Here is a 72,089-nt window from a genome sequence, read left to right as displayed (position 1 = left end):
GTTTTTCCCCATGGTCATTTAGACAGACAAGTCAGCATGGGCTATCTTGCAAGTGAGGGAAAATCCAAGATAACATGTCACTATTGTCAAAAGGTTGTTAGTTGTATAGCCATTTGTAGATGCTCGATCTATTATATGTTGCCACTTGACCCTACAATGACACAATTGGTGATCCATGTTGGGGAGCATGCTCACGGTGTTCAGTAGGGCACAAAGAGGCCAACCATTGAAAAGGTGTAGAGCCTTGTCAGCACAGCCTTAAAAATCGAAAAGGGGGGCCCACGAAAAATATAAACGCTAGTTGCTCCGCGGATGTTGTTTGAATCTTTGACAAAAGAAGATGAATTAAAGGCGACTAAGGTGGATCTTAATCATTTTTTTAAAGAAATGATGTCACTAGTCTAGAATAAAGGGTAAGCTTGTGTATCATTACTTTCTACTAATGTTGTATGCCTTGCATTTGAAATAACCATCTAACAAACATACATGTTCAAAGGTATTGTTTCACAAGGGAGAGCTAATCAAGGTTAGGTCATTGGTGTCGGATATGTCAATATACTTCTTTTGCAAAAACATAGTGTCTTTCCATTTTTCCATGGAAGTAGATTTCCTAGGCAAGGTGATGCCAAGGAGAAGTGCGTCTTGTTTAAAATGTCCACCAAGGGACCAGCATCAGGGGTGGACTTAGTGAATCGTATGAGGCAAACAGAAATTGGAGATCTACGAAGTGTATGGGTGCACTTTTATCACACCCACAGGGTTGATGGGTGGGCAACAATGTACTCTTTTTGGGTGATGCAGAAGTTTTGAATATTTTATTATGTAGTGAGATAAATTTGTACCACATCTTCCTTTGTTCTGGATAGTATACATCTTGTTGCGAGCTTGAAAAAGCTTGAAAAATCAGTTTCAATTATAAAAGCACGAAATCAAAAGCTCGCAAAAATAACACACTCCCTCATGGATCTATGCTACTATTCTTCAATTGGATTGCAAAAGAAGCATATGAGGCCATAAAAGCATTTTTTTCATTCTTCAACGAGATGGTTCTCATGGTAGCAAAAAATCTTACGATCTCTAAGAATGGTTCCAACTTGCTACCTAATAAAAAAGGGAAGGTCATTATTGGTTTATTCTTATGCTAGATTTGATAATCTTCGCCAGATTTACCTTGCTACATGTGGCTTGTTCTATGCAGTTTTATCCTATATAGGTTGGATTTAATATATACATGTGTATCTATTTGTGTAGTCTCGTAAATGTGTGTCTTTTCTCTCACTCTCATCAATTTTATTTTCTCTTTTCTTTTTCTTCCTCTTATCTCCCAAATTTCTTTATCTCATATGTGTGCATATTGTGTATGCATTGCATATATATGTATATGTCTACATATGTGGGTGTGTGGATGTTTGTAAGTGTGTATTTTATAAGTGTGTATACATTCTCTCTCCTTTCCTCTTTCTGTCTCCCCATTTTTTCTCTCACTCATATAAATATTTAGAAGTGTGTGGGTGTGTATGTACTTTATACATATGTATTTGTTTGTGTGGTCTCATAAGTATGCATACTCTCCTCTCATTTACTTTTCTTTGCTCTCATTTTTTCCTTCCTCTTATCTCTTCTGTCTTTTCCTCTCTCATGTCTCTCTTCTTCTTCTTCTTCTTCTTCTTCTTCTCTCTCTCTCTCTCTCTCTCTCTCTCTCTCTCTCTCTCTCTCTCTCTCTCTCTCTCTCTCTCTCTCTCTCTCTCTCTCTCTCTCTCTCTCTCTCTCTCTCTCTCTCTCTCTCTCTCTCTCATATTATATACATGCACACACATACACGAATTTTCCTTTTTGCCTCTTCTTGTTTTTCATATGCTCTATATATGTGTGCGCATATATATGCATATATGTATATGTATTTGTGTACGTATATATATGTGTATTTAATACGTGCATGTCTATTTATGTGGTCTTGTAAATGTGTGTCCTCTCTCTCCCTCTCATCATTTTTAATTTCTATCCTTTCTTTTTCCTCTTGTCTCTCATCTTTCTTCACCTCAATGTGTGCATATATATGCGTGTGTATATATATGTGTGTGTGTGTGTGTGTGTGTGTGTGTGTGTGTGTGTGTGTGTGTGTGTGTGTGTGTGTGTGTGTGTGTGTGTGTGTGTGTGTGTGTGTGTGTGTGTGTGTGTGTGTGTGTGTGTGTGTGTGTGTGTGTGTGTGTGTGTGTGTGTGTGTGTGTGTGTGTGTGTGTGTGTGTGTGTGTGTGTGTGTGTGTGCATTGCATGTATATGTACATATATATATTTGTGGATGGATGTGCATGTTTATATATGTGCAGATGTGCATATTTGTAAGTGTGTGTTTTACAAGTGTATATCTATTCTCTCTCATCATTTTTAATTTCTATGTGTGTGTTTGCAAATGCATGTGCGTGTATGTTTGTAAGTACATGTTTTATAAATGTGTATTCATTTTCTCTCCTCTCCTCTCTCTCTTTCTCTCCATTTCTCTCTCACTTATATGTGATTATATGTGTATGAGCATGTATACATATATGCATACATGTGCATATGTATTTACATATATGTGTGCCCGTGTACATGTGTGTGCATGTATTATTCATGTATTTTTATAGTATATGTGTATTTGTGCGTGGTGTTAGACTCTGTATACATTGCATGAATATATTCAATTGTTAATATTACTAGCGTTGTCGGCCATGCCCGCTAATTGCTCTTTGCACGGTTGGCATCAATGTGAAGCTTGCGAGGCTATACCTCACTCACTTTGCATGGTTTTGAGCAAAGAGGAGTGACCCTAATATCGCACTATTACTTCCCTTTTCATTGAGAAAGAAAGAACCCTATAATGTGCTACAAATATCACAATATTTTAATGTGTTCTAAGTGTTTTTACCAATTGCAAATGATGACAACACAAAATATTCACAACGATAAACCATAATCAAGCCAAGGAGCATCAAGTAAGTCAAAGCACATGCTCACAAAGACCACACACACACACCTCCACGTGCATTGCCATGTTGTGCTAGCATAGTCGATTGATCCCCACCTTCGTAGCCACGTCCCCACATTTGCAGCTTCTCTACTATGCGTTGACTTGTTGCTTGCTTGCCATGCTCTTGGCTAATGTGCTATTGGTTCCTCCACTATTCTCTTGCGTGCACGTACACACACACATATAGAAAAGTTAAAGAGCATGATTATAAAATATCAAATATTGGATTTGGCATTACGAAACCATGAAATACATGGTAGATAGTGCATTGCACCAAGTACAACTAAAGCTAGGAAAATTTTAGCTCCATTTTGGAGGCCATACTATCAAATACTTGAAGGTCTACTGGAAACATAACCCAAAACTAAGCTCCTTACAATCTACAACCAAAACTGAGCTAAAAACATAGATCTAATTACAAGGTAGCCTAGCAAGCCCTAACTATTACTAAAACAACCAATGTGGAGCAACAACCATTCTATTGGTGTGAAGCACCAAAAGAATGTAGGCATGGAGCATGTAGCGATATCTAAGTTAGGTGTTCATGTGGACCTTTAAGGCATCCCCATAATTTCCATCACGAGAGCAAGATTTATAGACTAAATAGTTGCATTAAAATTGAGTCCATTCTCAATAGAGCTATTATGAGCTATTGAGCCAAGATTATCAATAATATCATCATACTCATTTGCTTTGACATAATCACTCTCATCCCATTATTACTCATTATGAGATTGAATACCTTTCTAGAGTCAATTAAGGTGGATAAAAGAGTTTGAATTATATACACATCTGTCTTGTAGTGAGCAAAATATATAGGCACCCAGATCATACATGAAGATCTTGAGTAGGGGTGGGGAGGAGTTACCCAATGAGGAAAGGGGGCTAGGAGAAAAGAAATCGAAGGCTTCTCCTTGAGCTCATCAATGGAGGATAAGGCATGCCTTTGTGGGAAGCTACATCAACACCTTTCTCCTCCCTGTCCTCCAGCTATGTTGGATGCTACCCTAAGTATTGACTGCAAGGAAAAATATTCGAGCATTGCATATAGCAGAGATGAACTGTTGTCCCCTGTCCAAGTTTTCCTTATTTGAGAGGCCTCCATCTTCATTCCCAAACCATGTTAGTTGTACACATCTACCTTTAGTATCATCGTCAGGAGCTCGAGATAGAAGGGTTGAGAGAGAGTGACATGGGAATGGGAAGAAAGAGAGAGTATTAAGTTTCTAGATAAAGTGAAAGGGCACAATTTGATGATTATATTCCATATATGGTCTAGTAGTATATCTCAATACAACCATATAAGATGCCCAAATCCTAGGCATGCAAACACACTTGGGACAATTGTCCAACACATAATTTGAGACTATAGCTCAAAAATCCTTTGACGTGCATCAAGATCTCGACTGTACATAGAGAAAAATCAAAGAATGTGCCTCATAAATCAAAATTGGTAGCTTGGTGCACAGAGAGAGAGAGAGAGAGAGAGAGAGAGAGAGAGAGAGAGAGAGAGAGAGAGAGAGAGAGAGAGAGAGAGAGAGAGAGAGAGAGAGAGAGAGAGAGAGAGAGAGAGAGAGAGAGATTGTAGCACATATGAATGAATCGGCCAAATTAGCAAGTGGACCTCTATTTGTAGTGCAAGAGTAATAAGATGCACACAAATTTTACTATTTAATTAAATTTAAAAAGGTAAGGTTTGAGAGCATGCTATGCATGCCACATGGACTTAGTTTTTAGGCTTATAAAATCTATCAGTTATAAGTTTTATATATTATCTCATCCCATATATTCAATATTTAAAAAATTAACTTTTTTAATGGTGTATGTGCATTTTTGGATATTTGTAGAGTATATATGCATTGCACATGCTTAACCATTAAAATATCATATCATTTCATATGTCTAATAAAAAAGAAATTCATGAGAGAAAGGGAGAGAGAGAATTTCAAAGACTCACATTTTCCCTTTCCATGATTGTATCTTATATTCAATTAAAAAAGAGAAAGAGAAAGAATGTATGTGTGCATTCAATTAAAAGACAATGTGTGTAAGTATGTTCAATTTAGAGAGAGAGAGAGAGAGAGAGAGAGAGAGAGAGAGAGAGAGAGAGAGAGAGAGAGAGAGAGAGAGAGAGAGAGAGAGAGAGAGAGAGAGAGAGAGAGAGAGAGAGAGAGAGAGAGAATATAACCTCTACTCACCCTAAAAGAAAATGTTCTCTTTATTTTTCAAATACCAAACTTCTACTCCTTGTATATTCTATATATTATTTTAAGGTATGTGTTAGTGATCTTGAACCAACTAGAAGGCTCATTTGCCACATAGACTTAGGAGCCTTCTGGTTGATTTGAGATCACCAAAGCAAAGCTCTAAATAATATATCAGATAGAATAATAGATTTAAGTGTAGATCCACATAGGCTTGGGAGCCTTTTGGTTGGTTCAAGATCACCAAGGCAAAGCTCTAAATAATTTATAGAATAGAAGAATAGATTTAACTGCATCACTAAGGCAAATCTCTAAGTAATATATAGAATAGAAGAATAGATTTGTGTTCCCAAATCGATGAGAAGGCTCCCAAGCCTATGTCCTCCTTGTGCCATATAGGCTTGGAAGTCTTTTGGTTAGTTTGGGATCACCAAGGTAAAGCTCTAAGAGCCCCGCCATGCGTAGGTCCATTAACATGCGCGTTAGCAGGCAACATATGTAGGTCGCATGTACAAGCACAAGTCCATAGTTTGTAGTGGCTCCCATTGCTGGAAAGTAGAACGCCATGTGGAAGGGGAACAAGATGCAGTGGGAGGAGAGAGAAAATGCATTCAAGGTGCGAGTAATAATGATGGTCAATGTGTGCTTTGCACACCAGCATGGGTACCTCCAAGTTAATAGAGCAAACCTTAGGGTGGTTACACACCAAGAGGCGGCCACCCAAGCTATCAAGATCCGGCCAATAAGAAGGCCGGATCTTCGAAAATGGGCACCCCCTTCTTACACACTGGGGGCACCCGGCATCTCCCCTAAAAGGGGGTCTTCAATGCTCCCCCCGCCCCCTTTCAGCGTTCCGCAGGGCGGGGAAGCTCCCCCGTCTGGTTTCGTCCATAGGGGTGACAGGCTCTGTGATTGGTAGGCGACGGGCTTTCTCTGTTTCTCCTCTAGGTGAGTGGGCTCCATGCAAGATGCTTCCCTCTATACATGCCCGTTGCTACAGAGGGAGCCGTTGCTACATGCAGGATGCTTCTGCCTCTTCTATTGCCCGTTTCTCCACCTCCTATGAAGCATCTTGGGCTGCCAGGCTCTCTCTCTACTTTCTGCCCACATGAGTGGGCTCCAGGTAGGATGCTTCCCTCTGTGGCCGTTGCTACACAGGGAGCCGTTGCTACACAGGATGCTTCCCTACGTTGCCCGTTTCTCCACATGTATAAATGTCATGCCAGGGGTTGCCATGCATTCGTGTTCATCTCTCTGTGTTCTTCTAGATTCATCATCCCTCTCTTCGCATGAAAATATACACATCCTGAAGGTGGGAAGGCATCTTTGATGATCATGCATCTAGCCAAGTCTCTTTCCAGAAACCGGTTTAGGGTTTAATCATGGCCAATTGGTTGCATGTAATTTGCAGGCTTCACACTTCACAGGTATGCTCTCTCTCTCTCTCTCATGTAGGAAATAGAATATACACAACATAAATTTGGATCTTGTAGTTGTCTAAAAATTACCCCATGTTGCCACACGGTAGGTAGTCTTGGTAACAGATCAGCAGCGACTATGGCCTATTGTTCAATAATGGTGCTTGAATACATTTTTGAATATCATTAAGAAACTTTCTGAAGTAGAACACTTGCTGACTGCCTATTTTATTATTAGTTGAAATTTTGAATACCTTGCTAACTGCGCAGTATCAGCTTTCTCAGCAGCTCCCTATGCAGTGCTGTTTTATTAGTAGAACACTTGCTGACTGCGCATTATCAGCTTTCTCAGTAGCTCCCTATGCAATACTAGTTGGTAGGGGTTGCTAGGTAGATATTGCATAGAGGCCCTGGAGAAGATCAAGTACCATCATAGAATATTTTGTTGGCTCACTTTGCTTTCCAAGTTTAAAATCTCAAGGGCTGACCTGCATTTGGCAATTGCAGAGGTGAATCTTCCATCCTCTGCTCTGTCAAAGGCCTGTTGTGATTCTTAACTGCAGCATCAATGTTGATTAAATTGAAAGGCCTATTGTGATTCTCTTGCAAAAAACTTTTACATGTAGAGTTTGACCAATCTTTCAGCACCAATGTCTTTGGAACACCACAAAATCTTGAAACTTTTTGAGTGGACCCTCATTACAACTGTTGTTCTACCAATTAATTTATTTAAATGTATTTGTAGGAATGTATTATTGTAAATTTTGAGTATGCTAAACTATTGCTAGGTGGTCTAGTTTCAATTTGACTTAGGTTTTATTGGAGGGTTTTTGTTTGCTTAACAGTGTTTCATTGTTGCAGTGAATCCTTTCTTAGTTCCGCTATATATGTTTGGCATCTATTACAGGTTGACAATGGCTAAAACTTCTTGTCTATACATACATCCCATCATTTTGTTTGAATCAATGTATCTGTATAACATTTCCTTATCTTTATTGTTCTTTAACCATATTGTTTTCTAATTGTAAGATAAATTGCAATGTAATTGGAGTTATCCTATAGTTGTCACCTTGCTATCAATTATTGTTATGTAAATAATAATAATGGATCAATTATGTAAAGAACAATAAACCTGTTTGTCCATTCACATATTGTAAATGATGGATCAATTTTCATGCGTAAGGTGGAGCTCGATGGATTCTCAAGAGAGCACTCCCATGGAGGAGTTTCATCAGTTCGTGTCTCAAATGAGCCAAGATGCAATATGCAATAATGACTTCATGTACTTTTCGAGCCAAAGTGTGGGTGTTCCAAACCACATGCCAAGCCACACTGTCGTTGGCAATATCCCTGTAAATGTGTTTCCAAACCGCCCTCCTTTGATCAATCCCCATCCTCCTCAATTCGTACCATTCCAACGACCAAGACAATTAGGTATAGAGAGACCCACAACAGCACACAATAATGTAATTCTTCATCCAGTTGCACATAGTCCTCAACATGGTCCCTCGGCACCACGACAACAAGAACCACAAGCAATAAGTTCTTGTGATGCCAACTAGGACACGTGCGAAGAGGTTGACTTGGTTCAGGCTCAAGAACCAATTGTGCCATCTTCCGAGAATGCCAACAATCAACGTCCACGACGAACATCATCGGAGTTTGATGCTCCTAAACCTCCTAAACCAAAGAGAGCGCGAAAAGGAAAGAATCAGAATGACGGTCCTAAGACACAAGATCATTCAATAGCCACAAAAAAACCATTTGCGCAATGGAAGGATGCATGGACAGTACAACTCATTCACATCCGAGGATCCATGAGTGTGGAGTTCTCAAAGCCACCGAAGCAAGGAGTGGATATATGGTCCAAGGTTGCCACCCAGCTAGCATTGCTATTTCCAGAGTTCGACAAAGTTGGTGAGACATGCAGAAAATGTTGGGGACGCATTTATGAGTCATATAGAAAGGATAAGGTCCACAATACCATATCAGGCAATGATCGCAGGATCATTTGTCAATGGTATGATATTGTGGATGAATATATGTGGAATCGTGCCAATGTTGTTAGCGATGCACATGCCTCGTCTGTTGGTGGGTTGTCTTTATCAGAAGACAACAATACATTAGTCTCCAATGATCAGGGTGACCACACCCAAGAAGACATTGGCTCCAATGAGCCTTCAAAGATCGTGCATGATCAAACAACCAACCAAGGAGCACGCAATAAGAAGGGTAGAAAGATAGAGGAGTCTCTCAGTGACATAGCTAGCACCGCCCGATCAATGTTAGCCAACCAAAAATCAAACCTAGAGGAAAAAAAAACATTTGAAGAGCGCAAGCTCGTTATCATGGATACACTTGCCTCCTCGGTATCTGGTCTATTAGATGTAATCAAAGTCTTAAAAGGGAATGATGAATTCAACTGTAGATGAATTTGGAACTTTAAAAAAAACAAGTTTTTTATTCTACCTTTACATCTCTCTTCAATTGTCTCATAAAGTTTGGTCAAATCTTTTGACAGGTGAATGGACGACGAAAGTCTTTTGATAATGTGTGTCATCGGTGTTGTAGTCGTTGTCATAGCAATGTTTCAACTATTGTTGAGTGATTTGGATGACGGGGACGATGATAGCATGCTATTGCATACTTTGATGGAGTGCACGTTGAGCCAGGATAGGTCAGAGAAGGCATGATCGACCGTCATGTTGGGCCTATCCAAGACCACAAACTTTTATGGAGTAGGGGCTTCTGGGGAGTTATACAAACCGAATGTTTAAAAGCAGGTTACGAGTTAGCAGGAGTACATTTGAATATCTCGTCGTGAAATTAGCACCACAAATGCGAAGCAAGAATACGAACTATAGAAGGGCAGTACCTGTGGAGAAGCAGGTCTGTGTGGCTTTGCATCGCTTGGCGAGCGGCTCAAGTTTGGGACTAATAGCTAATTTGTATGGAGTCTCAACTTTGTTTACACAGTTGGCTATTTTGGACTTTTGCGATGCACTGGGTGCTTTTGGATTGCATGGTATGTATGTAAAGTGGCTAATGCCACAACAAATGCAAAAATATACTGGTGCATTTCAAGCCCTTCGAGGCATATTGTATGTTATTGGTGCAGTAGATGGTAGTCATATACCCATCATTGCCCCAAGGGAGAACCACGAAGATTATTTTAATAGGAAGGGCTTCCACTCTATTATTCTAATGATAAGCGTGGCAGCCAATTGTGTTGTTTGGGACTATGACGTTGGCTGGGTAGGTTCTATGCACAATTGGAATGTTTTTCAATGTTCAGACCTAGGAAAACGATGCACAAACAAAGCTCTGGGACAATACTGTCTACTAGGCGATTGTGCTTATCCTGCACGCTTTTGGATGCTTCCTCCTTTCAAGGGTAGTAAGGATGGGCTATCTCCGGAACGTTATTATTGGAATTACATACAATCAAGTACTCGTATGCCAGTTGAAAGGGCATTTGGCATCCTTAAAGCGCGATTTCGTATATTGTTAAAGAGATGTGACATGCTTTTACAAAATGTCCCAAAGATGGTGGCAGCATGCATTGTTCTACATAATATATGCAGCGATAGCAGAACTTGATAGAGAAAGTAATGCGGCTCATCAAGACATGGATCAGCAAAATAGTTTGAGGAATGGATTAGCAGAGGTTGCTATGCTAACTAACACAGGTACCACACAAGCAATGCAAAGAGCTCAAGCAGCGGAGCCAACACAAGAGGCAATCCATCTTGGGGGGGCATCTCGAAGAGACAACATTGCTCAAGCCATGTATCGAGAGAGGGAGAGCGCAAATTTGAGAACAATCTTTGGTGATTCTAACTCTGCGGAGGAGATGGACGACGAAGACAACGATGAGTAAACTTCTATAGCATCCGCAGTGTAGGTAGAAAGGCCTAGTTTGCTATTATCAGGCCTTTCAGTGCAATAACCTCCACGAGTGCAAAGACAGCCTATAAATGCATGCCTTGCTCAACCTCAAGCATGGTAGCCTATTGTTCAGCCCATACTGTTAAGCACAGTCACATCCAAGTAAGTAATTTTCAGTCATCCTTGCATCTGCAGCGCAGGTGGAAAGGTGGAAAAAGGGGTGGTGTGCTAAATTTTTTTCCCTCTTTCCACCTTTCCGCAGAGAGCTCGGTAGAGCCATGCCTCAACAACATGGTGAAGGGGTTCAACTCCCCTGCTCTCTTGGAAGTGAATGAGCTTCCAAAAAGCAAAAATTGGTCAACAGCAATTAGAGGAGGCGGAGCTAGGTGTTTCCCCTTCTTTGTAATTTGAATCCATTGCATTGGATGTTATCCGAAGGAGCACAAAGCTTTCATTATAATTTGAGAAGCAAAAGTAAAGTTCTCACCTCACTCTGATTCAAGATGTTATCCGAAGGAGCACAAAGCTACAATATGTTAGGGCACACAATTTTCTGGTTCATGGTTTGTAATTTGTGATATATCTGCTATAAGGACAGTCGATGCACATCTATTGTTGATAATCGCCAGGTAATGTAAATTTAGTGTTGTGTTGTCCCCAACTAGTACGCTTGATCTCATTTTTCTGGTACTCAAAGATAAATGATTTATTGTGTTTTGGTATCTGTCAACTATTGTGGCCTCACATCTACTGTGTGCCTGGAAATCACAGAAATTGCAGTAGCAGCAACTCTCTTTGCAACAACAGCAACTTTGTTTGCAACAAAATACTCCATCACTGCTTCAACAAAATACTCCATCACTACTTCAACATTAAGCGCAATCACATCCAAGTAAGTAGTTTTTAGTCATCCTTGCATGATTTTTCTAAGTTTTCAGTCATCCTTGCATCTGCAGCGCAGGTGGAAAGGTGGAAAGAGGGGTGGTGTGCTAAAATTTTTTCCCTCTTTCCACCTTTCCGCAGAGAGCTCGGTAGAGCCATGCCTCAATAACATGGTGAAGGAGTTCAACTCCCCTGCTCTCTTGGAAGTGAATGAGCTTCCAAAAACATGCATAGTAGTCACCATAGAAACAAATATATTGGCGCAGAAAGCAATGAGGCAATAAGGTCATATTCTTGAAGTTCTTTGGTAGGAAAAACTTCAGATTCATGCTTTTAGTTTTATTGGTGACTTTTTTTAAAGGTTTATTAGTCGGTTTAAAGTGTTTAATCAAGTATTCTAAAAATAATTATTATGAGAATGATGATCAGCATCCGTAGCGTCCCTTTATTCACATGCGATTCAGGAAGTGTCCGGTGCGTAGGTGGTTGCCGGTGTGTAAATGATTGTGGACGGAAGATGGACGGACACTTATTGATAACGAAAAGTGTCCACTGCCCAATGTGTAAGCAGGTGGCGAACAAGTGACCGCCCAAGTCAACTTTTGCTGTGCCCACAAACGGGGCACAGATTGGGCGGGCAATGGCGGTGTGTAACCACCCTAAGTCCCTTCAATTTTAGTGAGTACTCAGTTGACTAGCGAGAGTTCCCATTTTTTAGAAAATCAGGTCAATAATCTCAGTCACATGCCCATAAACTAGACTCTATGGACTCGCACAAGTCAATTTGACATGTATCTGGCCTCTGAATAACATATAGAATAGATTTTTATGTGCGGATATTTACTTTTGTGGATGGCTATATAGATAATGAGGAGAATTCCTCCTTGTCGCCACATAACATTCGTTTCTTCGTTTCGTTACGTGGCGTGGTGACTTGCCATCCATGCAAACAAGAAGTGTGTCCCTGCAATGGCAGCTTCGTTCCAAGCCAACGCAGGGCGTGCGCGGGCGATCCTGCCACTCGTGGAGAGCTCGAGAGCCTTGTCGATCCTCCCCATAAGTCGAGCACGCGCCAGTAGGGTGATGGTGGCGCCTCCTGCAAGCGGACGCAGGTTTCTGTCGCAGCCATGGACAGGCCATTCCGCAGGTAGTTTTTTTGTCAAGGAAGGTCACATCTACTGCACACGAACCGATTAGTGCACAGTAACTGGAATGGCTCTGAATTTATGGCTTCCTCATATTTCAGTGCGGTCAACAAACCCAGCCTTTGTTTCAGAAATCGGAAAAAGAAACCTTCACTCTGATAAGCTAAGGCCATTCTAGGTACATTTTTGGGAACCATCATTCAGAGCCTTGGAAAAACCAGGAAGTTTTCTGTTGAGGATTTCTCCCAAATGGAAAGAAAACCTTTGAATTGATAAGCTAAGGCCATTTTTTGGTTGAAAATTTCTCAACAATGTTTGTAGGAAACATTTTCCTAATTGTAAAGGAAGGCCTCTTAGTATTTGCTCATTATCTCAAAGTCTTGTTGAAGGTTCACCTACTTTTGCCCCTCAAATGCTGTTGAATCATATGTCTGAATTGCGATAAGTTCTTCAACTACTTGTAATAAGTAAGTTGTCATCTTCACACATGTCACATCACATCTATATTTATTACCATACTATTGATGCCCACATGAGGTATAGGTGAGTCATTGTCATGGGTTCTACACAGAAAGTTCTCCTTATGACAAATCATAGACCATAGCATGAAGTACAGATCTACCCTTCAAAGTACCCCGGATGTTCCACATTTGGATGCATACTTTGGTTCTGTTGAATTGACAATTTCGAAATTGCCATTCATTTGTTGTTGATGTACCAGTGGAAGCATTTGCATTTGCTCATTTGTAGCATTAGGTGCACTTTGAGCCTGTGTTGCTTCTATCTTTGGTAGCTTATGTTGCCAAGAAGCCTTACGGACAATTCCCTCTTTTTCCCCTTGATGTCCTTCTTAGAAGACTTTTCAATTGTGCATTAGAGTTAGCTGAGATACCAAATTCATGTAGCTCATTGTATTACATTAACCTATTTTGGTTTTCATTTAGAGCCCCAAAAAGGCTTTATTTGTATCATTTATTAGTGTTTGGGTGCCACTCAAGAGATTTGGGGCGCCACCCTAGACAATTCAGTGACTCTTGTGCCTATAAATAGGGTATGGGCATTTACCATCCCCTCACTCTCTCATTCTTTAGTTAGTCTCCCTTTCCATAGGAGTAGCTCGTGTGTTGCCCTCTGCAGCAGATTTGTTGCTGCCCTATGAGAGGAGCTGCCCAACTTGTGTGTTCAGCTTGGAGTGACCTGATCTCAGCCTTCTCCCTATGTTTTGGATAGCCGCAGTTGTCACTGTACTGCCCATCATCATCACCCCCCATCTTCTTCATCAGACGACTTTGTTCCGGTCTCATCTTTCACCCTCCACAACTGTCACCTACTATTCAGCATTTTGGGTTTGCTGATTGGAGGTTCCGACTAGTTGCTATTCTTGCATTTTCTCCTCCAATTTGCTGTTCACTAGTAGTTGCCTTGGCAATTGCCATCATCTCGGAGAGATTTCATTATCGTATTCTTCTCCAACAGCTCTTGAGGACTATATTTCACTCCCTCTATTGCTATTCTTCATCTTCTAGTGCATATTTTAACATCCCATTGGCCAAAGGATTACGTTTTGCTCCCACCAGAGAGCATCTTCTGTGAAAGTGCATAACAAAAGAATGAAAACAACATAGGGGGAGAAGGAAAGAGAGAGACTGCAATGAAAGAAGAGAGTTGAAGTGATAAATCTGTAGTGAACTCCAAGAGAATGTTCAATACAATGTGGACTAATCAGTCCTTGCATGTAACCCAAAGGGTCAGTGAGGGCACTAGATCAGCTTGATGACAAGTGGCAGGCTGCAGCACTGAAAGACGGAGGAGAGTTTTGAAAGTCGGATTGTGTTGAACTTGCAAAGATGAATGATGACCAGCCACTATTTGATGGCTATAAATATCCAAAACATGCCAAGACTAGCCAATTTCTGCGTAGGCATGTAGTAAATCTGGCTGACTGCATAAAATAACGGAAAAAATGCAATTGCCATCTAAATGAGTTGATCACCTCATAAATCTGGTGTGCATACACCCTCTAGCCACTATAAAGGAAATGCAAAGATTGGAAACAAACCTTAGCTAGTGTGAAGGAAACTACTAGGGTTTGCATTGAGAACACATAGAGTGTATGACCACGACAGAAACACAAAGAGATAGACACAGACACAGAGGGCAAAACTCAAACCCTAAATGCAAAACTCAAAACTCAAACACAAAAACTCAAACATAAACAGAAGAAGGAAGAGAGAGAACACAACTCTGAAGTGAACGAATGCTGTAAGTGAATGTAAGAGTGTACAGTGTGCTCAAGGGCAGAGCAATGTCGGAGTGTGACGTCCACCGAAGACAGATCCCAAGTCTTTGACCACCAGTTGGAGTGTAGGAGTGTTGAATAGTGAATGGCAGCAGGCTGGTTACCAAAACGTAGTAGTCTAGAGGCTGGAAACTGGTAAACGCAGTAGTGTACCACCGATCAGAGGTTGGAAACTGTGCACAGTCTGCTGTAAACAGTAGGCTGCAGGCTGAAACAATGTCTGAGAGTGTCAGGGCTTGCAATGCTGAAAACGCAGGTTGGCTGACCCTGGAGATGATGGATAGCAGGCTGAACAATAGTCTGGGATAGTCTGCAGTAGTCGCTAGCAGCTGAGAGCTGTCGCCTACAGCAATGAACAGGCTGAAGATAATGTGGCTGCAATTGATGATGGCTGGACAGTAGATGGAGGCGGGCTGCAAGCTGGAAACTGGCACCAACAGCAGCAGAGGGTGTGTGGGTTGGCGTAACCTACACACAAGGATGATGGCTGAATGGGGGGGGGGGCAGCCTGTCTATTTATAGATGTGGAAGGGTGCCCCAAAAATTAGGGTTTTTGCTCCCTGTCTTAGGATTTCCACTAAACTCTCTCGAACCGCTCCCCGTTTTAGGGTTTTAGTCTAAAAGAGCATTTTTAGTGTGTTTTGGGGTTGTTTAAGAGGCAAATCAGCAAGTAATGCATATTTTAGCTCAACACCCCCTCTCAAGCCCAAAACTGAGCCTAAAGGTTAGGCCAGCCATGGTGATGTTTATGTATCCCAAGGCGTCCCATCCCAAAGCAGCCAAGGCATCGGACAAAGGGTGCACGTCGGCTGCTGACTGGCCTACCAAGACTATAGAGGTGATGGTTATCTTACCAAGGCATCGGACAAAGGGTGCACGTCGGCTGCTGAGTGGCCTACCAAGACTATAGAGGTAATGGTTATCTTACCAAGGGAATCCAAGTAGTCACCCCAGAGAGGACAGGGTATCGGACAAAGGGTGCACGTCGGCTGCCGAGTGGCCTACCAAGCCCTATAAAGGCGGATGGAACTACATGGTTTTTTTTTTTGTTGAATAAGTGAAGTAAATTTGATGGGATGTGGTTGATTGAGTAAAAGTGACCCAGAAGATGGGAGTAGGGAGGGTACACCCAACACATCACAAAACAGTACAAACTAACCCATCCACTCAGGGTGTTGATGACAAAGAAAAATAGGTGATGAGGTATCCATGTGATGAAGAAGGATGGTGGTGTGGTAACAACAGCCGCCCGTGGAAACAGCTTAGGATCCGTGCAAGTGGTGCTCTACACAATGAGATGCAAAGTATGCTACATGCTGAAGAATGCTCATGCAACAAGTGCCACTTGGACAGTGTCCCTTGTGGGGAAATTGTTCACTTGCCCAAGCGCCCTAGTACAAGGATGATGTAATTATGCAATGCAAAGGGTAAGGTACAACAGGGAAAAGAAGCCGATATTGAAGACAAATTGCTGAAGCTTGTAGGATACCAAGAAGGGTAAGAACCCCCTCTCAACCTAGATGTAGATGTCGAAGAAGGAAGAGGAGCCTGATGTCGGTCTTCATATGTTGCCGAGAACCATAAGGAATGAAAGAAGATGAAGTGGATGAAGCACCCCGCTAGAAGAGCAAGGTAGAAGTCACCGCCATGATAGCATCGAGAGAGATGCTGCATGATCCGTCTCGGGAGGGGAAACCGCCATGCTGGAAGAAGAGCAAGCACTCCTAGGATGATGAAACCATGAAAGGAACGGTGTGCATCCCCACGTTGCTAGCCCAAGGAGGACCAAAGCAATCTGCAAGTTAGCCCTACAGTGAAAGACAAAACCCCGCAAAAGAGACGAGAATTTGCAAACACAGAGATTAATGGTGAGATGCTTCAAAGCAAAACAGAACAGAAAGAAAATCTAACTCAAAAGAAATGCAATGAATAGGAATGTGTGTGAGTAAATGCAGCGGAACACAAAAGAATGGATAAGCTAAGGACAATGAATCCTATGGGTCAGACTCTAAGAGTGTGAAAATAAATGCTAGATTGACCTAGGGTATCAGAAAGGGCCTAGAGGCATGTGAGTCGAAGAAGGTGGCCACTATCGCGTACGTCTAATAGCAGGGCTCTGCCAAGGGAACGCTTGATGAGGTGGAGAGGAAGGTGAGATGGATGCATGAAGTGCAACGGGATTGCAACCTGTAGACCAATCAGCCAATCCCTTAGGGGTAGTAAAAGAGATGGGCCGCTGAGGCTGTACTTGAGCCACATGTCCAACAGCAGCAAGAACGGGTGCTGAAGGAGCAGATGAAGCAGGAGCGGAGGGCGTAGCCCCACTGGACTGTGCAGTCGTAGCAGTCTGTTGAGGCTTTTTAGATGGAAGACCTTGGGTCTTGGAGTGACACTCCTCGTCCACATGGCCTACTCTTTGGCAATGTGTGCAAAATCGGTTTTCTTAAGGAGTTGCTGCCAGATAAGTCTAGATTCTTTGGTTCCATTTGAGGAAGAGGAGTCACCCTTTGATTGGCTTGCCTTTGCATCTAGCGAGTTCTTGCCACTAGTGGTTGTTCCTCCCAAAGAAGAGGCAACCAACCCTCTCTGCTCTGAATAAGGCTGTGATGAGGATTTTTTGTGGACTTGATCATACAGCCTCCCGTGACGCAAGAAGTGGCACTCAAAACTCGTAGAAGGTTGGCAATCTAGGTTGGGAGATGATGTGCTGAATGAAATTGAAGTACTTATCGGGCAACTCATTCAAGAAGAATGTAGCCTGATTGTCATCTGACTTTGGAGAGCCAGTAGTGGCGAACTGGGTAGGTAACCGCCTATATTCAGCCAGTTGGACTTTTAGATCATCCCCTTCCTTAATAGAGAACTCTTGAAGCTCAAAGTCGAGATTGATGCGCTGAGTACGATCACGAGCCGCATAGTGGTCAAGAAGGTGACTTCAACGCTCTGACGTGAGCGGGGAGTGCTGCAACTGAGAGTGAAACTTAGGAAGCAATCCCTGCATGAGCTCAACATTGGCTGTGGCATTGCAGACTCTCCATTGACGGATGTAATCAGGGTGAGCAAGTTGAGGGTCTGGCATAGACTCTAGACCAATTACGAGGTCCCAAAGACCCTGAGACTCAAGCACTTGTTGCATGAAATTAGACCAAGTGGTGAAATTTGATCCGTTAAAACGTGTCTTATCTGTGGAGGCATTCTTGGCATTTGCAACAGGTTTGGTAGTGCTGGGAGATGGATTGTGTGAAAAAGTGTAGTGTGGGTAGGATGGGAGAGTGGAGTACACTTGGGAATGGGCCCTAGCGCGCCCACCAGGCATGCATGTAGTGTGCAAGGTGGATCCATAGGGACGGATGGGTTGACTAGGCATGGGCATGGTAGCCACATGAGGAACCCAAGGAGGTGGGACGGGAACACGGTGAGCAGAAGATGGGATACCCTGCGTAGGTGTAACCAAAGGAGAGTGTGAAGACGCACCATAAACTGAGGATGGAAACCCCTGCGTATGAGTGGTCATGGGAGATGTGAAGTTGGGGATAGTGAGGGGGATGCCCATCATAGTCGTCCCAGGAGTTATGGGTGTGCTTATGTGCTGAAAGGTGAGAGGCATTGTGTTAAAGGGTGGCATTCCCCCTAACGAAGTACCATGGTGCAAAGAGGTAGAGAATGGGGTGGAGAAGGAAAAGGTGCTAGGAGCGGAGATGGAAGATCCAACCCCTAGGGTGTGTGATGCAGATGTGAAGTGTAATCCAAGGTTTTGAAAAGATGATGAGAGGTGTGATATAGAAGAGGGTGGGATGGGAGGGAAGTGAGAAGTGTGTGTGATATGCTCAAATGAAACAAAAGCTGTGGATGTATCTAAATATCGTTTGCTTCGTGAGCCCCCTCTATTGAAGTTCACATACGCAAAGCCATCCGGATCCTATACCTCAAAAGAAGAAATAGGCGAGGGTTTTGATTCATGCAAAACAAAAGAATTGTACAAACCTGACATTGGACCTGGGTTGAGATGATGAAGATGGATCGCCAGACGTTCCAAATGCCGTATGTCCTCCATGATCGGAGAGGTGACCAGCCTCAACCGGTCCGGATGTGGTAGCAAAATTGGTAGGAGGGGTGTAAACATCACCATACTTGTTGCGATAGTACTTCTCAAAGTCCTCCTCTGTCATGTTAGTGAAATCTGGTGAAGGTGGAGTGTCATCCTCCTCACCGAGTCCATAATGACTTCTCAGGGCCTCCAATGATGGAGAAGCCTGATAAGACATCATAGGAACTGGAGAATAAGGTGTCTGGGACATTGTGATTCGGTTACGAGTCGTATTGTGTGCCTCGTATAAAGAGTAGCTCTCCACAATATTTGCAGGATACTCTTTACAAGAGCACCGGCTTTGATACCATGTGAAGGAAATTGCTAGGGTTTGCACTGAGGACACACAGAGTGTACAACCATGATAGAAACACAAAGAGACAGACACATGCACAGAGGTCAAAACTCAAACCCTAAACGCAAAACTCAAATTTCAAACACAAAAACTCAAACACAAACAAAGAAGGGAGAGAGAGAACACAACTCTGAAGTGAATGAATGCTGTAAATGAATGTAAGAGTGTACAGTGTGCTGAAGGGCAGAGCAATGTCGGGGTGTGACGTCCACCGAAGACGGATCCCAAGTCTGTGACCACCAGTCGGAGTGTAGGAGTGCTGAATAGTGAATGGCAGCAGGCTGGTCACCAAAATGCAGCAGTCTAGAGGCTGGAAACTGGTAAACGCAGCAGTGTACCATCGATTGGTGTTAGCAGATTAGTCAGCTCATGATTGAGTCTGGACTTGTGGTTCAGGAGGCTGGGCACATAGATTATTTAGGCATTTTATTTTTCATTATTTATTGAGGTTTGGGCATTATTTGTAGCCAGTCGGCCAGCATTTAATGCTGGCCGACTAGTCATATTTTGGGCATTTATTTGTCCTATATATTATCTGGCTCCCTCCACTTATTCATATATCACTGGACAGTCCTTGGAGAGAGGGAGCAGGTGCTAGTGCCTCGGCCCTCCACAGCCGGTGACTCACATTGTATCTGTACTATCTCATGTCTTGGTATATGGATTCCATTTCTGGAGTATACATCTGAGTTCTCATCTGTATTGTGTTATCTCTTTCTTTTCTTTTGTCTTGTGTTTAGCAGTTTATTTCAGCACATGTTTATGCTTCCATTGCTGCACCAGTTCTGACATGGTATCAGTTTTCAGGATTTGTGTTTGTGCTGTGTTTTATTGCTGACTTCAGGACTGTTTTCCCCTTTGCTGATCAGGCGACTGCTGCTCTAATCAAGCAACCTGTTTTGCCTGCGTTTTTTGCTGACATCAGCATCCATACAGCTTGCGCATCTGTTTCAGCTTGTGTTTTCAGTATCAAGCTGCTGGTGACAGTTTCCTACACCTGTTTATGCATTTGTGTTTCTGCTGTGTTTTATTGTTGAGTTCAGGACTGTTTTCCCCTTTGCTGATCAGGTTGTTGCTACTCTAATCAGGCAACCTGTTTTGCTTGCGTTTTTGGTTGACATCAGCATCCGTACAGCTTGCGCATTTGTTTTTTCAGTGTTTTCATCATGAGGCTGCTGGCGACAGTTTCCTACACCTGTTTATGCAGTGTGCAGCCTGCGTTTTGCTGTTTTCAGCACTCTTTTGGGCTGGGCGACTGGCAGAACAAGCCGTTTTTGCTGTTTCTAGCAGTTTTGAACTGATTTTTTGCCTTTGTGCAGCAGATTTTGGCTTCTTTTGATCAGATTTTGGGTTATACTATATGTGAACTCTTTTTTTTTGCAGTCTGTGCTCGTGGTTTGGCTGTGTTCCCTCTCCCAATCCCTTCTTTTCTCTACTTTTCTCAATCCACTGATAATACGCTATATGGAGGTTCAGGTGAGGCTCTTGCAGCTTCAGAAAGGGGTTTGAAGACAAAGAAGTCAAAGGACTGGTGTTACCACTGTTGCAAGAAAGGTCATTTAAGGAAGGACTGCAACGAGTTAGCGGCTTCCAGGAAGAAATAGGAGCAGAAGACGAAGCGGGATGTGGACTTCTCCGACGAGTCATCATCTGCCTCAGATTTCGATTCGGATCCTCTAGCCAAGGCGTGGATGGGATCCTCTTTTTCGGATCGTGGGAAGGGCTTAGTGGCCCCTTCCTTAGCTGCTTTCTAGTGGTGGTGATGAGGTCATCCCTCACGACTCTCCAGTGCCAAAGAGGGAGTGTGAGAGGGTGGTGAGATGGGGCAGCTACGCCTCATCTATATTTCTATACAGATGCACAGGATCCAGAGAGGGACATCCCTGACGCATCAACTGAAGTCTGACAGGTACAAATCTTGGAGCTGGGATTGACGTCCAGGTTCATGATGGGTTGGTTACTTGATAGAGAGTGGGTGGCTTTCGTCTGGAGCTCACATGAGGGGACACTTTGGCGGTCTGGCCAATAACGGGGAATCCATGGTCATTTATGCACTGCGGCATTGGTGACAGGATGGTCACGTACGCTACATCAGGGGCATTGTTGACAGACATTGAGAACTGCTATGATCTTCTCTATCTTCAGGAGCTGGTACGATCGACATCGACATCAGGTTCTCTCCGAGGCACCTTGGTGGTGGCTTGCGCACCCACTACTTGGGTATCCATGGTTCTACTCTGGTGGCCATTGTTGTGTGTACTATGATGCGACATTATTATTGTATATTGTATTGTATCAGATCACCCATGATCTGAGAGAGGGTGTTAGCAGATTAGTCAGCTCATGGTTGAGTCTGGACTTGTGGTTCAGCAGGCTGGGCACACAGATTATTTAGGCATTTTATTTGTCATTATTTATTGAGGTTTGGGCATTATTTGCAGCCAGTCAGCCAATATTTAATGCTGGCCGACCAGTCATATTTTGGGCATTTACTTGTCCTATATATTGTCTGGCTACTCCTTCACTTATTCATTCATCACTGGACAGTCCTTGGAGAGAGGGAGTAGGTGCCAGTGTCTCCACAGCCGGTGACTCACATTGTATGTGTACTGTCTCATGTCTTGGTATATGGATTCCATTTCTGGAGTATACATCTGAGTTCTCATCTGTATTGTGTTATCTCTTTCTTTTCTTTTGTCTTGTGTTTCGCAATTTATTTCAGCACATGTTTATGCTTCCATTGCTGCACCACTTCTAACAATTGGAGGCTGGAAACTGTGCACAGTCTGTTGTAAACAGCAGGCTGAAACAGTGTCTGAGAGTGTCAGGGTCTGTAATGCTGAAAACGCAGGTTGGTTGACCCTGGAGATGATGGACAGCAAGCTGAACAGCAGTCTGGGATAGTTTGGAGCATTCGCCAGCAGCTGAGAGCTGTCGCCTATAGCAATGGATAGGATGAAGATAATGTGGCTGCAGTCGATGATGGCTGCAAACAAGGATGATGGCTGAATAGGGGCAGCCTATCTATTTATAGATGTGGAAGGGCGCCCCAAAAATTAGGGTTTCCACTAAACTCTCTCGAACCGCTCTCCGTTTTAGGGTTTCCACTGAACTCTCTCGAATCGCTCCCCGTTTTAGGGATTTTCTCTAAAAGAGCATTTTTAGTGTGTTTTGGGCTGTTTAAGAGGCTAATCAGCAAGTAATGCATACTTTAGCTCGACATGAATGACTCACTGAAAGTGTAACGCATTACAATGCACACTCTAGAATGGGTAGAAACAGACAAAGCTCCAATTTCTTTGTCAAACTTTGGTGGGGCTCACAACCAAGAGATGACAAATTCACATGATATAGGCTAATCCCCTTCTCAGATCCTAGGGAGTGTTAAGATCCAAATATCTCACATCATGAAGCATGGAAGCTTGAGACAAAGGCTTCGTGAAGAGATCCACTGCATTGTCCTTGATGGGATAGTAGGCCACCTCTAACTTGAAATTTGCAATTTGGTCTTGAATAAGATGATATTGAACCTCTATGTGCTTCATGCAAGCATAAAACATCGGGTTTTTAGCCAAAGCTAAGGCAATCTAGTTATCCATGCACAGCTGATTGGGTCTTGTTTGTGAAAAGCCAATGTCCACCAACAATCAGCGAAGCCAAACTGCCTCCTATGTGGTAGACCATGTTAGATAGTCATTTCGTGGACAGCGGAGTATGGCAGTGCCACGTCAGCAGCCACATCAGCAGGTGCCACGTGACAGCCTGCAGTTGGACAGTTTTACTGCACAGCCGGCCAGTTTACTGTAGTCGGACAGTTTTACTATACAGCCGGCCAGTTTAATGCAGCCGACTTGGTGCAGTTATTTCCTATTTTTTGGCTATTTATAGCCGGTTTGTGGCACACTCCAGCATTTATTCATTTTCAGATTCTGATCTTGAGATCTGTTGGCTGAGACAGATTGTGCTCGGGCTGACGGAGATCGAGGTTATCAAGTTGGAGACATACGTAGATATTTCCTCTGCCCCCTTGTATATTTATGCACTCTTATACAGCATACTACACTGTAGATTTTCTGCGTTTACACTCTCCTTTTTTCTCTCTCTCCTCTTTGTGTTCACTCTCTCTTAGTCTTTGTCCTATGCTTCCGCATCGCTGCACTCTAACATGGTATCAGAGCGGTGAAGATGGACTGATTGAGGGCTGAACCTATCTGAAGAGGAGATTTTAGTGCGACACAAGGTTGTGTTTCCAAGATTCGAGGGCGAGCGGGAGGGCTGCGCATCGGATCAAGACTGAAGCGAGCGTGGGTGTGCGGGAAAGGAGTCTAATCGGTGAATTTGCTACAGGTTATTGCTGTTCGAAGGGGAGGAAGGCTGCGTTTGAGGCCTTCCATTGCAGATTTTACTTTTTCATCGCCTCCAGTGGGTGAAGAAGGTTTGGCCAGTGGAGGAACCAGCCCTAGAAGGCTGCGTTTACATAGTCGGAGGGGGCTGATTTTCTGTTTGTGCAGGTATTGCAGGTTAACATGTCTACAGAGACTGATTTGGAGTTCCATGCGATAATGGACAGGAAGGTGCCTGTCTTGCCAGCTCTTCCCTCGGATCAAAAGCTTGATGCTGACAATAACTGCATCTGGCGGGTTATGATGTTGGCCATTTTGGAGTCTTATGATTTGGCGGAATTGGTGATGGAGGAGATTCACAGGTCCTCGGTGACGGATGAGTCCAAACTCTCTTCCAATGCTCGTGTGGAGTTGACCAAGGCCTAGGCTCATTGGGACAAATGGAATGCCAGGATTCGATATTTTTTGTTTCTAAACAACTTCGGATCCGTCCATGGTACTCTGGATGTAAGCGCTAGGAAGAACGTGAGAATGACAATACTTTGAACTTAACCAACTTGATCAATTATCACCATGAAAGTTAGGAGAGAGAGAGAGAGAGAGAGAGAGAGAGAGAGAGAGAGAGAGAGAGAGAGAGAGAGAGAGAGAGAGAGAGCACGTTGGGACGAAAACTGGTCCCTCGTCCTTTACAGGAATTTATTGAAACAAAACCATGAGCACCAAGTGCCTGAACCATATACAAAAGGGTTCATTTTTTGCAATTTTGAAAATTAGGGTTTTAAAACCCTAACTTTTGCAGACTCTGAGTAACAAGCTGATTTTCTTATTTAGTACTTGGATTAGTTCAAGCTAAGTAGAAAGTGCTTCTTAGATGAGAGATAGATAGGAGAATACAAAGTATGTGGCTGAAATTTCATAATGAAAGCTTATTCGAAATAAAGAAAGAGACCTCCAAATATAGATGTGGGGCTTGGGTGCGCAAAAGTGAAAAGTAGAGGCTACAAATGACAAGTGTTTGTTAATAATGACAAGTATAGGGTCACTTATTTTTTCAAAATGACACGTGTCCTATTCTAGATGTCACATGTTACTTTTTTAGAGAGAAGCTTTCAAACCTTCTACTCTAAAAATCTCTCAAATGGTGAAGAATTTGAGATAGCTACTGAAGACAAAATTATTTCTTGTAAAATTTTGAAGCCTTTGATGAGAACAAAATTTCCATTTGAGAAACTTTCAAAAATAGTAACTTCCTAAATTTTAGGAGTTGCCAAACTAAGCTTTTAGAGAGCTTCATTATATAGGTTGACCGGCGGCTCATTGTTTGTTTCTTTGGTCATGAGCATCTGGTTTCACTTTTCTGGGCTTCTAGTCAATGTGACTATTTGAGTGTAACAGTCTTAGAGTTTGAGCTTTTTGGTTAATTTGACTGCTCAACTAAACTTCTAATTTCTCTTGGTTATCTTGTCAATGGCGATCCAAGTATAATTATAGGCTATTTTAGCCATTGACCACCCTTAAATAGAAAGATGAATCTTTAATCATATTTTGAAACACTTAAATCATATAACTTGCCTTTCAAAGTACATGAGCATCAAATTAATTTGGAATCATTGAGTCAATATGTCTTCGTAACAATTGATATATAAAAGGTTTGTTACATCCTTCCCTCTTGAAATCCATTTGTCCTTAAGATGTTGCTTGAAGTATTTCTGATCGTACAACTTCTTTGTGGGCTACAAGTAGAACTCATGCATTTATTTCTTAGGCTAATTGTAGAGGTTTACTAGGAAGCCCTTCTAATTAATGGCTCATTAATTGCAATCACTCTTGTATAGAAGAGATACGGTGTCAAGACATTGTGTGTCTAAAGCGTGAAAACAAATAGGTTTTTCAATGTTACAGGATTTCAGTGTGTGCCTATGGGAGGAGTTATTCAATGGTTTATTTGACCTCTCAAGAGTAAGTTAGTATATGACACAATATAAAGTACCAGTTTATATGTATAACATGTAATTGAAATGCGAAGTGCTAGGAGCGGAGATGGAAGATCCAACCCCTAGTGTGCTTTGAGCGGAAGTGGAGTGTAATTCCATGTTTTGGAATGAAGATGTGAGTAGATCAGAATGTGGAGAAGATAGTGATGGGATGGGAGGGAGTTGAGAAGTGTGGTTTACTTGTTTTAATGAAATAGATAGTAGAGCTATACCTAATGAAGGGTATCTGCTTTGAGAGCCTTCTCTACTAAAGTTAACATACTCTAGATCCTGCACAACAACAGAAGAAATAGGAGAGGGTTTTGGCTCATACAACTCAAAAGGGTTATACGAACCTAACATAAGGCATGACTAAGATGAAGGAGATGGATCACCAGTCGTGCCGAGTGTTGTGTTTCCTCCAAGATTAGGGAGATGTCTAGTCTCACCAATCGGTCTAGACAGAGTAGTAGCACTGGTTGGAGGGGTGTAAACCTGAGTGTACTTGATGCGCAAGTACTCCTCAAACTTTACATTTGTAAGATGATGAAAATGAGAAGAAAAAGGTGGTAAAGGCGAAGGTGTGTCTACCTTCTCCTCCAGACCATAATACCTTTTCAGTGTTTCCAATGATGGAGAAGCTTGATAGGGCGTTGTATGATCTCGAGAAGAAGGTTCCTGAGATATTATGAGTCACAATCAAGTCGCATGTGAGTCTCGCGGAAAGACTAGTCTCCACAATCACCACAGGATACTCTTTAGAAGAGCATCGGTTCTAATACCATGTGAAGATATACTAGCATTTGTACTGAGAAAACATAGTATGTACGGCAAAGACTGAAACACAAAGACTCAAACAATGATAAGCAAAACTCAAACCCTAAATGCAAAACGCAAAACTCAAAACTCAAATATAGAGACAAACATAGAGAGAAGAAACTCTGAAGCAAATGAATGTTGTAAATGAATGTAAGAGTGTACAAAATGCCCAAGGATAGAGCAATAGAGTGTCAAAGAGCAACGTCCACTGGAGACGGATCCCAAGTGTCGTGACTACTAGTTGGAGTGTGGAAGATGAGGAAAATACCAAACACTGATCATCGGAGTGTCAAAAGATAGAGGCGATGCCAAGGATGATGCCTGAGAGAGGGCAGTAGTAGAAAGCTGCAAACACAATTGTAGGAAGGCCACTAGTAAGGTAGAGATGGTTGCTAGCTACTGCATGGAGCAAAATAGGGCCAAAGGTAGACGCGTTCTGAGGGAGAGCTGCCACCTGATGCTTGGTTGATGGTAGTATCAAACGTAGGTAGGAGGAAGCAGTCTATGGGTTGGCACTATAGTAGATGGACCAAATGCTGCAGAGGGGTGAAAACTTGTACAAAAGGGATGGATTGAATGGTGCGTAGCTTGTCTATTTATAGATGTTGAAGGATGCCCCAAAGAAACTCTCTCGAACCACATAAAAATTTTGTGTTTTTCATTAATTAAGCATGTTTTGGGGCTATTTAAAGATGCTAATTAACTATATAGCGTGTTTTAGTGCAACACATAGTTGGTTGTGGAAATGTGTGTTGAAAATTATTCCCTTGTGCATGCATACTAGCACCATGCCCATGTATAGATTGCTAAAGTGAAGCCTCATGTGCATAGGGATGCCCATTAAATGACATATAATGAAACCAGTCTTCCTTCCGTGGATGGGTGGTAATTCTCTAATTACAACTTAGTTACAGCAGTAACATTTATTAAAAAACCGAGAAATGTAAATTAACTTACAATCTTGGACGATGGACATCTTATTGGCCCCAAAACTGGCACCTCTTTCGGTATTTATTTAACTTAATTGAAGAAGAAGTTGATGTACAATGGGATTCTCCCGATCCCTTTCGGTATTCCAACTCTCCATGTTGTCCAAAATGACCGGTAAGTCTTCAATTTGATTTGCCCCTTGATTTGGGCAATCAATTGGCCTTCACCCGCTTTGATGGAGATGGAAAATGCCCCAAATTCATTCATTTGTTGGTCCCTCAACTTGAATTTGACTAAAAACAGCTTCAGCCTTGTTGATCCAAGTCTCGGAGCTTCCAATTTCTAGCATGCTTCCCGTGGCTATTGTTGAACAATAATTTCTGTTTTGCAGATTAGGGTTTTTGTCTAGTGGAAAGCAAGCTTTGCCATGCAAGTGGGTGTACGAGTTGAAGAGTACCCTTGGATGCCCCAAGCCAATGTATAAGGCCTTAATGTATATTTGCAGTGAGGGTTTTAAGTAGGAGCATGGTGTTGACTTCGATGAAGTTTTTTCTTCTGTAGTTAAGATAGCTACCCTATTGGCTTTGGTTGTGCAGATTTGGACCTCTATCAGATGGATATCAAGATGGCTTTCTTACATGGAGACTTGCATGATGAGATTTATATGTAGCAACCTAAGGGCTTTGAGGAAAGAGGTAGGGAACACCTAGTGTGTAAGTTGAGAAAGAGCCTTTATGGCCTTAAGAAAGCCCCTAGGGAATGATACTACAAGTTTGATACTTTTATGAATTCATAGGGATATACCCGTAGTGATATGGATCCGTGTTTATACAGGAAGAAAGCTTGTGATGGTAGCCTTATGATTTCGGTACTCTATATGGATGATATGTTGATTGTTGGGAGCTAGATGCCTTGAAAAGTCAGATCAAGAAGAGCCTTGAGATGAAAGACAAGGGACAAGCCTCACATATTCTTGGGATGCGCATTACGCGCAATCACTCTAAGGGACTCCTTTACGTATCATAGAAGCAATATGTCAGGAGGACGTGAAAAATTGATGCTTTGCTTATGTTTAATTGACATTTGATTAAAGGATTAATCAAATGTGCAATTAAAAGATGCACATGTGAGGTGCAAGCTACTTTTTCACAGTTGAAGGCCGAAGGACCCTATGAAAAAGATGGGTGTCAAAGGTAAAAGTTGTAACAAGTTACACTTGTTAGATTCTAGGTGAATTTTGGTGTCAGTTTGCCCCTAGGACCATTAATTGGCCATTAAGTGTCAGTGGTGACACTAGGGAGTAGGCATTAATTAATGGATTAATGCTTGTCCAAGGGTCAATTAATGCATGGGACCACTTTGGGTTGCAAATGGCCTAGCCAACTAATTTTTGGATGGGCAAGGTCAATTTTCTGGGCATGGATTAAGGGTTGAATTAATTTTCAGAATTAATTAATTTTGAAAATTAAGTAAATGGCTGGAAATGGCTGAAAATGGATTAAGAAAGCTGCCACTTGGCAAAACTTTCCCATGCAAGTGGGAGAAAGGCTAAATAGGGCTGAAGGGAGAGGGAAATCTCGTTTTTTCATTTTGGAGCTGTTGGAAAGAGGTGTTGGACTGTTGCTGCCAGCTTTTGGGGCCAATTCCCAGCCATTGGAGACCATTTTGGTGATGGAGATTGCATATTCTTGACCTTGGGAAGCTGGCAATTGCTGCTGATGCACTTTCTCCTGTGTTTCACAGTCTCTGGTGCTCCTATTGTTGTTGGTGCATCCGTTTGGGGCTGGTACAGCAGGGCAGCAGCTGATTTTGATCAGTTCTTTGCAACAAATCTCAGAATTTTCTCTCTCTACAGCATTCTCTCATATCCTTCAGCCTATGCTCAGCCATTCTTAGCAATTCTTAGCCATTCGGATGAGATCTCAGCCATTTTTGGTGGGCTGATCTGTAATTTCTGCAGTAAACCCTAATTTACAGCAGAAATTAGGGTTTAGCAGCCTCCTTGGGATCTGTGCCAGAGATTGAAGGCTCAAGGAACTGAAATCAGCAGCTGATAATTGAAGATTATCAAGGGATTTTAGAAGCCAGCCCATCCCGAATTGATTTGGGGGCAACATTTGGCCAGCCAAGGGTCGAATTGGAGAATAAGTCCTGGGTGAATCAAGGGGCAAATGACCCAAAAGGCTTGCTGGTCATTTATGACAGCAAGCAATTGGTTAGCAGGAGGAGATTGAAGAATCTCGAGTTGTACTCCTTCCAATTGAATGAAAGCTAAAAAAATACCGCAAGGGGCGCCAATTTTGGGGCCAACAGGGTGTTTACTATCCAAGAATGTTATGGTAAAGTGTGTATTTCATTTTATGTGCATTTATTTATTGTTGTTATTAAGTGCTTAATTAGGTTAAACCACCCTATTCCGAGAAGGAAGGCTGGTTTTACAATACAATCAAAAGGTTCTTCAATGGTTTCATATGCAGGACATTAAGCCTATTGGATATTCATTGCCTTCTCATGTGAAAGTTATTCAAGCCGATTGTCAGCAGTCTAATGAGCAAAAGGTTGAGATGGCCAAGATTCCTTATGTATCCGCAGTGGACAATTTGATGTATACCATGATTGCTACTCGTCTTGACATAGCATTTGTGGTGGAAGTTTTGGCACGCTTATGGCTACACCTGGCAGGTGACATAGGGATGCCTTGAAGGGTATCATGAGGTACCTTAAGGGCATTGCAGATATGTGCATATGTTATGGTCGCCAGGATACATGAGTCGTGGGCTACACTGACTCTGATTATGTAGGACATGCAAACAGTAGGAAGTCCACCTCTGGCTATGTCTTCACCTTTGTTGGAGATGTTGTTTCTTGGATGTCCAAGGTGCAGAAATGCATGACCCTATCTACTACTACAGAGGTAGAGTATGTTGTAGCCAGTGAGGCTTGCAAGGAGGTTCTTTGGTTAGGCTATCTAGTAGTAGACCTTGGTATTACTAATGTAATCCCTACACTACATTCGGATTCTATGAGTGCTATTCAATTGACCAAGAATCTGTTGGTTTTCCATGCGAAGACAAAGCACATTGAGGTGCATTACCACTTTATTAAAGAGGTCATTGAGGACAAGTCCATTGAGCTTTGATCTCAACTGACTAAAATCCTGCAGATACGTTCACTAAAAGTCTCTTAGTGGCCTTCCTTAGGAAGATGATGGGCGTTGGATGAGATGACATATTTCCTCATCTTGTTGTACTTTATATGTACATTTGTACTTTGTCACTTTTTCCTTGTTCTCTCCTTAGTAGAGGCACATTCACCTTAAAGTGGGAGGTTCTTGGAAATAAAGGCACCTTGTGCCTACGCCACCCATGTAATCACTATATTGATAGTACGTGCACACTTGTATACTGTAGATGGCAAGTGCCCATCACTTTATTCTTTATTCTTTCAGTGTCTAATAGAATAAGGGAGGCTGGTCGCACATTGTGAAATTTGGAGTCCCCACATCTCGAGTCTCCCTCTCTTACTCTCTTGCTCCATCCATAATAGCTCATAACTCTATTGCTTTTGCTTGCTTGTGCTCTCACTCGGGCTTCTCCTTTCATTTCCAAGGCTCCTTGCCTAGAAGGAGACTTGACAATGAGGTTAAGGAGTAAGGTTCTACTCTAGCTCTCTCATTCTATGATCCCTGAGCCTTCTCTCAATCTAGGGTGATAATATCCCAAGCCAACCTTGCTCTATTTAGGCTCCCATCTCCTCCTAAGCAAATAAAGTCCTCGATAAAATGGTTTACCTTAGCCTAAGCATGACTTGGAGAATGTTCAAATAGAAGATATGCACCACATGTCACAAGTAGAACTTGATTGGTGACCATTCCTTGCTAGCGAAAGCCTCATCAAGCTCCAATAGAGGAGCTTCTATCTGATGATCAAAAGAAGAGGTGCCAATTGCTGCTCTGAAGAAGTATCGATCCCAACATGGCATCCAAGCTATCTTATCATTGTCTTGTGGGGGTTCCAGATGAGATCCTCATGTGGTCTCCAATTTGGCTGCCTAGTGTCACATACCCAAAATCCATAGAACTTGTGCTGATTAATTAGGGTACTTGATGCTGTGTAGAATATCTCCATGGCCCTAGACTTACTCTCATTTGCTTCTACGTGCATCTCACGTTTTTCCCTGTTCTTGGGGAGGTTTCAGGTGTGTGTGTGGGGGGGGGGGTTGGTTTTGTAAAATGCCAAGTTTCATTAAATGAATGGGCCTCTATTAAGGCCACACAAAATAGAGTACAGTTAGAATTAGTGGAAAATAACCTGTAGCTTCTCGTCTTCTTAGGATTGAGTTCTTTGTATGGTCTCTATTGAGCTTGTAGAAGTAGAGTACCATCAAAATCTAGGGCAAGATACTGTCCATGACCACTTTACAGATGGAGCATACCCATCTCTTTCACTTTTGTGTTGGACTGGACTTTAGCATGGGGATTTATGGATTGAGTGCCTAAAACAATTATAGCTGAGGGCCTTGAAGAGGCAGTGGTTTAGGCAGTCCACATCGTCCAAAGGGTTAAATAATGTGGCAAAGAAGCAAATGTTTGGCTGGTGAATGTGACCATAGATCCAAAACTACTGGTGGAAGTGATGTCATGGGGATTTGACCTACCACTTGCTGTGAGAGCTAATGAAGAAACCATGAGAAGCAGGGAAGCTCCAATGTAATTAGGAGATAGTAGGAACAAGTGGCAGGGGCAATAGGTGATATCCAGCAACTGTTCATTCGGGAAAGTATTAAGTAGGTAATGCCACCAAAATGCACATTTCTTAGGGAATTCAGAGTGCCAAAGCTTTTGCACCATCTTCTTCCTCCAAGCAAGAAGTTTTGTGAGTTTCCAAAATTGATTCATGTGGACACTAGCAGCTCATTCAGTTGGAAATATTTTTTGGCTGCTTTCAATGGGGAAGGATCCCTGGCTGTTCTTACAAATCTTGGCTTCTATTTCATTGAATTTAGCTCCTCCGCCAGCCTCACTAAGGATGCCGCCCACAGATAGAGATATCAATTCCAGCATTTGCATGCCAGTGATCTTTGGCAGACTAATGGCTATATCAGGCCTATTTCATTTCCTGTAAAAGGATTTCCTATCCACAGGGGGTTCTCTTGCTAGTGACTCGGGTCATAGATGGGTTTTGGCTCTGTATTACTGACCACAATAGTATGAGATACACAGACCTTCTTCAGTCTTTCTTCCACAAACACACCCCCACATACTCACGCATGTGCACATAAACTGAATGTGTGCACATACATAGAACATCTTCATATGCATATTCTAAAAGTTCTATCATGAAGCACATGCAAGTGTTTTCTGAGTTTATTCTCTCTCCTCTCTCCTTCTCTCTGCCTTGTTTTGGCAGCAATTGCTGTGTCATTCAATATGCCAAGTTGATCCTGCTGTGGTGCCATAGGGGAAGCATGTAAGATTTGGTGATCACGCTCCTGAAAATGTTTAGATACAGCAATAAATTTCCATAATGGTTGCATTTAATTTATTGCAAACATTGTTCAAAAGGCACAAGGTTTACTTTGTATTATGGATGAATATTAAGAAGACAGAAACAGAGGAGAGCATAAAAACTTTCAAGCTAAATGGTTTTAACTTTCCAGTGTTCAAGTAGGACCAAGGTCCAAAATTTTTAATGTGTAATGACAGGCCTTTAAATCTTTTGTTTTTCTGTGTGTCAGTTTCTTTTTGTTACAAAGCTTCCAATAATACTTCAATCCAGCTTCCCTCAAAACTAGAAAGTGACAATTCCGAAGCTATCAAAGTGAGATCACTGAATGTCGATGATAAATGGAAAGTTAAAATGCTTTATGATGGTGACTGCCCTCTTTGCATGCGTGAGGTATCTCCTTTTACTTTCACATGACTCTTTATTTCTGTTGCCTTGATCTTCCATTGAATTTTAGAAACATCTGGTAAACTTTCTTAGTGAGAATTCTTTTTGTACTGCCAGCCACATGTCTGCACTTCAGCATGCATTGTTATACATTTTCTCACCTAATAATTCATGTCTTTCTTGCCACTTGTTGGATCACCAGCTGTTAAGCTGTTTCTCAATGTTTCATAGATTTTTTTAATATTTATTTTTTTGGTTTTTGGTGGAAAACAACTATTCAATTACTTCAATGTACAAATAACACCTTCCCATTGAGAGAGAGCTTTTAGAATGTATATTTAATTACTTCAATCAACAAATAACACATTGCATGGTGAGAGAAATTTTTCCATGCATGCATACGAGTATGGAAGTAGGATTGGACTATGATACAGACCTTGCGGCTCAATCATATGTGGGGATGAAACTGCCAAACATTTCAGTGTGCATGAAAGGTGGGCCGTTTCAGTCTCTGAAATGGCTTTAAAAAAAACTCAACGTTTTCCCACAATTTTCCAAGTCATTTTTGACTGTCACAGTCTTCTTTTTCCCAAATTGTTTCTTGGTTGTCACATTCTTCTTTCTCCCAAATGGTTTTTTGACTGTTATATTCCTCTTTCTCCCAAATTGTTCCTTGGCTGTCACGTGCTAGTCTTGACTCATGACTATCTCACTTCTTGACACTCTCATGTGTGCTTGCAGCTCTTGGTGTTGCACACATTATGTATGCATTTTGTGCAGATTTTTGTATGTCTATGCATCCATGTGTGTACATATGTATGTATGGAGACATGTATGCATGCACACATCATGTATGTATTTTAAGCATATTCGTGTGTGTGTGCACACATGCACATGTATGTACATAGATACATATCTACCTATGCACGCACTCATGGATGCATGCATGTATACATGCATGCATGCATAGGTACACAATGTACACATTGTGTACCTATGCATGTGTGTTTACATACATATGTATGTGTATGCATGGCATGCTCACTTAAACAATTGATTTCACACAAAGCATGTGTATGTTTCATATTTGCATAATGTGTATGCATGGCATGCTCACTTACTTAAACAATTGATTTCACACAAAGCATGTGTATGTTTCATAATTGCGTAAATAGCGATGGTGTTAGAAGATATTTAAGTTCATACTGAGTTGTCTTGATACCACATGGGCAACTAGATATGATGCATTTAGTTTGCTTATTCAACAATATGTTGTTTATGACTTGAAGCTTTCTGACAAGTTATCATGCAAACCTGCATAGATATACTATCAAAACCTTTTGTAACTATGGCATGCACATTATTGGCCATCTTTTAATAACAGGACATGGTGCATGCTAGGTGAATATGCTACGAGAGTGTAACAAGGATTATGGTACGATCAAGTTTGTTGACATTAGTGCAGATGACTATTCAGCTGAAGAAAATGCCGGAATTGATTTCACAACTGTAAGTGTTGATAGGCCATGCTTTTCTTTCTTTCTGTTTTTTGTCTTAAGGCTTTGCATGTATTGACCAGGATACAACTAGAACGATGCAGCTGAGGTACTACTAAAACTGTGCTGGAACTAATCAATCCTCTCCTTGGTAATGGCTTGTTCTTTAGGATTCTCAACATTGGATTATGAAGTATGGCTGGTAGCACAAATGTGAGGTCTAGAGTAAGAGCTTGTAAGTCCATTGTGTCTAGTCCGGGGGCTGGACTTCAGGCACATTAGAGTGATTCAGTTTAGTCCAAGATAACTCCTGTGGTGTTTCATTGTGGAACTGTCTCTTTATACTTTGATCTCCTTTGGTGGCACCCCCTATCTATGCTTGGGAGAAGTTGGCTCTAAGTGGCCAGTGTGGTAGGGGCATGGTTGATCAAGGTTCCTTCTAGAGGTCGTTGCTCCATGGAGATCAAGTAAAGTTAGAAACTTTGTTATCCCTATTTCTTGCCTAATCAAACAACTTTAGGTCAAGGGAAAAACAAAAACAAAGTGCAAGCATTGCTTGGTCCATAGTCTTCAGCCCTCCAACCTCCTAGACATGTTTGTCTCCCTTTCTACCAATGATTGTCCCTATGAACAAGCAATTGTGATCATGTCCATGTTCGATTGGTCTAAGGTTCTCAAAGACTGGATTCAAATACACGAAAAGTAGTTGAAAAATGGACTGTCCAAATCTCTTCCCACAGTCTCATCCTTGCATGTTCTACAGCCCCTCGTCATGCTTGCTGCCTTGAGAGCCTATCTGCACTCATTTTCATTCTCTCGCTTTTGCACCATTCTTCTCATCCTACCTCCTCTACACCTTCTCTGCTTCTTCCTTCGCAAATCTCAATTGTCTGTCTAGAGATAGACATCGTCAGTCTGCAAATAGTAGACAGCAGGCCATGTAGAGGCCAGCTGGATGCTTGGTTTAGGGGACATTTGAATTTCTAGTTGTTACATTTTTGGCTGAGGCTACAACCAGGTTATTTAATGCATGTAGGAGGAAGCAGCACAAGTTCTCTAGGAGAGCCGCTTGTACTCCAGACAAGTCAGACCTTCTGCAATGGACTTACAGATTTATCATTTAATCACTCAGTAGACCTTTCAGGAAGAGCATTGAGGCTTTGGAGTCTTCATGCGCATCTCTGGACCCCAGGAGTATGTTCCACTTCTTCCTGTCATTGACTAAGAATTTGGACAGGTGATGCAGTCTGAATCAGGAATTCATATGGTAGCCAAGGCAGTAGGGATCCAGATGTAAAGGCATTGTAGAGGTGGGCCCCTAGTGCCTCCAATCATTAGGAAACTATTGACCTTCCATATGTGAGGGGTGGCTTTGTCACACCCAAAGAATGGGGCTCTTAGATCTCTCAGGTTAGTCATTTTGTTCAATCAAATATTTTCATGGTGAATGATATCAACAGAATACAAATCTGCTATGGCTCTGCACCTTCTAGAAACTAGGGCTTAAATGACTTGCTAATCAAACCTGAAGTTCCCCATGTTTATAAATTTGCTAAAGCTTCAGCTCAAGGAACTGTTTAAAGTTTTCGGTTATTATCAATCGTGGACATGGCAATCATGTGTTTTGCTCAATTTATGAATGTTAAATTTGCAGGCAATGGGACGTATTCACGCAATCCTTCGAGATGGGACCATTCTCCATGACATTATGGTCAGTTATTGGATAGTTAAATTAAGCTCATGCTTCTTTACATGACTGCTTGCAAACACTATGTTTCATTATGTCAAAAAGTCACTATCACAGTTTGCAACAGCTACGATATCTGAACTGCATTCTTCATGTTGAGATTTTACTTTATAGCCCTGCTTAAAAACTGCAGTGTTTAAATCCTTAAGTTTTTACCATAACGTGCAAAAGGTGTCCTTACCAAGTAGAGCTAAAGCTTTGTGAATATTGTCCTGATTAGCCTTCAAGATCGTAAAGATATCATCAATCAAGACTTGGCCAATAAACTGTCTTCGTGAAGGAAGGGACAAGCCTACCAACTCCCCATTGGCTGCCAAGTGTGATAACTTTGTCAGGATAGGGTGTATTGCAAGAGCAAAAACAGAGGACTTGAAGGGCAAGCCTGTCTAATAAATCAGGAAAGAACAAATGGCTTCGTAATGCAACTATTGAGCATGATTCTCAAGGAAGGTATCATCAATCAAGACTTGGCCAATAAACTGTCTTCGTGAAGGAAGGGACAAGCCTACCAACTGCCAATTGCGATAACATTGTCAGGATAGGGTGTATTGCAAGAGCAAAAGCAGAGGACTCAAAGGGCAAACCTGTCTGATAGATTGGGAAAGAACAATGACTTCATAACACAACCATTGAGCATGATTCTCAAGGATGAGCCCTGCTAATAGTGTATATCAAATGAGACATTTTGGGCTCAAACCCCATCTTGTGCATGACCTGGGCAAGAAATGAGAATTCAAGGTAGTCGAAGGCTTTCTCCAAGTCCAGCTAAGTCAACATTACTTCCTAGTTTGTGTGTTGGGTGTAGTCAATACCCATTTTCATATTCAAGATGTTATGCAGAATGTTCCTCACCTTAATAAAGCCATATTGTGCATGATGGACAATATCAAGAATATGTTCATGCAATCAATTAGCTAACACTTTGGAAAATCTCTTATACATACTATCTGTCTAAAGTGGGTTGCTGCAACCTAAGTAGATCCATGAAATATTACTGACACAATTGCACAATAGCTTGGAGATCCGTGATCATTAGTTGAGCAGAAATTTTCAGTCTCACTGCATTCTCCCGTGCGTGCCTCTCCTGATAAGGTTTATGTGATTGACGACTACTATCCTACAATCCCTCTAGCAAAGCAGCAAGTTTAGCTTGCTGATAGGATTGTAGCTAAAAGTGTTTGACAAAGTCTAGCAATTGCATAGCATAGATAGCAAAACCAAATGAGAATCCTCTAGAGAATCAACTAGAAGAGATTGAATCAATACCAATAGTTCCTTAGCAGCATGCAATCTTTGTTTGGAAAGGAAAGCATGATAAATTCCATATTGTCTGGCCACTCTTTGCACATTACAAATTAACATGTCAAAGGAGGTTATCCCGTTGCATGAAAACTCAAGAGAAACTTGATCTAACAACTATATTATGTATCCATTGATATTCGTGTAGAAGAAATGAAGAATTGTACTGCCAAGGCAACTTGCCTAGGAAACATGCACACAAATACTCTCTCTCTCTCTCTCTCTCCCCCATCCCCCCTCTCCCCTTGGGGCTACATGGAAGAGATTGAGGTTATGCTCAAGAGTTATTTCTTGAGATGATATATACCCTCATCATACTATTAGCTAGTTTCTTTTGTTATTAGCATTTACACTCTATATTTAGATCTCTTTTGCTGTATTGTTTAACTTTAGAAACTTGTATCATTTCTATAGATAGTTGTAGCTTATGGTCTTATAGGTCATTTTGGTCTCTTGTAGACGTTAATGAGTGATGATATTATATCAAAAGACTGAAAAAGTACAAAAGTCACATAAAAAAAGAGCACAAAGGAGTACAAAATCTGGGCAGGGTCACTAAAGAGATTGCCCGATGCCAAGGTACTAAATTCTTTGTAGATAGTGTCACCATGCTAAATAAGATCAAGTTGCCACTAAAGAAGTCCTTTTAGTATCAAAAATGAGAAAGTGAATAAGATAAAAAATGATCGACATAGAGCCTTCATGTGGGTTGCTCGGACCATGATGCTTAGGCTTACCAATGAAAAGGATGCATCTTGGTGTCCACCATAGCATGCCAAATGTTAGAAAGGAGGAGCTAAACTTTCCAAGAAAAAGGATAGTTATCTCTCTCTCTCTCTCTCTCTCTCTCCCGTGGAGAACTTTAAATTATCGAGTAGAAATATTTACAAAGGGCTAAATGACCAATTGAGTGGACTTAAAGATAGGCAAAAAACAATTGAGAGGGCCACAAGGATATATTACAGTGACAGGAGAAGGGAATCACAAAGCTAATACAATTGGGTTGGAGTGAATGATATCTATCCATGGAGCCACTACCTCTTTGAGGATCACACCCATAGAAACCATGGAACTTTGCCACAATAAAAGTCCTCAAACATGGCCTAGATGAACATAGATACTTGAGTACAAAAGGGACGCATATGCTCTAGCTTTGAATTGGCTGTGCATGGTGTCTTGCCAAAACCTAGGAACGGATGATTATACACTGATGTGCAACTGAAGTCTAAATATAGAAAACAAAAGAAACATACATGCCTTGGCTTTGGAGTGGCCATGCATGGCATCTTGTCCAAAGCCTAGCTATGAATTATGTAACCAACCTTTTGTATATCAATTGTTACCAAGACATATTGTCTGATTGATTCAAATTAATACGATCCTCATACTTTGAAAGGCGATTTGTATTATTTCAGTGTTTCAAAATATGATTAAATGTTGATCTTTTTATTTAAGGGTGGCCAATGGTCAGAATGCCTTGTAATTATACTTAGGTTGTCATTGACGAGATGCCCAAGAGAAATTAAAAGTTTAGTTGGGCAGTCAAATTGACCATAAAGCTCAAATGACTAAGACTTTTACAATAGTTACATTGACTAGAAGCCATATAATGAGTGGTTTTAGAAAGTGAAACCAAATACTCATGATCAAAGAAACAAACCACGAACCGGTGAACCTACATAACGAAGCTCTCCAAAATCTAAATTTAGCAACTTCTTTAATTTAGAAGGTTACTATTTTTGGAAGTTGCTCAAATGGAAATTTCGTTCCCATCAAAGGCTCTAGAAGTTTGATCAAAAGAAGTCAGATAAACAAGAACCAAAGCATAAGGATGGAGATACACTACCTTTGCTATCTAAAAAAAAGCTAACATATCAGTGATTTGCAGACGTACAACAGAAGGACGATGTTTCTCTTGTGGATGGAAAGAACACATGTTTAGTCAAAGTCCTAGTAAGGCAAAGAAGGAAAACCAGCCCCTGAAGGACACCTCAAGTGAATGCTATACCTAAGGAATTCTTGCACAGCAGGATGAATCTCCGTCAAAGAAAATGAAGCTTTTTATGGCCTAGGGTGAGATTGCTAATTAACCTATTCTCATTCATTTTGATATGGGGGACTACAAATCATTATATCCATCCTTGGATTGTTGAAGCCCTACATCTATCAAAGGAGAGGTTTGGAACACCTGAAATGTTAGGTGCTGCTTTTCAAGGAATGGAATTTGAAGTTACTCCCATTCTTGGGAAACTATAATTGAGATAGGAGAGTATGTAGATAGTGAGAGTTTTGTCATGGGAGATCTTGGTCATTGTGATGTTGTATTAGGAATACCCTGGCATTGAAGAATAGATCCAGCCTTCCTTTCAAGGGTAAAAATCTATCTTTTGATGTGAAAATGGAAAGGAAATTCTATTCCCATCTTATGCCACGTACAAATTTGTAAAGCAATGAAAAAGTCTATTTTCTCGTACTTGATTTTTGTCAAAGATTCTAACATAGAGTCAATAATTGAAGAGTCCATCTGTGATATGAACAAGCAAATGAGTTTCTTAAAGGAGTATAAAGATTGTTTTGCAGACACTTTACTTGACAAGTTGCCACTAGAGAGGCCAGAAGAACATTACATTGATCTCATTCTTGGAAGCTCACCTCCAAATAGGCCACCTTATCGTATGAGTCGAACACGAGAAGATTATGAAGCAAGTGAAAGAGCCCTTGGAAAAGGGTCTGATACGACCTAGTTTTGCACCTTTTTTCTTCGAGCTTGTTAGTGCAAAAGAAAGATCGATCGTGATACATGTGTATTGACTACAAGGCCCTCAACAAAATTACAATAAGCAAATGACTTGCTTTGAGTATACCTAATTTGTCAAAACCTTTCTTTGTGAAATGTGATGCTTTAAGAGATTGCATTGGTGGAGTCTTAAATCAAGAAGGGCATGTAGTCGCTTATGTAAGAAAAAGGTTGCAAAATGTAGAGAAAAATGCTAGTACCTATAAAAAGGAGTTAATGACTATCATTCAAGCTTTAAAACATTGGAGACTATCTTTTAGGTGGAGAATTTCTCATCAAGAGGAATCATGATAGTTTGAGACATATTCTCAAGCAATCAAAGATTTCTGAGAAGCATATTTGATGGGTCAATTATTTAGCTAAATTTAATTTTCAAATGCTACATATTCCTAGGAAGCAAAATAGTGTAGCTGATATTCTGTCAAGAAGACCTTAGATTCATGCAATGTCCATGATTTATTATATAAATTTCACTAGTATGAGATGTTAGAGAGATTAGAGATCACAGCCAGGCAGGTTTCAGCCTGGTGCAGTCCAGTCGGACTGCTGCAGTCGGACCTGCAGCAGTCGGACTGCCACGTGGCAGTCCGACTGTCTGCTGCAGATTTATTCCAGGCTGCGCCCTATTTTGGCGCCCCGTTCTAGGTGGTTTTTCGCCTATTTATTGCCGACGTTTCCAGCAGTCTACACATTCTTCTCTGTCGCAGATTACAGACCGGTGCCGTGCAGATTTCTGTCTCTGTTCACAGATTTCAGACAGCAGACAGTGCAGACTGCAGCAGACTTCGAGGTGGACAGCAGGTCGCATCGTCGAGGTGGAGACACGCAGCCCAGCGCACTGCGCCCGTGTATATCTTTGTATTCAGCATTCTTTATACAGCAGATCTTCATTGTACACTGTCTCTCTCTCCCTTTTCTCTTTGCGTTCTCTCTCTCTCAGTCCTACGCTTCCGCACCGCTGCACTCTGACATGGTATCAGAGCAGTGTTTGAGGGCTGACTGAGCGCAGAATCAACCTGAAAAGGAGTTTCCATCGCGACACAAATTTGCGTTTTTTGCGTTTAAGGGCAGACAGGAGGGCTGCGCCTTGGAACAAGGCTGAAACGAGTGTGGGCGCACAGGAAAGGAGTACAGGTGGTGGATTTGCTGCTGTTTACTGCTGTTTACTGCTGTTTGACGCGGAGGAAGTTTGAGTTTTCAACCTAAAAGTGCAGGTTTTTGCTTTTTCATCGCCTCCGGCGGGTGAAGAAGCTTCGGGACGCGGAAGAGCCTTAGGAGGCTGAGTTTACTCAGTCAGAGGGGGTTGCTTTTGCATTTGAGAAGGCATTGCAGGTGAAGATGTCTACGGAGATGGACTTGGAGTTCCAGGCGATTATGGACCGGAAGGTGCCTGTCTTACCGGCTCTTCCTACAGATCAGAAGCTCGACGGCGACAACTACCGCATTTGGTGCGTTATGATGTTGGCCATCCTTGAGTCCTATGATTTGGCGGAGTTGGTACAGGAGGATATTGACCGGCCTTCGGTAAGAGATGAGTCCAAACTCTCTTCCGATGCTCGTGCGGAGTTGGCCAGGGCCCAGTCTCATTGGGATAAACTGAATGCCAGGATTCGATCCTTTCTCTTTCTATCATGCACTACAGCCGTGATCGCTCACATCGAGCACTTGACGGTGGCTCGTGAGATATGGCTGGAGCTTGATCAAATGTACAATCGGATGACCCTGATGAAGAGGGTTTCTTTGGAGGTACAGATGCGGACCTTGTCCGTCAATAAGTCTTCTTCGCTAAGGGAACACATTAACACGCTAAGGCAGCTACAGATGCAGGTTCAGAATGCGGGGAAGCCAATTTCCTCCGAAGACATGGCGATCACACTCTTGTCCCAGTTGCCGCCACGATTCGGTACATTTTACTCTGCCCTTATTGCTTCGGGGCGAGAGTCTACTCTTCGGTGGGAAGAGTTGGTTCCTATGGTCTTGGACCAAGAGGAACAATTAAAGGGACAGAATGCTTCCAAGACGGAGGCGTTGACAGGTCAAGTCTCTCAGAAGAAGGGGAAGGACCAAAAGAAGAAGAAGGGGGATAACAAGTCCAAGAAGGACAAGGAGAAGGACAAGGACAAAGACTCCACATGCCATATTTGTGGAAAGACTGGCCATTGGAAGAAGGATTGCCCTGACAAAGACTCGAAGGACACCAAGAAGAAGGAAACCAAGGATTCTGGAGCGGTGGCTGCACCCTCATCAGCTGCATTTCTACATTTAGTTGTCATTGAGGACGCGTCACCGAATGCTTCTGATGCTGCGATGGCGGCTCCCCAATCTCGAGAGTGGATTATTGATAGTGGTGCCTCACGGCACATGACTCCTTCATCAGATGGTGTTGCCCAGCTGCGACCTTCGCGTGGGCAGGTTCTCATTGGAGACAGCTCTTCAGTTTCTATTGCAGGTCGGGGTAAGATGCAGCTTATTCCGGATGGACGAGGTGGCACCCATACCTCAGAGGTTTTGCATGTACCAGGATTAGGGTACCATCTCCTTTCAGTTCATAAGATTTGCTCCCTTGGTCTTTTGGTGGAATTTGACAGTTCTACTGTGCGAGTCCTTGATCGTGAATCGAGGAAGGTTCTATCATCTGGATATGAGGAGAACGGCATTTACAAACTGAAGTCTTCCACTGCCCTCTCTTCTCTTCTTCTTACCTCACAGTCACAGTCTGAATTGTGGCATGCTCGGTTTGGTCACCTGAACTATGACTATCTTCGGAAGGCGTCACGTGGACAGATTTCCCACACCGCTTCGCGGCGGTCTACTTCACCGATGGAGTTAGTATCTACGGATCTATGTGGCCCTATGAGGAATGAGTCCCTGCGTGGGAGCTCGTACTTCATGCTGATCGTGGATGACTATAGCAGGATGACATGGGCCTACTTTTTGGCACTAAAGTCAGAAGCTTTCTCGCACTTCAAGGATTGGCTTCTCTTTGAGGAGAACCGATCAGGCCGGAAGTTGAAGACCTTGCAATCCGACAAGGGAGGTGAATTTGTGTCTAATGAATTTGCTCGGTTTTGTGCAGATAGAGGAATTCACCAGGAGTATGCCAATACCAATACTCCTCAAGAAAATGGTATTCTAGAATGGAAGAACCGCAGTGTGATCGAGATGGCACGCACCATGATGGAGCACCGACAGACCCCTCAGGTTCTGTGGGCCAAGGCTGTGGCTACTGCAGTCCACATCCTTAATCGATCCCCTACTTCGGCCGTGGAAGGGATGACTCCATTTGAGGCTTATTTTGGGACGAAGCCAGATGTTTCTTACTTTCGGGTCTTTGGGTGTGATGCCTATGTTCACATTCCCAAGGCTCACCGTGACAAATTTGAAGCGGCTTCCCGAAAACAGGTATTTGTTGGCTACAGCTCCCAGTCCCAAGGCTACCGACTGTATGATCCCGTCAAGCGGGATGTATATACTAGCCGTGATGTGCGGTTTGTGGAGGTTCCGGCTTCTTCAACGGGTGAGGAGCATCCCGTTCTTGGAGATCCAGGGGAGAGTTTGGCTCCTTCTACAGTTCCACTGGAGCCTGTGCCGTTTGATTATGATTCTGTTTCTGACACAGAGTCTACTGTTCCACCGGATCCTTCTGAGGAGTTACCACCGGTGGACATTCCAGAGTCTTCTACTGATGGAGAACGACGAGGGGAGGTTCGGCCTCCTCCTCGCTGGGCCCGTGACACACTCCGTGATTCAGGGATCGAGGGGGTTCCTGAGGAGTGGGGACCGCAGGATGGTCCGCGGCGGTCACGGAGGCACCAGGCGCATTCTTCGGAGCTTGTTTGCTCCAATTATTGTTTGATGTCCCGAGTTATGCAGAATCGAGAGCCCACCTCTGTGAAGGAGGCTTTACAGTCCGCCCCATGGAAGAAAGCTATGGAAGCTGAGTTGGAGGCTATTGAGAGGAATGGCACTTGGTCACTTGTGCCACGCCCCCCGAAGAAGAAGGTGATTGGAGTCAAGTGGGTCTTCAAGACCAAATATCTCAGTGATGGTACTTTGGATAAGCACAAGGCTCGCCTTGTTGCTAAGGGTTTTGCCCAGCGCCTTTGCCCCTACAGCTCGTATGGCAACCATTAGAGCTGTTCTTGCTTTGGCTGGCCATAGGAGATGGCCTGTTTATCAGCTGGATGTGAAGTCGGCCTTCCTGAATGGTGATTTGAAGGAGGAGATCTACGTTGAGCAGCCTCCTGGCTTTGGTTCTTCAGATGGGAAAGTCTACAGGTTGAAGAAGGCCCTGTATGGTCTCAAGCAGGCCCCGCGAGCTTGGAACGAGAAGATTGATTCGTTCCTCCAGACTCAGTTGGGATATCGGCGGTCCAAGGCCGATCCGCAGCTGTATGTTCACACTTCCGGGGAAGGTTGTGTGCTGTTTGTATTATATGTTGATGATTTGATTGTCACAGGTGATGATGCACAGCAGGTCCAGGAGACAAAGTCAGCTTTACATCGGACGTTCGAGATGACGGATTTGGGGCTACTCCATTTCTTTTTAGGACATGAGATTTATCAGTCTCAGAGGGGGATTTTTCTCTCCCAACAGAGATATGTACAGGAGCTCTTGGTGTCTTTTGAGATGGAAGATTGTCGGGCCCTCTCTACTCCTATGGATCCGAACTGGAAGGCCACTTCCCACTCAGCTTCTCCTTTGGCGGATGCTTCCCGCTATCGACAGTTGATAGGGTCTTTGATTTGGCTTCTCAACACCAGGGTTGATCTATGTTTTGCTGTTGGGCTCTTGGCAGGGTTCATGAGTGAACCTAAGACGGTGCATTGGCAGGCTGCTCAGAGGATACTTCGGTATCTCAGGGGGACGTCTGATTTGGGGATTCATTACCCCGCAGGGACAGATGGGTCAGATCTTGTACTTGCAGGTTGGAGCGACTCGGATTGGGCTGGTGACGTGGACCACAGGCGGTCTACAACAGGTTACTGCTTTACTTTGGGTGCAGGTGTTATTTCATGGAGTAGCAAGAAGCAGCCCACGGTAGCCCTTTCGTCTACTGAGGCGGAGTATCGGGCCGCATCTTCCACCACATGCGAGGTTGTGTGGCTTCGGAGATTGTTGGAGGAGCTTGGGTGCCCCCAGACTCGTCCTACATTGCTGCGATGTGACAATGAGAGTTGCATTGCCTTGGCAAGGAACCCTGTTTTTCATGCCCGGACGAAGCACATTGAGATCCAGTACCACTTCATCCGAGAAAAGCTTCTGGATGAGACCATCACTGTGGAGTATTGCAAGACGGAGGACAATCTTGCGGATTTGTTTACAAAGCCGCTTCCTCAGGCTCTACTTCGGCAACATTCCAGATCCCTCAGGCTTCTGCCCTGCCCAAGCTCTGAGAGGGGGTGTTAGAGAGATTAGAGATCACAGCCAGGCAGGTTTCAGCCTGGTGCAGTCCAGTCGGACTGCTGCAGTCGGACCTGCAGCAGTCGGACTGCCACGTGGCAGTCCGACTGTCTGCTGCAGATTTATTCCAGGCTGCGCCCTATTTTGGCGCCCCGTTCTAGGTGGTTTTTCGCCTATTTATTGCCGACGTTTCCAGCAGTCTACACATTCTTCTCTGTCGCAGATTACAGACCGGTGCCGTGCAGATTTCTGTCTCTGTTTACAGATTTCAGACAGCAGACAGTGCAGACTGCAGCAGACTTCGAGGTGGACAGCAGGTCGCATCGTCGAGGTGGAGACACGCAGCCCAGCGCACTGCGCCCGTGTATATCTTTGTATTCAGCATTCTTTATACAGCAGATCTTCATTGTACACTGTCTCTCTCTCCCTTTTCTCTCTGCGTTCTCTCTCTCTCAGTCCTACGCTTCCGCACCGCTGCACTCTGACATGAGAGACATGTGTGCTTTTGATGAAGACTTTAAAATCATTTGGAGAGTTTGCAACTTGGTAAAATGGTAAACTGTTATGTTAGCAAAGATGGATTTCTTTGATGGATAATAAGTTATACATTTTTTTAATGGAGAATAAGTTATGCATTATGAAAGATTTCAAGCCTAAACTAATGGAAGAATATCATGGAGCTCCTTGCATGGCTCATTATGGTATTTTGGTGACAACCAAGGCACATAAAATATATTTCTTTTAGCCAAAGTCTTTAAGGAGATATTGAACAATTTGTCAAAGAATGTCTTGTATGCCAAAAGATTAAGTTTGATTGCCAAAAGCCTATAGGGCTTTTGCAACCATTACTAATTTTAAGCCAACCTTGGGAAAGCATTGCTATGGATTTTAGTTTGGGCTTGTTAAAATTAGCAAACGGTAATGATGACATCTGGACTATTATTAATAGTTTTAGCAAGCAAGCTCATTTCATTCTGGTCAAGAACGTTGATAGAGATTTACAAACCACTAGTCTCTCTTCGTGAGCTCTTTTTGAAAATTTGGGTATAAAGCCTAGATTTTCTTTTTCTTATCATCCTCAAACAGATGGTAAAGTGAGTTGGCTAATCTCACAATATTGGATATACTGAAGTGCTATTGCCATGAAGCTAACCAACAATGAAAAAAGTATTTACCTTTAGTAGAATATGCTTATAACAACACAGTTCATACGTCTACAGGTAAAGTACCATTTGACATGATATATGGAAAACTACTCTTATTACCTATTATCAAAACAAAGGGGGAGATATTTCATGCCGATCAGTTCATGTGTGATATGGATACAACTTTTATCCAACTTAGACGAGCTATCCAAAGATCTCAAGAAAAATAAAAGAAAACAGTATATTTACAAGAAGGAGATTGGGTGTGATTGAAATTTGACAAAGCTTGTTTAAGAAGCTCTAATAAGCCTTTATCCCAAGTCACTAAGCTTGTAGCAAGAAATTATGGGCTATTTCAAGTCACTGAAAAGATTAATGATGTTTGTTATAGGTTACAACTTCTAGAGCATTGGAGAATTCATTATGCTTTTCATATCCATCTTGTCAAGCTTTATGATTGCTCTCCACCATTGGAACTTGTCGCAGAGGATCCACCTAAAGTAGATGAACAGAAGAAAATACTTTACTAGAGCAAACTCTCTCTTACATGTTTAGAAAATAAGAAATAAACATTTTTAGAAATTGTTTTTAAAATTTAAAAATTACTCTTATATAGATTTTAAATGAATATTAGAAGAGTATTTTAAAGACTATCCAAAAATACTTGTAACTTATGAAGAAGCTGTAGGATTAGAAATACTTCAAGTAACGTCTTGAGGATAAGAAGGATTTTAAAAGGGAGAGACGTAACCAACCTCTTGTATATCATTGTTACCAAGATATATTTGCTAATTGATTCAAATTAATTTGATGCTCATATACTTTAAAAGGCGATTTGTAGTATTTAAGTGTTTCAAAATATGATTAAATGTTTATCTTTCTATTTAAGGGTGGCCTGTGGCCAGAATTCCCTATCATTATACATTTATCTAGAGTAGGAACAGGTACGGGGCTAGGGGGCAGCCCTGCTGGACCGATCTCTCCGGCCGAAACTCCTTCCCACGCCTACCGCCTATGAGAACCCTGCTGGTGGCCGATTTGTAAAGTGCAGAGACCCCGTGAATCCAAGCCTGTGGGAAACCCAACCTCGCCATGGTGCCCTCTAGGAAATCCCAGTCCACCTTATCATAAGCTTTCTGGAAATCCAAGAGAAGTACGGCTAGTCTCTGCCCACTGTGCTGAGCCCACTCTGTCGCCTCAAAGAAGGTAAATACATTGTCCAAGATGCTTCCATCTTGGACAAAGCTTGTTTGTGTGTCATGGATGATATCTGGCAGCACGGGGCGTAGTCACCTACCAATCATCTTTGCCAATGCCTTATAGGCCACAATAAGGTGATCGGTCTCCACTGGGAAAGCTCCAATCGATCTCCCCCTTTGGGGAGAAGATTGATGAGGCTTGCCAAAAGGCTCCCTGGCATTTGTCTTGAAGTGAAAATCTCCTGGAAGGCCTTCAGGAGGGGGTCCTTCACCACTTCCTGTAGGTAGTAAAGAAGGCCATGGAGAGGCTATCCTCTCCCGGGCATTTCTGCCCGTCGTGTGTATGGAAAGCCTCTTCTAGTTCCTTCTCTGTGAAGGGGGCTAGGAGGGAGCGTCCCATCTCCTCTGTGACGAGGGACGAGATGTGATCCCAGACCTGCTGCCTACATCGTTGTCCTCTAGCTGAGGTTGTCCCCAGTCAGTGGCAATCTCTATCACCTCGTCTGGGCTAGAGCGAGTCCTCCCATACTGATCTCGGAGGCTGCGTATCTGCTCTCCTAAGGTGGAAGGGTGGTGCACCTAGAAGAACTCCTTGCACATCGTATCCCCCTTCTGCACCCAGAAAGCTGCTGAGTTGCGGAAAGAGAACTGTGAGCGCTTGTCCTTTAGGCCCGCAATGGCTGCTTGCGCTCGCACCTCCTGTGCGTGGAGGGTGGGATCCTTGGGTGCCTCCTGTAGTAATCTCTGCATGGCTGCAAGGTCCCGTCGGAGTGCTCTCTCCTCTTCCTAGCTTTGCTGCCTGGCCTGTATGGCTGCCTCTTGGCAGATTCTGCTCGATTCAGCTAGGACCTCTGCAACCTCCTCTATGATCCGATCCCTCTTGCCCATTACCTAGTCCAAAGCTGCTCTATTTGTCTCGTCATCTCCTCCCTCCTATAGATCGAGTTAGGGATTCGACAAGATTGTGTGTCTAGGGCAGATGCTGGGGGGTCTTGTGCGAGGAGAACCGGGCAGTGATCGGACAACGTGGTGCTCGCCAACTGCCCTATCTGGCCTCCACGAGAGCCTCCCTACTCTCCCACATAAAATCTGTCCAACCGCTCTAGCAGGACTCCACCTAGCCACCTGAATCCCTCGAAGAAGTCCAGTGACCTCTCCCTCTTGTGGAAGGCAGGGTCTCTCCAAGCATTGCGTGCACCTATTGCCACTAGAAATACCTCCCATGCCTCTTGCTCCTCCCCGGCCATGCCTTGGTATTCCTCTGCCCTGTTGGTCCTCCAATGCCTCCAAGTTGTTGAAGTCTCCTCCAATGATCCAGGAGTCCACCTCTGGGAAACTCCGTGATCTCCACCCAGAACCTACTGCGTGTCCTAACCTCCGTAGGGGCATAGACATTGAGGACTCCCAGGCACGAGTCCCCAATGCCTAGTCTGATCCATAAAACCCTCCCTGCCACTTGTGTCCCGTGGTCTCATACAGAGGCGGTGAGACTTGGGCCGATAGAGGTGCATACGCCTCCACTCTTGCCATGGGCACCTATGTCGTGCTCCTTGTAAGTGCGGGAGCTGCCCGGGAGTACCTTTCCTACCCGCTAGGCTTGGGTGGGCGTGAGCTTGTGCTCCTGTAGAAGTAGGATATCGATCCGTCTGGCAAGGGCAGGCTGCAACTCCTGCCGAACAATCAACTTCCTAGAACCACGTGTCCCACTGTAGTGGAGACTGTTCACATTCCATGATGCAAGGTATAAGCTCATGGGAAAACCTGTGATTGACCGAATAGGCATCTATTCGGTGTGGAAGCTGTTGATAAGGAGGAGAAACTATGAGGCATGTAAGTGTGCTTTGCCGCAGGTCTAGATGGAAAACTCCAATCCCCCATGGTGGCCCTCGGCCGGACCATAGGGGTAATAGATGCTCTAGGTGGTACTATCAATGTGTCAATTAGCCATGCTGAGAGTCGTGACTTTGTGCACTGGTAGAAACGGGCCGCTTGTGCCAGGGGCCACTCGATCACATCCCGTGGAGCTTTCCATTGTGGAGGGGCTCGAAAAATGACGCTCAAGTGCGGGACCTCAGCACTACCCCCCAGTTAATGTCCATCATGCAGCCAGGCCATTGCTGTGCGAACAGTGCTAGTCCTTAATCTCCCATCCACTGGGAGATGTGGTCCTCCACCTGACTCTTTAACTCCTCTATCTGTGTCGTTGTCCAAACCCCTGAGTGGGAGGACTGAAAGAAGAAGGCGTAGTTTGGTCCATCCGGTGATGTTAGTAGATGGAGCTTGCTCCTCCTTGACTTACGAACCACGAAGATCCCCACCTCTAGAGGTAGTGGGAACTCTCCGCGCTCTGCAACTCTCAGGTAGGACCATGGGCCATTGCGGAAGAACTCCTGTGGCAACAGCTGTGTCTGTCTCGGGAAAGTGTGACGGGCGGCAGGGCAAATGAGCTGGTGGCTGTATGGGAGGGGGAGAACTGTTGGTGCGAGGATATAGGCGCTTGTGGCTCATCATCTCTTGTGGGAGGAGGGGAGGTGGTTCTGGGGGAGATCACTAGAACCGGGGGCGGATTGGGGGGTGGGGGTGGTGTTCGACAGGGGAGGTGGTGGGGGGGGGGGAGAAGATCGAGGGATGGTGGGATGGTCGGAGGTGCATGGCGGGTGGGGGGGAGGGGGGACTCGGGTTAGTGGGGGAGGCATGGGAGGTGGGGGAGGGTGGGTGTGGGGGATGTGGGCTCTCCGGTGCGGTAGTCTATGGTGCAGGTGGTGGATGTGGGGGAACTGCAGCCTTGCCAGGTGGGGTGGGCTGCAGAGTGCTCTGCCGAGGGGGCGTCGCTCGCCCTCCTCCTCCTTGCTGACGAGGTTGTGTCTGCGGAGCTGGTTGCGCCCCCCCTGCCGTCTCCCTCTGTGTCGTCTCTGGATCCATGTGAAGCCGTCAGCATCCACATGTGGGCCTGTCGACGGAGCTGCCTTGGCTCCGAAGTGCGTACATCCAACTGCCTGATGCCCAAAGTTATAGCAATGCAGGCACTGCCCTGGTTGCCCAGCCACAATGACCTATTGCCTAAAAGAGTGACCTCCAGTCTCTTATCTCTAGGAACTTGGGTATACTTAGTGTCTTTCACGGCCATCTGTACCTTGGGGACTCCTGCAGCTGTCACAGCATCCGCGAAGGAGGTAGGGAGAATTGTGCCTAGGGCGGGGTTCACAGGGCGGGGGGCGGGGGGGGGGGGGGGGGGGGAGGGGGCAACGTGATGTCATGGCGAGGCGGGAGAAGCGTAATGTGGTGCCGCAGCGTTGACGATAAGCGGGGGGGGGGGGGGGGCAACGCGATAGTGAGGAGACGGCGTAGTGCGACGGGGCACGGGGATGAGGGCAGCAGCATGTTGGTTGGGAGCTTGATTGTCCTCTTTAGTTTTATTTTATGTATATGTTGGTTGGAAATATTCAGTAGGTGTGGGGCATATGGCATGGTTGGATAATAGTGACTAATGTTGTGACTGTGATACCTTATAGAAATTCCAATGTAGTATGCTTTTCCTCTAGCACAATTGTGACATTAATGTGACAACAATGTAGTGCAACTGAGGACGATTGCAGAGATTTCAAGGGGGTGTTTTGTCTCGAGGATGTGAAATTTTATTGCTTTGCTTAACATTTGATTGAAACTTAATTAAATGTCTAAATGTGACGCGCACATTTGAGGTGCAAGTCAATTATTTCACAATGTGGAACCCATGTCCCTGAGATATTAGTTGGTGCTAAAGGCAAAATTTGTAGTAAGTTATGCTTGACAAGTACTAGGTGGTACTCGATGTTGTTAGATTTAGGTCTGGACCAATTTATTGACCATTAATATCAGTCGTGACATTAGAGACTAGGCATTACTTAATTAATTAATGTCTATCTAAGGATTAATAATTGCTCTACAATACTTGGAAGAAAAAGTAGCCTAGCCAATTTAAATTTTGGTTGTTGAAATTAATTTTTTGAGTACCAGAATAATTATTGAATCAATATTTAGAATTAATATTTTGAAAATTAATTTAATAAGTTAGATATGTTGAAAAATGGGATTAGTTTAGAAGGCTACCACTTGGCAAAACCTACCCATGTAAGTGGAAAAAACGTTTTTAGGGGTTAGTAAAAGTCTATTTCAACCATTGTGAGAGAGAAGGAGGCTATTAGAGAGCAAGGAGAGGCTATTGATGTGATTTGCAACCACTAGGGATCAGCCCTACAACATGTGATAGCAATTTGGAGCCCTCCAAGAGCAGATGACAACAGCCCAAGGTCCTTTTGGTACAAATGACAGCATACAAGAGGAGACATCAGTCTTTCTGGTGGTCCATGGCTGTTTGAACAGGGCAGCAGTAGCTTTCCAACGTGCTATGAAACTATGAAATTTCTCTCTATAGTAGTCTCTCTCATCCCGCAGCCATCTCTCAAGTTATCTCAACATTTTTCAGTAGTTTGAGCCATCAAGGAAGAGATTTTAGTCAATCTTTGCTATAAACCCTAATCTATAGTAGAAATTAGGGTTTTAAAGGCACCTTGGGATGCGTGCTCAAAATTGAGAGCCTAGGACTTGAGTTCCAGTAGTTGAAATTGAGGAATTTCAAGGGGATTCAATAGGCCAGTTAGGCTGAATTTGTCTTTCAAGGAGTAGGGTGAAGGCCAAATCCCTGAGGATACCAAGGGGCAAATTGGTTTGGAGGCTTACTGGTCAGTTTTATTAGCAAGTGGCATTTGGATTAGTAGAGGAGGTCAGAGGATCTTAGTTGTACTCCATCCATTTGCAATAAAAGTTAAAGAAATACCCGAAGGGATGCCAGTTTTGGAGCCAACAGGTTGTCCATTGTCAAAGATTAAAGTGGTAACATTTGCATTTTTCAATTTATGTGAATTTTATGCTTGCTGTGTAAAATCAGGTTATTTACCACCCTATCCGAGAAGGAAGCTTGGTTTCACTTGCCAATTTGAGGGTCATTTATAGGAATGCAAGTATGAGTCTTTGAGCATCTTTGTCCCCACCTAGGAAAAGCTGGTACAAGTCATATTCTTTCTTGACGAAGAAAGCTTTCTTCCTTTTTTGAGTCATGCATTGAGATACTCTTTTTGTTGTTTGTAACTTGTTTTTCCCACTTCTCTCCGAAACTGTATTCTTGAGCATACCAACTATTGCGTTGAAGGCAGTAAATTAAAGTCTTTATAAGATTGTAGAAATGTAGCAAGTGCAGCTTCATGTAGGATGGATGTTAGATTATGGAAGTGATCAAAGACCTGCATATGATAGTAGATCTATGGAAGTGATCAAAGGCATGCTTGTGGAAATCTAGACCAAAGGTTAAGCTCTGAAGGGTCCTCCAATTTTGTCTCTATTACTTACGAGAATAAGGTATCTTGCTATTTTATTGACTATATGAAAACTTTTGGGTCTTCTAACTGTTCCATGTGCTCATCTTCACAAAGCTTTGCATGAATTGGGCAGGGGAGTATTGACAGTTTATGAGTCGGCAAGAGGGAGAGTTACACACCTTGGGGCTTGTAACATGAAATCAGCTGTATCAATGGGGTGAAGCAGAGGTGCCCTCCATCTTGTGGCTCCTTTTGTATGCAAGGCACTAGTATCCACAATGTTCTTTCTTGTGAGGCTCGCTTTCTATGCAGGGCACTAGTATTCAGAAAGTTCTTTCGGCAAATCCATAGGTCACTTTGAGTCCTTTTTTATCACACACTTGAGATATGCTTAACACAGCTCAAATGCTTTTTGGGTGGCTATTAATTCTATCTGATGCAGTTTTATTGTTTTGTAGATGGCATTAGGAGTGTACCTTAAGGTTTTGATTTTCAAGTTCTTTAGTCTTAGAGATGAGTTCATGAGTGTATTTAAAAGGTTTTATTTTTCAATCATGACAAGATCTTGTTTTCATTTTGTGCACAGGCATTCAAGAGGTTGTATGAAGAGGTTGGCTTAGGATGGGTATACTCTTTCACAACTATCAAACCAGTAAGTCTTCTGAACTCAAGATTAGTTCAATGCAGATGATAAGTGTCGATGCACTACATTACTCTCTCTCAAAATAGAGGTTACTATTTCACAATCATCGAACAGGAAGTCTTCTGAGCTTCAGAATAGTTCAATGCATATGATAAGTATTAATGCAACAAGTTATTATCATTCAAAATAGAGGTTCTTGTGTCTCTTGTATTGGGTACCAATGTGCTAGAAAAGAATGATAACTATGAAAGTATGATATTTCTACCCAAACTGAACAGTGAATGGAACATCAATTTGATGGAAATTGTGACCTCTCTTTTGCAGATTGCAAGAATTGCAGATATGGTTTACTCAATATGGGCTAGATATCGGCTGCCTATCACAGGTTTCTTTCTCTCTGTTAGAATGGAGCTTCATTTGTTTCTAATACATAATATGATAACTGCTTACAAGTGCTATATACCTGGTAACTCAAATGCCATAAGACATATTCTGTAGCACAAACCTCCACACTACCATCTGATAATTAGTCTCCATCTAAACTGGCAATATTCTGGTGTCCTGCCCTTCTACAAGACAGCTGTAAAAGTGGAAATGTGGTTCAATGTGTATCCCACCTCAAAGCATGATTGTTTTACCAATTTGTGCAAATTCACACAAATCCATTTCCAGTCATCCTGTGCCCAATCATAATCATTTGGGGCAACTTAGCATATAGCATAACTGAAAAGGGTGCAAGAATCAGGCAAGGACATTGTGTGATCATATTGAAGTTTTTCCCTGTAGGTTCAGATTTTATAGTGCTTTCTTGACATTATGAGATGAAAGAGATGGCAGGATGTAGGATGAGGGACATGAGAGAACTAGGGTGGCGGTTGGTTTGGGACATCGTAATTGTTGTAATCATACACTTTCCATGTTATGGAATTGTAATCAGTATAAGGGCTTCCTTGTCTTTTTCTGATTGCAGAGAGGCATTTTTTGGATTAAACTACAACTATATATAAAAACAAAAGCAGCCATGGCAGCTGCACTCTCAAGTCCCAGTTAGAGTAATGGACCTTAGGAGCTCCCTTCAAACACTAATTGGAGTAGGAATCTTTTCCATTGGATCTAGGCTGCTTAGTTGCAGGGCACTCTGCATGCATTCCAACTCATGTTTGAAAGTGTGAATGATCTCTAGACAAATAGAAGGACTAGGAGAAGGTTGTTCCCTTTCCAGGATTCTCTGGCACATTGCACAGCATATCTGCTGGTTGTTTGCAACCAATAAGTATGGGACTGCAGAGCTCTGTCTTTCTGTTAAATGAAAGAATCATCTTTTATGTTGACATTGATTGATAGAAGGGCCATTGATTCTTGTTATTGGACTCCCTTCGCTTGCTTACTTTGTGCATGAATTCGAAGGTTCTTCTTGTCAGGAACTCAAAGTTACCCCCCATCACATGCATTCCTTGTTTATTTTGGCAAAAGAACTCCGTGTGTTATTGCTGGCCAGATTTGGAAGACCAAATCCATGATAACGCGCACATGCATTTGGTCAACAGTGTTCACACATGGAAAGGAGAGGGCTTGACAGTTGTAGAAGCAAAACAGAACGCTTTCAAAGGGGACTTTGTGTGTGTCTATAACCTTTGTGAGGGATTGGATTTGTCTAGAGTGGTTACACACCCGAGCATCATGGGATGCTGATAGCTTTACAAATACAGAGTGCCCACCACTCTTGCACTAAGATAAAGCAAATAGGTTTGTGTCCTTTTGAGTTGGGCATGCAAATAGCACTTGGCAGGGGCTGATGGCAAATAGCACTTGGCCTTAATACAGATCTCTTTAACAAAATCAAAAATCAAAAGAATGCTCACACCTTCAATTGTTAGCATATGAAAAAAGCTAAATCCCACAAATTTCTCTGACTAGAATTATTTCAAGGATTCCGGAAGTGTAATTGTAATTGTACTATCTATAGTAGTTAAAGGTAGTCACAACACTCAATTTACTTCATGGTTCTAGTTGCTCTTCTCTCTCTTTCTTTAGAACTTTGATTTCTTCAAAAGTAGCCCTGAAAATTTAATGGCTTACAAGATTTCACCTTTCACTCAAAGGTGGTTTTTACTAGGAGTTGTCTAATCAAAGGATTGGATTTCAGGACGTCCTCCTTTGGTCCAAATATTGGAAGAAAGAAGAAAAAGAGTAAGCTTGCCCACACTTTGTGAATTTATTCTTTGATAGAAGTTCTACTTTATATTTTTGTATGCATCTTTATGATCATATGCTGCATAAGAAGTTTAATGTGACTTATTAATTCTTGTTAATTTGGGGTTGTTGCAGGTTGACACAATTTGCACATCCGATCAATGTCAAAAACGTTAATCCAAGATGCTTCAAGATTATTTGGTTTTTAAATGCCATACAATTGGACTAGTTATGTAATATATTGTCTTACTTGGTGCAAATCATGTGCAAACATTTTATAAGGTCATATGCAAGCTCATACTAGATGTATACAAACTAATTCAATTTGCTTCATTTTAAGCAACTAGCTCAATATCTATAGAAATTTGTAATAGAATAGAACTTGGACTTATGGCGTATTTGTCTTCTCTAGAGTCCTTGTATGGGTAGTACACTGTGTATAATTTTTAATTTGGAATAAGTATAATTTTTAAAGCTTCTTGATTCAATAAACAGTTCATGTTCTTAGTTTACTTGGAACTTTGGACTTTGCTTTGTTAGCCTTAATCTTTGTGGTCTTCGACTAAATTCTACATTATTTACTTTGCAGCTTTAGCCTTTGTTCATAGCTCTACCTTTTCTCTCACATTTTGGCTTTGGCTTATGCTTAATTTGCATTGGGATTGGTTTTACAAACTTGTTCTCTTTGTTGTGTAATAATACACCTTAGAAGCATGATATTGACATGGATTCGTTAAGGTACATTGCCTTTTGATACCATAATACCTTGGCTCAATGGCTCCTTGGCAAACATAAAGTTTGGACATTGACTTTTGTATACATTTTTGATTGGGCCATATAAGGAATGCTGCATATATTTGATATTGGCACTTGGCTTCATTACAAGGCAAGCTTTCATGATTAGTGTACTTTGATGCATTAACATTTTACTTATTATCATATGGCTTATTGTTGGCATATATCATATCCTTTGTGTACATGATGGGTTATGGTTTGAATTTCACGACTTTTATGGTTCCCAAAGGATAGCCCACAATCTCATTCCACCTCCTTAAGTAGGGGGATACACCTCCTTTAGATTGATTGAATCGTATTCAAACAAATTCTTAATTAATCACTTCGATGCTTGCATCATTTGTTTAGCGTGCTAGCATGCTTTGAACTAAGGTTCTAGTGAATCCTAAATGGATTTAGTGAACCCTCATCTACCCTTGCATTCTCAACAATCCACTCTACAAGAACTTATTAAATGTGAAGGTGGAGAATAGGAAAGGTCCTTATTGTTCAATGAGAGTTATTGCTTTTAAAGAAATCACAATGGTCATTTTGGTCAGCAAGAAGATAACTCATGGGTCATAAGCATGACTAAAGTAGAATCAATATATCAAAAGCTAGGAGCAAGGCATAATAAATTTTTTGTCAAAGTTGGACTCTATATTGAGGTCTCAAAAGCTTGAAGCAAGACAAGATAAGATTTATCGTTAGGAATGATCCAATACTAGTTGATAATGTTAATTGTGTAGTGAGGCTATAGAACAAGTTGGATTGACATAAATATACTCATGTTAATGTGCGTTATAATGATAAAAGGCTTGTTAATTTTTTTAACCAAGAGTTGGAATTTTAGCTCAATTAAATGTTAATAGCCATATTTCTTGTGATATTGTAGAATATTTTTGCCAGAGATGACATGTTATTTGTGAAAAAATTGAAATGAAGGATTGCATATGAACTCTCACATAGTAGTGGCATGGTTCTAAGGATGTGCACTCTTAAAAATGACATTGTTTATTCATGTCCCTCTATTTGCATGTAGCATGCATCAGTAGGTAAATTAACACAAGAAACTAGAACTCTCATGGGTTATATGAGTGTCTTTTCTATGTCAAAATATTGTAGATTACCAATGTGCATATAGGTTGAACACTCTTGAGTGAGTGCAACCAATTAAGCTCAAAGAAACACTCCCGGAAAACATCATTACTCATACCTATCCAATCCTTAAGCGACAAGACTATTGGAAAGTGATGGGGCTGTGAAATCAAAATAAGGGTAGCCATCAAAAGCAATAGTTTCAAAGATAGCCAAGTTCTAAAGTTTTCATAAGGGCTAAAGTATCCATAAGTTCACCTAAGGAAGGAAGTGCGTAAGGATTTAGTTTAACTGGAAAAGATCCAAAAAGCCAAAAAGTTCAACCACCTTGAGATGTTGCTTGTTTGCACATATTTGTTCTATTGATTCTCTCTCTCTCTTTCTTAGATGCAGCATCACAAAATTTTGCTCTTTCATTTCCTCCTTTTCAGGTAATGTTTCTCATATATAATTGATTTCTCTTGTGGGAATCGCATTATGTTGTTGCACTTTAGTAGTTCTAGGCTCTAGTGCCTTCTCTTCATAGGTAGGAATCGACTTTTCAACCTATAATTTGTTTAGTTTTGACTCCACAATTGTTTCCTCTGTAGGTTTTGTTCTATGTTAAGGCATCATTTTCTTTTTCCTTGATTTGGATGGAATTTAACCATGGTCAACAGGGTTGGTTATATGGGTGGTTTAGATAATGAAATCTATCAATCTCCCACATAATACCCTTGATTACACACTAGGCTTTGGGAGCCTCGTGGCTTTATACTAACTCTCCATCAACATTTTTAGTCAAAGCCCTTAGTCTCATCTTCCTTCTTGATGGATCCCTCTGATGTTTGGCTTTAGTGCCCTTGGAGGCTGTTATGTGGTTCTGTGCTTTTTCTTTTTTTTTCTACGTGCTTTTGAATCGAGATGATGTGGGAAAGGAAGTCCTACTTGGAAGAACTTTCAAGCATGCAACCAAATGCCACATTGATTATGAAGTACAAGGGCACACTTGCGTTTACCACACATCAAGATAATCATAGCTTTTAGTAAGTGCCACCTTATCTCTTATCAAGGGAAAGGCAAGAAGCTAGCCTTTGAGTCACACATAAGTTATAGTGAGGACATCCAGGAAGTGCTTAGAGTTGCTCAAGGCCCAATAGGAGAAAAGGAAACCATGCAATAGGTACAAATTTTAATATAAGTTTGGGTTATCTGATTTCAATCCATGCATCATAGGTCATTAGGAAAAATTTTAACTCAAATTTGGGCCTTTTACTTTGAGAGAGAGAAAGCCTCTCAATTAATAGAGAGAGCTACCGTTATGATAAAAATGGGTTTTTCAATATTTAAGTATTTTATCTCATTTTTAAATATTTACAAAATACATATTTTTTAGTTATGTTTGGGGCACAAATTCATAGAGGCATAGGAAGCAAGAGATATTGGTACATTTTAAGATATTAGATGGAAACCTTTTTTATTGGCCCCACAAAAGTGTGGAGTCTCCTTGTTTCTTGAAATTCTTGAACATTATACCCAAATGCTTTCCCTTCAGAATAGTATCTCTATCTTTTTCCTAAAAATCTCAATTAGTTTAACAAAGTGCATTCTCTCTCTCCATTTTGCACAAGATTTTCTATTCTCACTTTTCATTGAAAATCTTTTTTTGCTTGATCTTATGTTTCAATGCAAGCTTCACGTCCCCCAGTGTGCTTCCTCTTCTATCAAAGCAATCACAATATACAACACTTTTGAATTGAACCACCAAATGTGGATCCCTACCATCATCTCTATTGGTACTTGGGTTACGTTGCAGACAAAGAAGAGAAGAAGACATGGAACTAAATTCATTGACACTTAAAAGGGGTGAGTCAAAGATTTCAATCTTGAAGAATCAATAAAAACAATCAAAGAGGTTCCTATGTAACATGCATGTATGCACTTAGAATTGTGCTTTATAGAATTGGTCCACTAACATGCCATAGTATAGACCAAATTGTAAGTTATAAGATATATTAATAGGCTTTAGATGGGTTATATGTTTCAAGAATTTGCTAAAGTTTAGGTCTACATTTATAGAAATATATCCATCAAACCTCGAAGATTAGCAACCTATTGAAAGCATTGTTGGGATCTTTGATGTGTTTTATGGTGCTATTGCCAAAAAAAGCTACATCAAATAGAACATTAGTTGAGAAGGAGGTTTTCTTTCATGAAAATGTTTACAATGCACCATTTAGCATGACAAGATATGGATCTCTTAAGTCTCTTTCATTCTCGGCTTTAGATAGCATAGAATGGCCAATCTGAGAACTAGAAACATGTGAATCTTTCACATTAAATATTCATACAAATATTCAAAGCTATTTGCAACCTAATGTAGCAAGTTGGCACATGATGATCACCATCTTAATGCCATTATATGCTTGTTGGACTTTTTTTAATGATGAGAAAGCTCAAAATTTTTATTGATGTTCATATGCAAATCAAAATGGCTTTGTAGACTTTTTAAAAATTGATTACAAATTTGTGGTTGTGCTTCATATACAAATTTGAATACAAAGTTGTGCTTCATATACAAGAGGGAAATTTTTGATTTGAATACAAATTTTAATGGCTACTATGCATGTGGTTGGGCTTGTCTACAGTTTTTGCATTCTCTTTGCATCTAAACTCATTGCATCTTAACATAATATTAGATTCCAATGGAATCTATATGGCAATGTGTATGGCAATGAATACAAGAAATTTGCATATTTAAAAAAATAAATATGCAATAACTTCAAAATAACATATCAAAGAGTCCCTTACCTTTCATGATATGCCATAATGAGATATTATGCAAGGTCCAAATTACAATCCCTAAACCAAGGACACACATTCAAATGTGATGTTATATGTTATATTAGCACCATGGATAAGAGAGAGTCCACTATGAACACTGTCTCATCCTAATCAAATGGGAGATTTACAAGAATTAAGCTATAAAAGTAAATAAATATTAACTATCAAACTATATGCTTACATTTAAAAACATGCAAAGTTTCTAAGTATTAATACTTAACCATACCTTAGCACAGTGTTCATTATGCAATCATTAACCTCTTGTGAAGTTTTGCAAGGACTAAGATTTCCTCTTCATTGAAATAAATAGAACTCAGTTGTTTTTGGTGTGGCCTTCATAGAGGTTGAATGACATTAAAACATAGACCTAGCATTTTTGGGACCTCATGATTTTGCTCAAGTATGCTAACATGCTTCTCCTAAAGAGTTCTTCTTTCTCTCTCATGCACCAAGTGTTTTTCTTCCCTTACTCTCTATGCATTCACCCTCATATTATGATAATGTGAAGGTCTTGTTGTCACATTTGTGACCTTTTTCTTTTAACAATTTGTAAGAAGAGGAATCTCCAAAATCCCCTTCACTTTTCTATCAACTATCCCCTCTAGGATTAGTACTTTGTTGTATCCAAATCTCGATAGCCTAAGGGACGTGAAGTTGGTAGTAATAGTGATTCTATGTGTGCATGGGCATCCAAAATGTAGGCATCTTGGAAGAACACCACCATGAAGTCCTCCGCAATCTCTTGTAGGTAATTTAGATTGAAAGCTTGCCAAATGTGGTCAAGGTTATTCTATTTGCATATCTCCTTTATCACGCTCATAAATGTCATCTTGGGGATGATTGCCTCAAATTATTTAATGGATTGTTTACATCCTTTGAGAATATATTTCTTGTACATTTGGGTGACTAGTAGTATAATGGTTGATGTATTGTTAGTAGGGTCCTACTCCATTATTTTGTTGAAAAATCAGAATGGGAGCATGAAAATGTGTGCACAAGAGGGAGAAGAGAGCTTAAGTACAAGAAAAAGGTATTGCTTAGTAAGTTGCTCAAGTACAACTAAGGTATACTCTCTCATCTACTTCAGAGTGACCTTTAAACTATTTATATAGCCTCACTGCAGGCTAGGGTTAGGGCTTCCGCTGCCCTTCAGTCCATTCACACCTCACCTTCCCTCATGCACCCTTGCTCACACAGGGTTCCCATGCTATACTTCGAACCCCCCCACCCCCAACTCATTATATAGCATCTAAATGGTTCTCCCCTCAATGAATTAGTGGGATGCCTTTATAAAGTAGGCTACAAGGGTGTTTATGGAAATATGATACAACGGAAACTAAAAAAGTCGGTCGTCAAGTGCTTTGGAGACATAGTTGGCCTCCAATTCTTTTGGTACTTCGAGTTAGGACATTTATTGGTGATATGTCCTGCTTGCTTACAACTTTTGCATTTCATCTTGTTAGGATATTTTTCCCAATTGTTGCCTACAATATGTTCCTTTTTGTTGCAAAAGGAACATTTAGTAGAAATAATATGGACTAAGAGTTGATCATGGGTTATTGAGGTAGGTACCGAGTTGGTGTTGCCTTTGTTTTCTCCTCTTCCAGACAAGATTATTACAAGAGTTGAAAAGGTTTTCCTTACAGCTTTTAAAATTATGGCAATGGCATCTTCTTTAGTAATAATTGGAGCTTGGACCAAAGCTAATTGGGCCATCAGTCCCCTCATGTGGGAAATGAACTTTCCCAAGCCTTCTTCTTGCTTGTATTCCAAGCTAAGAAACTCTATTTTGAGGAAGATTTTGGAGTTCTTTCCTCTTGCACCATCCAATTTCTTGAGCTCATCCCACTTCTCCTTTGCAATTGCAAGTTGATTAATGTGGTGGATTAAGGATTCATCCAAGTGCAACATTATTATGGCTTGGCCTCTTTCATCATCTTCCACATCCATAGGGCTGGATGGATCAATGGCATTGGTCCCTTTGATGAAGGGCCAGTAACCCCTCTCCATCATTTTATATTTCATTAACACTTGCCATGGGGTCAAAGTCTCTTCCATAAAACTTGTAGCTTTGAGGCTCTACATCAATGTATGCCATGATAGGAAGGGCTTATCAATTGCGCGAAGCAATGGCAGTGTCTAATCCCTTACAAGGTAGGCAATGAGAGTAGAAGAAAATGAAATGATGTTTTAAACCAAGTAAATAGTAGGCTGAAATAAAGTGATGTGTAATAAAACAAATAAGATTAGATGAAGAGATGAAAATGGTATATCTGTTTATATCTAACACATAGCCTTACAATGGTCAAGTAAGGTGATGATAATTAAGTACTTAATAAAAATTCATAGGGCCTAAAATCCTTCATATTTTCAAGAGTAACCATCAAGCAATGATTAGTAGTTTGATCAATAGTGTTTAAAAATACTAGTATCCAAGCTTAGTGAAGTGCTTGTGTTGTAGTCAGATGGAATGTTGGCTTGAGAGTCACCTTTCGAGCAAGAAGCTCTGAGTTTTGAGCTTCTACATTTGCAATGAACTTGAATCTTGCTCGGTTAGGGATTACAATCATTGTTCATGAATTCATTAAGAAGAAATCTGAAGAAAACCAAGCTTCAAGCTTTTTGGCAATGGCTAGACAGGGTGAGAGTTAGATTTTTGTCCACAGTGGCCAGCAGGGGAGGAATTTTGGGAAACCCTTTTAGGGTTAGATAGTCCACTTGGGGGGCTAACAAAGCCCTATGAAGCCCTCCAACGTTGCATCCTCTACAACACATGGGAACTGTACGAACTCATCACTATCCAATGAATTGGGAAGAATGGTAATGTTGAGCCCTCTTGCATGTGCAGTGTTGACTAGAGAGGTGACAAACAATTGTGCCCCAAGCAGAGGGAGAAGTATCCAGAAGAAAGAAATCTAAGATATGACTTCCTTTGGCCACATCAGCTCCTCCAAGGTTTGCAGATCTAGATTGGCTATGGAAGTCAAGAGATATGATTGAGAAATGAGCTTCTCATGTGCACTGAGATTGAGATATAGATAGGGGAAGCTTAATGGATTAGAGATGCTCTCATATCATGTTGAAATATCAAAGTGGGAGCATGAAAATGTGTGCACAAGAGGGAGAAGAGAGCTTAAGTACAAGAAAAAGATCTTGCTTAGTAAGTTGCTCAAGTACAACTAAGGTACACTCTCTCATCTACTTGCGAGCGACCTTTAGGCTATTTATATAACCTTAGTATGGGCTAGGGTTAGGGTTTCCCTTGCCCTTTAGTCCATTCACACCTCACCTTCCCTCATGCACCCTTGCTTACATAGGATTCCCATACTATACTTCTAAGCTATAATGGCCCCCACCCAGTTTCTAACTTGGTATCAGAGCTTAGGTTGCTAAGCTTGGGTGGCACTAGGAGCTCAACCAAGGTATAGCTTGAGGGGGGGTGCTAGAAATGCAATCCACGATTGCTAGAGAAAACTAGCTCACATTGGTATGTCGATGATGTATTTAGACTAGGTTTGGATCCTAGGCCAAATGGAGGAAGATTTTCATAATAAGATAGATCATAGGTCATCCATTACCTTAAGGTTTTGGAGGCTAGATGGCTAGTCCAACTATGGGAAACTTCCACTTAAGCATTCCCTGGCGTGAACAATATTGGGATGGGGGACCTCATGGAAAAGGGAGGTATAAGGGCCCCACCTTGTTTCTAACTAATTTTTCATGCTATGTTTCTATTCACCTATGATAATTCTATATACTAATTTTGCTACCTTCCAATATTTTCCAGCTCTATGAGAGCTCAACAATAAGATACTGGATGGAGACTCTTATTATTTCAAGAGCTTGATACTCTTGTAGCTCAACTACCTCTCATTTAGTTGCCTCAACTCTTACTTCAAACCATCTAATCTCTCTCTCTCTCTCTCTCTCTCTCTCTCTCTCTCTCTCTCTCTCTCTCTCTCTCTCTCTCTCACTCATAAATAAATAAAGCTAGAGATCCTATGGGTAAAGTCACTTACCTTCACCATTTTATAGTCCAAAAGCATAGAAGGCTTGTTGATGGTCTATACTTTTACAACATATAGTATATGCTCATGGATTATAGTTTTTGGAGAGAGATGGATTTTTGAAAATATGGAGTACTTGATGTATAGATAAGTTACATTACCAGGCTTGTGGTGCATATTTTAAGAACAATTATAATGAAGGTGGTTGTGTAAGTGAAACATGGTCCATGACGAGGCAAAGGGAAGAATCAAAAAAGGCACACATGTGAAATCATGTGTGAACCTCCCTTAGACCCTTTTACGAAGTTTCATATAGACAACTCTTATTATTTAGTTCATTCTATATTTCACTTCTATTACTCTCTCTTTCCCTTGAACTCTTCTAATCCACCTCATCATCCACACCAAGAAACCACACAACAACATCCACTACTATCTAAGCATCAACACCTTTACCAATGAGAAAGCTGAGAATAGTAGTGAGAAGGGCAACAATGGAGGTGAGAGAAATGTTAGTTGTGAACGTAGATATTTTGACACAAGGGACCACCATATTTATAGGCCTAAAATTAGGATAGGCACACAAGTGCAACCATCACTACTAGGCACTTAGCAAGTGGCAAGGGGCCCATGCAACACCCCAATCCACCCACCAAATGACCTACTATACTTCTTTTTCTTGCTCCTCAACTAGCTCATTCACTACTAAATTGAGCTAAGCTCAGGCTCAACAAGCATAAGATGAACGAGGACAATGAGATATACCAACACATGTACTAGGACAAAGGATAAAGAGAAGAAAGAATTATTATTTGGAAACCCTCAAAGAAATCCACAAATACTAGAAGAACATTGAGCTCTTGATAACAAAGGTGACCTTCACCTATATAGTGAAGGAAATTCTTACATTTCATAGAGACCAATTTTACATGCAAGGCATGGCATTGGAGACTATGTAGGAAGCTTTAGAAGCTTATCTTGTTGGGCTTTTTGAGGATGCCCACTTGTACACAATTTGTGTCAAGTAGGTAATGATCATAGTAAGAGACATGCAATCAACCAAAATAAAGAGGGGAGTGCATATAGAGATGCCAAGTGCTTAGCATTTTTGTATGTTCCCATTGCATGGCATAATGCTTTGTATTTTTTGACAATCAATAAAAATCTTTGCTTTCAATTTAGTATCAGATGTCTCATTCAATATTGCTTATAACAGTATAATTCAAATGTATAATTTGAGAAATTGAAGTGTAATGCTCGTGTGATACAATACAGTTAAGTAGGACTTGCCAGAGTGATTTGTTTAAGTTGTTTCTTGCATATTTTGGCACAACTCAAATTCAATAATATCATGGTGTTTTTTCCCCATGTTTTGCTTACTCTTCTCCTTAGTCAAATGTAGGTGTGCATCAAAATTTTGGTTGACAATGAAGTATACATACACATGAAGTTTTTGTGGGGAAATAGGCTATCAAAAGCATACCATGAGATCGAGAAGACCTCAAGAAGGAGAAACAATGATTAAAAAATGGCCAAGAAGCCATGAGAAGGCTTGCCTACCATGATGTATGAATAAGTAGGTATGGAACTCTATTGTTGGTCATTTATGTGTGCATTCATGAATCTCTCAATTTCCCTTATGGCAATCTATCACATAGGTTCCTCATAATTTTAACATGGTTGGAGAGCCCTCTCCCCCAAACCATTTCTCAATCATGTATATGCATTTTTCCCATCATAGTCAAGAAGATATTTCGCACAAACATACCTAGGAGGAAGTGCACAAATTTGAGCACCATTCTTCAACCTATTTTGTACATTTGAAAGCCACAAAATAAAGAAAAAAAATCCCTACAAAATTTGATACTATTATGCCATTAAAGTTTATGTTGAGGCACTTGTATTGCAAGATGCTACAATATCCAATTTAGCCTAATATCAATTTGCTAATTGCACAATATAGAAGCAAACCATTCTCAAAGATTAATAGATGAAAAGAAAGCCACCTTTCACATGCTTCAATACCACTTAACATTGCATTTTTTATGGGATGCACCAACATAGCCTTTTCTTAAGGCAATGAAAAGTAGCTGAGTCAATTGAACCATTAATTGGTGGTAATGACAGAGGCTTTTATTAGGTCCTGAAAAGTCTTTTGACTCATTAAGGGGGGATCTAGTGGTGTGTATCCTTATCGACCACTAACATGGATGGCACAACAAATCTTGAATGCCAACTACAACATGATGTGCTGAGACCATGACATCCTCAATAAACAATATTGCAACTTGAATGTCTTTTTAAGGGGCAATTCCTGTAAGACAATGGGAATTTGATTGGCAATTGTTAGCATCAACAATGCCTCATCCTCCCTCAGTCCAAATATTTTCTCCACATTGATGATTTCATATTTTTGAAGGTGGTCATTCTTGTACTACAAAGGATACTCCAAGCTAGAAGCATGCTAGACATTGTATCATAGTAGTTTAATATTGGGATACAATACTTGATATAGGTCTAATCTCCCTATAGGCTCGTTGCCTTGAAGAAACAATAAGAAGGTAGAAAATGCAAGTTTCATATTGTGATAGGGGATAGAACACAACGAACAATGGATATTGAGAGAGGGGAATTACTTAGAAAGTTAAAAAGTGAAAATGAGAGCTACTATAGGTTGATATAGGTGATGTATTTAATAAGATTTGAAAATTTTTGAGATTAAAAAAAAACTATATAAACTATAGTACATAATGTTAGCAAATTAAAATATAAAAAAATATTAATTTTAAAAAGCCTTCAATCTATTTATCACAATTTTATGTACATCATCTAGCTCCATATAGATTCTAACTTATTACAAAGCAGTTGATATCATATAACTCTTCTATGTTCTTTTGCCTATTTGAAAATGAAAAAGAAAATAAGTTTCAAAATAGAATTCTCTCTACTTAAACAAAAAAATACAAATATTAAACAAGCTCACCGTGATACCATCAATTAAAAAATTAAAGCTATCTATACTTATGCTTCATGTCAATAAAGATGATTATGCAAATTTAGAAGGTCCCCACAATCGCTAACTATGAGACTCAATTGTTCTACTAGTATATGAATTGAAATATCAAAGGTTTATTCCGTGTCTTTATTAGACTCGACGAGAATCCATTGGCCTATCTTCTTCACCCATTATCAATAATGGAAGTGCATATATATAATGATAAACATGCAAATTAAGCGATGAAAGTGATACTAGGGACCACCAATCTATATGAGAAGATGTCACCTTTGTGTATCCCACCCACCTCATTCCATTCTTCTTCAAAGTTGGAAACAAAGAAGTCCTCGCTTACATCCTTACAAATAAATATATAGGGACAATGATGTCTATTAGTAGTTTTGAAGGTATATGCAAAAATGTGAATTGTATAGAGTATGAAAGGCCCATAGATCTTGAAGATTTTCCAAATTTTAGTGAACTATGAATATCATGTACAATCTTCAACTTCAATATTTGGAGCCATGACTTATCCAAAATGGGCTATTCAATATAATTTAAAGATGTATAAGGAAGCATTTCAATGGAATCATATGAATTTACTAACGGAGGCAATGCGTACACGTATTTATAGAAGAAAATCTTGCAATCTAAAAGACAGTGTGATGACTTTTCAATCATAATTATCTTACCCATATCCACATGTAGAGCTTTATATGTCCAAATCAAGCTTCTCAAAAGTTGATCCTCGATAAGGCTGGTAGGGAGAATGTTTGATAGGAGAGAATACTTAAAATCTCATCAACAAGTTAAAAATTAAGAACTTAAATACAGTGACTTACAAGTTCAAGGAAAGATATGCGAAGCATTCTGAAGAGTTAATTTCAAGTCCTTTGTACCATATACATATCAAACTAATGTAACAAGACCATCATAAGTCTACCAAAACCCAAGCAATCTGTCCTTCCAATGATTCTACAATACACCATGACAACAAACTCAATGAGGTCAGATTACTAAAGGTTTCATATAAATGCATGAATCCTTCTCGAACATTGCTCCTTTCCATTTACTATGCTCACCCTGCTTATCGTGTATATAAATAGAAGAGATAGAATCATGAGAACATATTTACTAACATCTTAGATGCCATTGGAATGATTTGAGAAGAGTGCTACTTATGAAGAGAGGAACACCACTCATGAGCATGTGAAGACTATAGAATAATGGGAGAAATGTAGAAGGAAGAAAGGGAAAAGTTGGTGGCTATGTAGAAGATATTGGTGATTGTGTGGCTATGGCAATGTGAGCATGAAAGGAGAGACTTATAGTAGACAAGCCTATAAGTAGGGGTCCCAAGTGGAAAAGGAAAGTGGATTAAATGTGCACACTATCCACTCTCCCATTAGTCCACCTTAAATCTCTTGCAATTAGGAAAGTCATGAACTCTTAAGCTAAAGGGCTCTTTTTAAAAAATTTTCCCCTAATGTTAATCTATGAACATATAAGTTTAGAATTCTATCAAGGACAAGTTGATCTTAGGTAAAGACTTGAATGTAGGGATAAAACTACCAAATCTATTAGACCTACCTAAAAGATCTAGAAAATAATTCTAAAAACTACATCGGGATCATAAGCAAGAGGAACCTTAGGATTCTTAACTAGGATTACTTACTTAAAAATATTTTGTATACTTTTAGATTTTGAAAATAACACAAAAATATTGATGAAATAGTAAGTTAAATTTTCTCTAGTTTCCAATCAATTAGAATAATAATATCAAAATGTTATGTGCTATTAAATTATGAGAATATATGTAAATGTTTATCAATACCTCATGAAATTTATTCATGTTTTAAATTAAATTAATAAATAGCCAAAAAGTTTAAAAATTAGGCACAATTTGTCATGTCTGACTAAGAAGAGAGTGAGCCCCTAACCAAGTGGTTGAGTTAGACGAGGCTGAGTAATCATCCGTACATTGTAAGATTAGCATGTGTTTCTAGATTCTCTTGCCTTTTAAAAACTATAAATAAGAGACCTCCCTTGTTTTTTTTAAAAACCGCTTATTCTTCCCTACACATAGACCATGTTGAAATATGCATATCACATCAAAAGTAAGTCACATTTGTGTACTCATGTTTACTAAAATTACACTTTTAATATGTTTAATATAATCATACAATATGTATAATATTTTAATTAACATATAGTTACTAATCTTTCATATGAAATATATATCCCCTACATAAAAAATAACTCATAATTCATAATTGAAAGAGCTCACCCTACCTCACATCCTGTTATATAGGCTTTCTGACTATAGTGTCCACATTATTAGACTCCATAGTCTACTCTTGCTAGGTTAAAAATGCTTTAATTTTTGCTTTTTAATATATATAATTACTAAGAATAAATAAATAAATAATATTAGATATTAAAAACACCTTTTAACTAATTTTATTACATTCTACACCAATAATTTAGGATTAAGAATGAATACAATTGTAGAGTAGTAACAACTTAGTGGTAGTTTCCTTGCATCATGTACTATGTATTGAGGATTAGAAAAAAATACATGTTAGGATAGTAACATCTTAGTATAATTTATTTACATATGCAGTAACATGTTTAGGATTAGGAAAAAAATCTCATTTTTAAACTTTTTTAACACCTAGTGTAGACATGGTGCAACATACTCCTTGGTGCAAGAATCATAATTACCTAATTATAGTTTTGTGATCTTGTAAAAGCAACACATTATTAACTTCGATATTATACATTAATTACATCAAAATCAATATTAGCACGGTAGAATTGACTATGCCAATCAACTCATTAGGAATATCTCATCTAGCAATCAATCAACTTGCTAGGGATATCTCACATCCCAACTTACTAGGCTTTGGAATTTTTTCAACAAGCCCACCAAGATATTGAAGAAGCCCCATGGGCCTACCAAACATAGAAAAAAACCTCTACTATTTCTAATTTCCAAGTGACTCTCTTGCGGAGTGCATCCTTCATGGTGAAGAACTCTTTTATGAGATAAATCCTTGAGAGTATCCCATGTATTGTGTAGATGATTTTGAGAATCTTTTGATGAGCAAGGTTCCATCCTTTGCATAAAGACACTTAAAAACAAAGAACCAAGGTGTGTGGTTGACAAAATTGGGTTGCTTGTTCTATGGTAAGAAAGAGGCAATCCTTGATTGTTTGCTAGGCTTGTTTCTCATTTTTCAAGTGACTTTGGGACAATTACAAAGTTCTTATATGTTTGGTTCTCTTATGGGTTGTACTTATCCTTGAGATGAAACATTGGGTTAGATTATAATAATTAAATATGTGTGAACTTTTTTAATGGAATAACATCCTAGCTTGGGCAATGTTAGTTCATGGGTTGATTGTTGTTTAGTGTTGATTCGACTATGTTGTCCCTCGTTGGGCAAAATTAGCTCATTAGCATTTTTTGACCATTAGTTTAAACATGTAGTTTTATCATGCTTATTGCTTGCAAGTTACATTTAATTTCATTATTTTGGTTGTAAGTTGCTAGGCCTTGAATTACATTATGTTCAAATCTTTTGTGCATGTAAGTATAATTAGTTATGCAATATACATATGTGTACATACACATATGTTAGTGGATGTTTGTAAGACGTAAAAACTATTGCATTATTATTACATGTTTACTTATATATTTCATAATCCATTCATGTCATATGCATTAGGTGTTTACTAAAATTTGTTAAAAGATTGAATCATACTACATCTACAAAAAAATGATTGATTTCAAATTTAACTTCAATGCAAAAATGAGTATATGTCTACATAGTTGCTGGGATGATGTAGTGAGAGCATTCACATGTGAATG

At 41.1% G+C, this 72,089-nt stretch overlaps 1 protein-coding gene across 6 annotated transcripts; it reads left to right on the top strand.

Moving 5' to 3' along the window:
- Positions 1-12,276: 12,276 nt before the first annotated feature.
- Positions 12,277-56,929, top strand: LOC148010646 (Putative thiol-disulfide oxidoreductase DCC). 6 transcript variants are annotated; one of them, XM_087671904.1, is made up of 9 exons: positions 12,492-12,546; positions 12,646-12,722; positions 33,087-33,247; positions 34,643-34,750; positions 36,392-36,448; positions 54,269-54,334; positions 54,650-54,710; positions 56,472-56,515; positions 56,654-56,926. In XM_087671904.1, exons 3-9 carry the CDS (start codon positions 33,209-33,211, stop codon positions 56,693-56,695), a joined length of 417 nt encoding a protein of 138 aa, XP_087528030.1. In that variant the 5' UTR covers positions 12,492-12,546; positions 12,646-12,722; positions 33,087-33,208; the 3' UTR covers positions 56,696-56,926. The 6 variants fall into 6 exon arrangements, with proteins under 6 accessions (XP_087528029.1, XP_087528026.1, XP_087528028.1 ...); XM_087671899.1 differs by lacking the exon at positions 12,646-12,722 and having other exon boundaries at positions 12,284-12,546; positions 56,654-56,925; XM_087671902.1 differs by lacking the exons at positions 12,646-12,722; positions 34,643-34,750 and having other exon boundaries at positions 12,281-12,546; positions 56,654-56,929.
- Positions 56,930-72,089: the final 15,160 nt, after the last annotated feature.

Source organism: Lygodium microphyllum, chromosome 29 (assembly GCF_053477565.2).
Source record: "Lygodium microphyllum isolate KBCC chromosome 29, Lygodium_microphyllum_v1.1.10, whole genome shotgun sequence".
Lineage (NCBI taxonomy): Eukaryota > Viridiplantae > Streptophyta > Polypodiopsida > Schizaeales > Lygodiaceae > Lygodium > Lygodium microphyllum.
This window is presented reverse-complemented; position numbering and strand designations above follow the sequence as displayed.

What these genes read in the sequence shown, in the direction of transcription:
- LOC148010646 (XM_087671899.1), top strand. Translation starts at nt 12,369, where the DNA reads ATGGCAGCTTCGTTCCAAGCCAACGCAGGGCGTGCGCGGGCGATCCTG. An exon ending in CCATTCTCCATGACATTATG is followed by an intron (nt 36,449 to 54,268) that starts GTCAGTTATTGG and finishes TTTTGTGCACAG; the next exon opens with GCATTCAAGAGGTTGTATGA. An exon ending in TGGAAGAAAGAAGAAAAAGA is followed by an intron (nt 56,516 to 56,653) that starts GTAAGCTTGCCC and finishes GGGTTGTTGCAG; the next exon opens with GTTGACACAATTTGCACATC.